The sequence below is a fragment of the Pan troglodytes genome, chromosome X (assembly GCF_028858775.2).
Source record: "Pan troglodytes isolate AG18354 chromosome X, NHGRI_mPanTro3-v2.0_pri, whole genome shotgun sequence".
NCBI lineage: Eukaryota > Metazoa > Chordata > Mammalia > Primates > Hominidae > Pan > Pan troglodytes.
In genome coordinates this window covers 3,325,158-3,388,746 of record NC_072421.2, presented here as the reverse complement: position 1 = coordinate 3,388,746, position 63,589 = coordinate 3,325,158, and the positions used below count along the sequence as shown (strand labels likewise).

The following is a 63,589-nucleotide window of genomic DNA, read 5'->3' as shown; positions in this document are numbered from 1 at the left end:
GTGTGTACTTATACACCATGGAATACTATGCAGCCGTAAAAAGGAAAGAGATCATGTCCTTTGCAGGGACATGGATAGAGGTGGAAGCCATTATCTTCAGCAAACTAACACAAGAACAGAAAACCAAACACCCCATGTTCTCACTTATAAGTGGGAGCTGAACAATGAGAACACATGGACACAGGGAGGGGAAGACCACACACTGGGGCCTGTTGGGGGGTAAGAGTAGGGGGAGGGAGAGCATTAGGATAAATAGCTAATGTATGCTGGGCTTAATACCTAGGTGGTGGGTTGACAGGTGCAGCAAACCATCATGGCACACGTTTACCTATGTGACAAACCTGCACATCCTGCACATGTACCCCAGAACTTAAAATAAAAATTAAAAGTTAAAAGAAAATGAGAGATTATACACACACACGCACACATATTTATATATGTAAGAAATCTGAGATACATACATCTATATCTGGCCATTCTGTGTGTTTTTAAATAAATGTGAGATATATATATATATCTGTGTATATCCAATTTATATAATACACTCACACATGCACTCAGCCAGAAAAAATGAATAAAATCAAGTCTTTAGCGGCAACATGGATGGAGCTGAAGGGCATTATCTTAAGTGAAATAACTCAGACACAGAAAGTCAAATGCTGCATGTTCACTTATAAGTGGGAGCTAAACACAGTGTCCTCATGGACATAGAGAGTGGAATAATAGACACTGGAGACTCAGAAGGGTGGGAAGGTGATGAGGAATGAGAAATTACTCAGTGAGTACAATGTACACTATTCGTGATGTATTCACTGAAAACCTGGTCTTCCCCACTGTGCAATCTATCCATGCAACATAGCCGCACTTGTAGCCCTTTACTTTACACTAAAAAATAAAATAAATGGTCACTGAGGACTGTCTACACATCATCAACTTGATTGAGACTCTTAAGTGGAAAAAAAAAAACAGAAGGAAACACTACAGTGGGAAAAGGGAGAAGAAGAAAGATCAAACACCACAAAACCAAATTCTGGGTTCCATTTCAGAATGGTGGACTTTGAACACGGCTGGGCCAAAGTCACAGAATTAGACAAAGATTGCAAGAGCGCAGTCATGCTTTAAAAACAAGAAAGATATGGTTTTTTCGTTTTTGTTTATGTTTTCTTTTGTTTTTTTAAAGTCATGCTCTAGAAAAGAAGGAAGACAGATGGGAACCCACAGTAGCTAGCAATGTCAATGCTGGAAGCATCTGAGGGTGCCAGAGAAACACCTATAAGACTGGAGTGAGATGTCACCAGCCAGGACACAGGGAATTTGATGATGGTTAATGATGGACTATTATGGAGTCACCACACAGTTGGGGTCAGCCAACAGCAATGAATGAGGGAAATTATTTGTGCAGAAGTCCAGTGAATTAGCAGATGACTCAGCGGCTGGGCGCGGTGGCTTACACCTGTAATCACAGCACTTTGGGAGACCAAGGCAGGAGGACTGCTTGAGCTCACAAGTTCAAGACCAGCCTGGCCAACATGGTGAAACCCCATCTCTACTCAAAAAAAAAAAAAAAAAAAAGAGCTGGATGTGGTGGCACACGCCTGTAATCCCAGCTACTCAGGGGGCTGAGGCAGGAGAATTGCTTGAGCCCACAAGATGGAGTTTGCAGTAAGCCAAGATCCTACCACTGCACTCCAGCCTGGGTGACAGAGTGAAATCCTGTGACAAAAAAGAAAGGAAGGAAGGAAGAAAGAAAGGAAGGAAGGAAGGAAGAAAGGAAAGAAGGAAGGAAGGAGGGAAGGAAGGAAGGGAGGGAGGGAGGAAGGAAGGGAGGGAGGGAGGGAGGAAGGAAGGAAGGGAGGGAGAGAGGGAGGAAGGAAGGAAGAAAGGAAGGAAGGAAGGGAGGAGAGAAAGAAAGAAAGAAAGAAAGAAAGAAAGAAAGAAAGAGAAAGAATCTTATCCTGAGTCATCTGTTTTTTGTTGTTGTTGTGTTTCGTGCTTTTTTTTTTTTTTCTTGAGACAGTCTGGCTCTGTCTCCCAAGCTGGAGTGCAGTGGATTCTTTTCTTTCTTTCTTTCCTTCCTTCCTTCCTTCCTTTCTTTCTTTCTTTTCTTCTTTTTCTCTCTCCTCTCCCTCCCTTCCTCCCTGTCTTCCTGCCTTTCTTTTTTTTCTTTTTCTGTCACAGGATCTCACTCTGTCGCCCAGGCTGGAGTGTGAAGTGATGGGATCTTGGCTTACTGCAACCTCTGCCTCCTGGGCTCAAGCCATCCTCCTGCCTCAGCTTCCCGAGTCGCTGGAACCACTGGCACAAGCCATCACACTAGGCTAATTTTTGTATTTTTTGTAGAGATGGGGTCTTACCATGTAGCCCAGGCTGATCTAGAACTCCTGAACCCAAGCCATCTGCCTGCCTCGGCCTCCCAAAGTGATGGGATTACAGGTGTGAGCTACTGTGCCCGACCAGGATAGGACTTTAAAGTAGCTATCTTTAAATTCCTCTGATTAAACAAGGAGTGGAATCTCTTATAGGCTGAATTGTGTCTGCCAAAAAGTTATATGTTGAAATCCTAGCTCCTAGTCCCCCAGGATGTGACTGTATTTAAAGACAGGGCCTTTAAACAGATAATTAAGGTAAAATGAGATCACCAGGGCTGGCCCTAATCCAATCTGACTGGTGTCCTTATAAAGGGAGAAGATGAGGACACACACACACACAGGGACGGCCATGTGAGGACACAGGGAGAAGACAGCATCTCCAAGCCAAGGAGAGAGGCCTTAGGAGGAACCAGCCCTGCCCACACCTGGATCTCAGACTTCTGGTCCCCAGTACCAGGAGAGAATAACTGTCATTTTAAGTCACCCAGTTTGCGGTATTTTGTTACAGCAGCCACAAGAAACTAATATAAATAACTGAAAACAGTTTTATAGACCATCGACAAAGCAAAAAGGAGTTACAGGGAAGGAAAAAATCTCTGTAACATTTCCCTTTTTTTTTTTTTTTTTTTTTTTGAGACAGAGTCTTGCTCTGTCACCTAGGCTGGAGCACAGCGAACTATAGGCTAAAGCAATTTTTCTGCCTCAGCCTCCTGAGTAGCCGGGACTAGAAGTGTGCACCATGCCTGGCAAATTTTTTACTATTTGTAGAGATAGGGTCTCGCTATGTTTTGCAGGCTGGTTTTAAACTCCTTAAGGCCTTAAGTGATCCTCCCACCTCGACCTCTCAAAGTGTGGCAGGCCAGGTCTCACTAACGCAGGCCTCCATGACATCTGTTTCAGCACTGACCGAGTGGTGAAGTTCAATATTAAAAGCTGAGACAGCCAGCGCCCTCATACAAAGGCTGGAATGTCACAAAAGCCCACCAAGAGTTCTGCCCAGGCCTCTCCTGGGCCTTGAAGCATGACAAGACAACGAAGGCATTCTTAACAGGACCCGTTTAGGATTAAACAGGTTTTATTGGGGGTCTGAAGAAACTCCCCAGACCCCCACAAACAAGTTTATGGAGGGTCTAAAAGAACTCCCCAAACCTCCATGGTTTAGCGAGAGACAAGATAAGGGTAATCACCCCAGCACCTGGACCCATTTAGATTAAATGAACTTACTGAGGCTCCAGAGGAGGGTCTTCAGGACTCAGACCTTTGTTCTAGATTAGAAGAAGTTCATCACTAATGTCTTTAGATGAGTGCACACTTACTGATAGACACATTGCTTAGCAGGTAGATAAGCTCTAGAAAACTTTGTAACTTTGAGTTGGTCTGGCAATAATTTCTAGGCCTTCTCCCTGTACCTGGTTACAGAAATAAAAACTCCCTTCTCTCCCAGTTCATCTGCATCTCATTATTGAGCCGCAAGAAATAGCAGCCAAACCCTCGGTTTGGTCCAGGAACAGAAGAACTAGGATTACAGGCATGAGCCACTCCACCTGGCCACATTTTCGATAAATAAATTAGAAAAGAGACCCCAAAAATTACAAATTATCAATAGGCACATAAAATATTTTTAACTTTCCCGTCAACTAGAAAAAGTAAATGTTAAGGATAATGAGATAGAATGGCTCACTATCAAAACACCAAAAACTTTTAAAGTGTGAAAATATATGTTATAAGAAGAATTCACAGCAAGTTACCTTCAGTTGCCACTAAATATCAAGACTTAAAAGTGAGCCTAAAGTTTAGCAAAGCACTCGTGCTTCTAGCCCCACACTCAGTGCAGGGAGCCAGGATGGAGGAAGGATGTTTCATCCAACATTGTCTTTAAGTAGAGTCACATTGAAACCAACTGAAATCTCCCCTCTTTGAAGTAGATTGGCTAAATACATTGGTGTATATTCCTACTATGAGATTCTATGCATCAGATCAAGAGTAAGATAGTTCTATGTCTAGTAATAGCAGTAGATTTCCAAGATACATAGTACAGTATTTTTTTAATTTAAATAAGTTTTCTGAAAATATATACAGTATGATACCTTTTATTGAACGCATTCACACATCAACATTTCCCTTTTCATGAATGTTTATGAAAGTGGGGCAGATATCTGGAAGGAAAAGGCTCATAGGAATTGCAACCCCCGGGTAAAGTCAGGAGCCACAGTGGTGAAGACAGGTTTTGGCCAAGTTGAGCTTTATCTATAATAGTTGTTTAAAATTTAACTTAAAAAAAAAACCAGAGATGATGCCTGTTTCACATTAATTCAATATGTGGCTTTTGCAAGTCTTCGTACTGAATCTGGAATGCTGTTTCCTTTAAAATAGGGAGACTGGGGCCAGGTGTGGTGGTTCACGCTTGTAATCCTAGCACTTAGGGAGGCCGAGGTGGGAGGATCTCTTGAGCTCAGGAGTTCAGGACCAGCCTGGACAACTTAGTGAGGCCTTCTCTCTATTTATTTTATTAAACTAAAAATAGGCCAGGCATGGTGGCTAACACCTATAATCCCAGCACTTTGGGAGGCCAAGGTGGGAGGATCACTTGAGCTCAGGAGTTCAGGACCAGCCTAGGCAACATAGTGAAACCTTGGCTGTATTTTATTGAAACAAAAATATGCCGGGCATGGTGGCTAACGTCTATAATCCCAGTCTTTTGGGAGGCCGAGGTGGGAGGATAGCTTGAGCTTAGCAGTTTGAGACCAGCCCAGGCAACATGGTGAAACCCCATTTCTATTATGAAAAAACAATAATAATAAATTACAAAATAAAATAAAAATAAAAAATAAAATAGGGAGATTAGATAATTTACTGCATATTTCAAAATAGCTAGAAGAAAGAATTGTAATGTTTCCAATACAAAGAAAAGATAAATGAGGTGATAAATATCCTGATTTCTCTGATTGGATTATTACACATTGTATACAGCTATAAAAATATCACATTACCCTAAAAATATGTATAAATATGATTTATCAATTAAAATGTAATTTTTTGGTGGTGGGGGATGGCGTCTCACTCTTTCACTCAGGCTGGAGTGCAGTGGCGCGATCTCGGCTCACTGCAGCCTCCGCCTCCCAGGTTCAAGCGATTCTCCTGCCTCAGCCTCCCAAGTAGCTGGGACTACAGGCGTGCACCACCATGCCCAGATAATTTTTGTATTTTTAGTAGAGATGGGTTTGCACCATGTTGGCCAGGCTGGTCTAGAACTCCTGACCTCAGGTGATCCACCTGCCTCTGCCTTCCAAAGTGCTGGGATTACAGGCATGAGCCACCACATCTGGCCTAAGATGTAAAATTTTTAAAATTAAAATAACAAGAGAGATGCCCTCAGTCACTTCGGTTTCCTGGGTCACTTTGATGGTAGAACTGTATAATTCTACAAGGCATTTCCCCACCGCAGGTGAAACCAAAACAATAATTACTTTTATGACACCTTTCATCTCAGGAAACAGCAACACTACCCGGACATCACCTTCTTAACCTTTCTGTTCTCAATGACGAAGGATGGTAATAACATCAGTACCCCCAGGTCTATGTAGGTAAATTGGGCTGCATGAGCGAAGTGCTGTTTAAGGTCAACTAATAAAATCCAAAGCAGTCTCTGCATTCATTAAAATACTCCATTAATATTCATTAACAAAAATATTATAGGCACTGAAGCTACTCTTGAAAGTGCCTGTGTTCTCCAGATAAAAAAAAATAAGCTCTTTTCTTCCATTCTCTATACACCTGCAAACTGTGCTGTCCTGAATGAAACCTGCAGTGAATTTTCACCAAGTCATCTTGATGATAGTAGAGTTTAGACAAGAAAGTCTAAGACATAATCACAACCCAGGCAAAATTCATCAGGATTCAACAGTTGGTTGAATCCTTTAACGTGGAGAAATGTAATTTGTCACACTTTTCACTGGAATTTCTTCTTCCTTTCTTGGCTCAGAACACAAACCTAGAGAGGGAGTCTGTAAAGGCAGCAAGAGCAGAGGCGATTCCTGAGGATCTATACAGAAGTAAAGCTCCACACGGACGGGGGAGACACAAGGGTGAGAGGGGCTTTGAAGAGCTGGGTAAAATGCACTGGACCAGGCTTTTTCCACCTTGGTCCAGCTGACATTTGGAGCTGGATGACTTCGTGGCCACGTGCTTGGTGAAAATTCGCTGTGGGTTCCGTGTAGGACTGCGCGTTTTTCAGGGGTATAGGGAATGGAAGAAAAGAGCTTATTTTTTTTTCTGGAGGACACAGGCAGCCCTGGGCACTGTAGGGTGTTGAGCAGCGTCCCTGAGCTTCATTCACCAGGTTCCAGGACCACCCACGCCCCACCAATGTGACAACAAAAATGTCCCCAGACATGGCCAAGGGTTTCCAAGGGAACAGAATGACCGCCTCCTCACAGTGAAACAAAGCTAAAATAATGGGAATTTATAGACTAGAACTAGTTATGGTAAAACTAGAATAAGAGGGCCAGCATGGTGGCTCACACCTGTATTCTCAGCACTTTGGAAGGCCTAGGCAGGAGGATTGCTTGAGCCCAGGAGCTTGAGACCAGCCTAAGCAACATAGGGAGACCTTGTCTCTACTAAGAAATAAAACAAAATAAAATAAAAATAGCCAGGCATGGTGGTGTGCACCTGTAGTCTCAGCTACTTGGGAGGCTGAGGCAGGAGGATCATTTGAGCCCCAGAGGTCGAGGCTACAGAAAGCTACAGTCACACTGGTGCACTCCAGGCTGGACGACAGAGTGAGACCCTCTCTCAAAGAAAAGAATAAAGACACCAAACGGTACTTGCAACTAGAATAGGGGGAACTTATGAAAAGTATCTTCTTGGATGACACCAAATGCTGCATTGTATATTAATGAATCAAAATTCTGGCTTTCTCATTCAAAGAGTTATTGATTTGGAATATAAGCTATGCTATCCTTAGCTGATAGTATCTTATTTTTTTAATTAAAATAGTTAAATAATTAAAACTTAGCAGTGCCTCATGTGTTTTATTTTACTCATTCACCGCTGGAAGAAACTTGTTACTAGATTTCTGCTTTCTTCTGCGGTTTCTCACCTACACATAGAAGTAATTTTTAAAGATTTCTAAAGAAATTTACACACATTCCCAAACTTCCCACAAATGGTCTGATATTCAATAATTCTTGGAATGTTATTATTATAAAGTAGAAAGAAAAATACTCAGCAGTATAGAAAAACTATAAGTAAGTAACTAAAAACCTTTCTTTTTCTTTTCTAACCATTAGGTTCTTACACTGAATGAGACACATCTTACCAACTCATTATTTGTTTTTTACTCAGAAAGACGCTACCAATCAAAAATAAAGTAAAATAAAATATACCCGGTATGAAAGTAAATGTAACATAAGGAACTCTGCTCTATAAAGTGGCAAAAATTTTTATATTATACAATGTAAGTCAACATTGGATTTTTTAAAAAGTGAAGAAAATACAATATTCATTTATTCATTGCAACGCTATGAGATGCATAATCCCCTTCAGATATTATAACAAATACCCTCTTAGAGAATTAAAAATAAAATACAAGCCTTTGGGTATTCACACTTACTTGTGTAGACTTCCTAATTCAACCACAAAACAATCTACCTCTGTGGTCTTGGATATGTCTATTTGGTTCTCTTCTCTTCCTGAAATTAGCATCACTAGTCTTAAATAGGAATGCCACCGATGGCTATAAAATCCACTACGGAAAATATGATTTGACACCCAAAGTGTTCATCCACTCACAGGTGAGTGGAAAATCCACTCCAGGACAGCCAGAATCCAATAGAAGTCAACTCGAAAATAACTAGGAATCAACTATTGATATAGGCAAAATATTCATGGATGTCATGAGAAGCCACACAGAACAGTATGTATTGTATTAGCCAATTTAGATAAAAATCTGGAAACATGTTAAAAACAAAAAACAAAAAAAACTAGATAAAACAACTACTCAACTCTTCACTCTCAACGCCATGGTTTACCTAAAATTTTAAGTATGCCCAACTGCAATTACAGGAAACTTAACGTATTTTCCTTACTTACAATAAGTTGATTCCCCAGCTCCTGCATTTGCAGACACTGATTCTACAATTCCAAGATCCTGCCGTAGTCCTTAGTTGCTCTTGTCATTAATATAATTAAATATCTCTTAAGTGCCGAGGCTGGACGCTGCTCTAGTCTACCAATTATTTTTATATTAAACATAACCTACCATGACAGCTATTACATAGTTATTTAAGAAAGGAATAATTTATCTCAGCCTTTCAACTGACACTCATACATATGGAATGAAGGGAATTCTATAAAATTGAATATGCTTTCCATGAAGATAATTTTTTTTAGAAAAGTTAACCAAGAGCTACAGTTGGGCTTAAAAGGAAGTGAAGAGGGAAGAGAATTCTAACGGGGTGAATTTCAGCATTTGAAATATGACTGCAGACTTTACAGTACAGCTTCCACCTTTGGGTCTAAATGCATCTTACAAGCAGTGCATCATAAAGCCTCAACCTCAACACTCTCCTCTGAGGTGGGTGAACGTTATTACCTGCATTTATATGTGGAAGTATCGAGACGTGCTTCATGCGAGATTAGCTTAGACATTCCTCATGAAGCACTTTTCTCACAAGAAATTCTCATTTGTTTTCACCATTGATTAAAGTCTTTTTTTTTTTTTTTTTTTTTTTGAGACGGAGTCTCGCTCTGTCACCCAGGCTGGAGTGCAGTGGCATGATCTCAGCGCACTGCAACCTCCGCCTCTCGGGTTCAAGCAATTCTCCTGCCTCAGCCTCCCAAGTAGCTGGAACTACAGGTGTGTGCCACCAAGCCCGGCTAATTTTTTGTATTTTTAGTAGAGAGAGGGTTTCACCATGTTAGCCAAGCTGGTCTCAATCTTCTGACCTCGTGATCCACCCGCCTCGGCCTCCAAAAGTGCTGGGATTACAGGCGTGAGCCACTGCACCCAGCCTGGTTAAAGTCTTATTATGTGTGTGGTAACTGTGGTTGGGGGAGAGTGGGGTTGTTTTGGGTAAGAGTAGCACGACAAGATGCATATATGAGAAATTTAGTGAAAAAGAACTCCAGTTAAAAGTTACAAAAAAATGAGCATCTTTTTAGGACACTGTTAGACTTATATATACTTGCATTTGCCTTTTCAATAAATAACATGCAAACTATGCAGACTGCAGACATAAGAATAATTCTTTTTTTTTTTTTTTTTTTTTGAGATGGAGTTTTGCTCTTGTTGCCCAGGCTGGAGTGCAATGGAGCAATCTCGGCTCACTGCAACCTCCGCCTCTCAGGTTCAAGCGATTCTCCTGCCTTAGCCTCCCAAGTAGCTGGGACTACAGGCATGTGCCACCACGCCTGGCTAATTTTTTTTTTTTTTTTTGAGATGGGGTTTCTCCATGTTGGCCAGGCTGGTCTCGAACTCCCAACCTCAGGTGATCCGCCCACCTTGGCCTCCCAAAGTGCTGGGATTACAGGTGTGAGCCACTGCACCCAGCCAAGAATAATCCTTAATGATTATATTCCCAACAACATAACAATATTCTCAATGACATTTTAGACCGTAAATAGGAGCTTAGAGGAATTCAACTAGTTTTCTTATTTCTTACAATAAATTATTTTAGTGAAAAGTGCTTATATGAGTATTCTAGTTCAGTTAAAGAGCTGATTCCAGCTTTAGAGGAAGCCAGAAATATTTACTCTTTCTTCAAGACAAAAGAGCCAGAGTGGAGGCCAGGCATGGTGGCTCTTGCCTGTAATTCCAACACCTTGAGAAACAGGCAGGAGGATCACTTGTGCCCAAGAGTTCAAGACCAGTCTGTCTCTGTGAAAGATAGGGCAACATACTGAGACCCTGTATCTGCAGAAACAAAAGCAACAAACAAACAAAACAAAGGGCCATCTCATGTCAATCAGAATGACTCATATTAAAAAGACAGAAATCAACAGGTGTCGATGAGGTTGTGAAGAAAAAGTAACACTTCTACACTGTTGATAGGTGTGTAAATTAGTTCAACCATTGTGGAAGGCAGTGTGGCAATTCCTCAAAAACCTCAAGGCAGAAATAACATTTGACCAAGCAATCTCATTACTGGGTATATACCTAAAGGAATATAAATCATTTTATTATAAACATACACACCCACATATGTTCATTGCAGCACTATTCACAATAGCAAAGACATGGAATCAACCTACATGTCATCAATGATAGATTGGATAAAGAAAATGTGGTACATATACACCATGGAATACTATGCAGCCATAAAAAGGAACGAAATCATGTCTTTGCAGGGACATGAATGAAGTTGGAAGCCATTATCCTTAGGAAAGTAATGCAGGAACAGAAAACCAAAGACCACGTGTTCTCACTTGTAAGTGGGAGCTGACGGATGAGAACAATGAACAAGTCAGGGGGAACAACACACACTAGGGCCTGTTGGAAGTGGGGATGGGAGGATGGAGAGCATCAGGAAGAATACTTAATGGATACTAGGCTTAATACCTGGCTGATGGAATGATCCGTGCAGTAAATCACCATGGCACACGTTGACCTATGTAACAAACCTGCACATCCTGCACAGGTACCCCAGAACTGAAAATAAACGTTGAAGGAGGCCGAGTGCCGTGCCTCATGCCTGTAATCCCAGCAATTTGGGAGGCAGAGGTGGGTGGATTACTTGAGGTCAGGAGTTCGAGAGTAGGTTGGTCAACATGGCAATATCCCATCTCTGCTAAAAATACAAAAAAATTAGCCAGGTGTGGTGGTGCCTGTAATCCCAGCAACTCAGGAGGCTGAGGCAGGAGAATTGCTTGAACCTGGGAGGCGAAGGTTGCAGTGAGCCAAGATCACACCACCGCGCTCCAGCCTGGGCGACAGAGTGAGACTCCGTCTCAAAAATAAATAAATAAATAAATAGTTGAAGGAAATAAAAACAAACAAACAAAAAAATCCATGAAGGACCAAGATAGATGACTACTTCCAGGCCTTCAGTGGACATGTAGGTTACTGTGACATTGTCCTTAGGGACATGGATGAAACTGGAAACCATCATTCTCAGCAAACTATCGCAAGGACAAAAAACCAAACACCACATGTTCTCACTCATAGGTGGGAATTGAACAATGAGAACACATGGACACAGGAAGGGGAACATCACACACCGGGGCCTGTGGTGGGGTAGGGCGACGGGGGAGGGATAGCATTAGGAGATATACCTAATGCTACCGAGTTAATGGGTGCAGCACACCAACATGGCACATGTATACATATGTAACAAACCTGCACGTTCTGCACATGTACCCTAGAACTTAAAGTATAATAATAATAAAATTTTTAAAAAAAAACATAAAATATAAAATAGTAAAATAAAATACTAAAGCCCATCAATGTATTGGGAAGGTCAGATACATTCCTGGACTGGAAGATCCAGTGGAAGCCCTGAGGGGGAAAATAGAGTCCAAAGCAGAGCTTATTCTAGGAAGAATTTCTGGAAAGTTACATAGACACACACTTACATGTTACCTTGGAGTCCAAAATGACTCAAAGGCAAAACACACCATGATCTGATTTCAGTGCAGCAGAAAATGTCTTTGTTGTGAGACACTCAATCCAGGGAGTACGCACGGAGTGACAGGGAGGGGCTGGATCATGAGCTACCAAGAATAACCATCAGTCCTCAGTGTTTCTGTGTGTCCCGCTCACCTTATTCAAAGGGTGTTAGGTGTAGTCCCCACGGTGATCTCACCAGTGGGCACTCCAATACCATCCTGCCCAGGAGGAAATCGAGAAACAGAGAGGTTGACGGCACACCTGTAATCCTAGCACTTTGGGAGGTCAAGGTGGGTGGATCACATGAGATCAGGAGTTTGAGACCAGTCTGGCCAACATGGTGAAACCCTGTCTCTACTAAAAATACAAAATTTATCTGGGTGTGATGGCAGACGACTGTAATCCCAGCTACTCAGGAGGCTGAGGCAGGAGAATTGCTTGAACCTGGGAGGGGGTGGTTATAGTGAGCTGAGATAGCACCACTGCACTGCAGCCTGGGTAACAAACCAAGACCCTATCTCAAAACGTTAAAAAAAAAAAAAAGAAGAAGAAGAAGAAGAAGAAGAACAGAGAGACAGAGAAGTTCTTAAATTTGAAAAGAAGGAGAAGGAGGAGAAGAAAAGAAGAAGAAGAACAACAACAACAACAACAACAGAGAGATTGAGTAACCTATCCGAGGTCACACAGCTGGGAAGCGCCCTAGTTGGGCACTGATTCTCTAAGTTCCGCCATCGTCACTCTAACTCCATAGCCTCTGCAGTTTGGGATCCCATACTGGAGGAAGTGAGGCAAAGAATGATACCAGAATGAGGTCTGGTCGTAGTGGCTCACATCTGTCATCCCAGCACTTTGGGAGGCTGAAGTGGGAGGATCACTTTGGGCCAGGAGCTCAAGACCAGCCGTGGCCACATACTGAGACCCCCATCTCTACAAAAAAACAAACACAGGCTGGGTGTGGTGGCTCACGCCTGTAATCCCAGCACTTTGGGAAGCCGAGGCAGGTGGATCACCTGAGGTCACGAGTTCAAGAGCAGCCTGGCCAACATGGCGAAACCTCGTCTCTCCTAAAATTACAAAAATTAGCCAGGTGTGGTGGCATGTGCGGGTAATTTCAGCTACTTGGGAGGCTGAGGCAGAAGAATCGCTTGAACCTGGGAGGCGGAGGTGGCAGTGAGCCTCACACCATTGCACTCCAGCCTGGGCGACAGAGCCAGACCCTGTCTCAAAAAAAAAAAATTTGTTGGGCATGGTGGTCCCAGCTACTCAGGAGACTGAGGCAGGAGAATCCCTTGAGACCAGGAGGTGAAGCCTGCAGTGACCTATAACCACTCCACTGCACCCCAGCTGGGATAACAGAGCAAGGCTGGTCTCTAAAAAATACCACAAAAAAATACCCCAAAAGTCATGACTTAGATTAATGTACTGGTCCTTCCAGTACAAAAAAAAAAAAAAAATAGAGTAATTAGACTTTACCAAAATCTATCACTCTATCTATCTCTCTTATATCCATCTATCTATGTATCTATCAATCTATCCATCCATCTATCCACCCTCCATCTAGCTATCACTCTATCTATCCCTCCATATATCTATCCATCTGTTATCTATCTATCTATCTATCTATCCTTCCTATTGGTTCTGTTTCTCTGGAAAGGGCTTTCCAGATAGATATCCAGATAGATAGGTCTTAGATTTGGTAATAGTTTCTCAATGTGACACCAAAAGTATAAGCAATAAAAGAAAAAATACAGAGTCATTGGACTTCACCAATATTGAAAATCCTTTGCATCAAAGGACACTATCAAAAGAGTGAAGATAATCCACAGCATGGAAGAAAATAACCACAGAGCTCCCGGTGTCAACGCTTCTGAATTTGAGATGCGTCTTGCACTCCCTCCCAGCCAACGGGCAGCGCAACCTCACTCTGCTGGCATCTCCTGGCAAGATCAGGACAGTGCTGGCCAAGAAGCATCAGTATTACACAGCAGCACCTCACTGTGTCCACCATCATTATTTCCATTTGGGTTTTATTCTGCTAAGTTGAGTCAAATGTTTACCACTGCATCATAGTATAAGTAATTTCCATCTGTAGCTTTCTCTCCTTGCTTCACCAGTTTGTGGGTGCAGTGGAATCCTATTGATAAGACACGCCTAAGTTCTCTCCTCTCCTGCTTCCAAATGCCTCCTCGTTAAACTGGAGGAGTCTTTTGGGGACAACTAAACTGCTTGCATATAGGTCTGGTTGATAGCCAAAAGGCCTCCGCGTCTACCAGGTGTCACCATGGCTGCTGTTGGTTCTACATTTGCCCTTCTGAGCAGGCAGGATTTACAGGAACCCATCCCCTAAAATGGGAATTGCATCATTTCTGCTTCTACCTACACAAAGCCTCTGCTTTATCCATCTGGTGTGGGTTGAAGTGTGTCCCCCGACAAAAGACACATTAAAGTCCTAACCCTCGTGTATACGTGAGTGTGATTTCATTTGGGAATAGGCTCTTGAGCTGAAGGGGTACTGCAGTAGGGTGGGCCCTAAAGGCAATGACTGGTGTCCTTCTAGGAAGGAGAGAAACATTCATGCATAGCTTCAATATAAATAAACAATAAGGAAAAAGAAAAGGAGGAACACAGGCATGCACAGAGAGAAACCACTTATGAGAAAATGGAAAGGGTGATTGCAGTGATGCGTCTACACACCAAGGAATGCCAAGTATTGCCGGCAAGCACCAGAAGCTGAAATAGGCAAGGAAGCCTAGTCCCCTAGAGTCTCCAGAGGGAATGTGGCCCTGCCGAACTGGGAGAGAATGCACTCCAAGCTGGGCGCAGTGGCTCACGCCTGTGATCCCAACACTTTTGGAGGCCAAGGCAGGCAGATCGCTTGACAGCAGTTTGAGACCAGCCTGGACAACATAATGAAACTGCCTCTCTGGAAAAAATACACACACACAAAATTAGCCAGGCATGGTGATGCATGCCTGTAGTTCCAGCTGCTCAGGAGGCTGAGGTGGGAGGATCACTGGAGCCCAGGAGGTTGAGGCTGCAGTGAGCCATGATTGTACCACTGCACTCCAGCCTGGGCAATAGAGCAAGATCCTGTCTCAAAAAAATTAAAAAGCGAAGATAAGGTCTGAAAATCTGTGTTTCTAATTAATCAGAGCACTACACTTCAAAATGTTAAGCTCACTGTAAAAATCAGCTCTCAAATACAACATTGAGGCTGAGATGGGAGGATCACCTGCACCCAGAGAGGTCGAGACTGCAGTGAGCTATGATCGTGCCACTGCATTCCAGCCTGGGTGACAGAATGAGACCCTGTCTCTAATAATAATAATAATAAAGGAAACAAAAGAAAATACAGCATTGATGATGTGAATTAAAGATTGTATTCTTGTGTGACAAGACCACTTCTTAGTTTTCATCTCCACATACCTTACTCATGGGATCCACACTTTATGCCTGGCCAGGGGTTCTCAAAATTTAATTTTCATCAGAATTAACTGAGAGGCTTCTCAGGACTGAAGGTTTCTGGAACGTTTCCTGCAGAATGTCAAATTCAGTCGGTCTGGAATAAAGCCCAGATAGGAAACTATCAAATTACAAAAGGAGTTTTCTCCTCCCCTTTAAAATATTTTTTCCTTTTCATAGAGTTGGGGGTCTTACTATGTTGCCCAGGCTGGTCCTGAACTCCCAGGCTCAAGTGATCCTCTTGCCTCAACCTCCCAAAGTGCTGAGATTACAGGCATGAGCCACTGTGTCTAGCCTGAAAGGGGTTTTCAAAATATCTGGGGAAGCGTGATGAAAGCTGTTCACTATAGACTACAACTGATCATACTGGGCACTTTGAACCAGAATCCATTTATTTTAAAAAATTGTCATACTATAAGTTCAAATTTGAATAAAAGTGGGAAAAGAACAGTACCCAGGCCTCCCATATGCACTTTACATAGATTTTCCCCGATTGCTAACATTTCTAAGCCCTTTGAGAATAACTTGAAAAGAAGATGTCCTATGATAGTGTAATTGTTCAGGGTGTATTGACTACTGTATTAGTCTGTTCTCATGCTGCTAATAAAGACACACCTGAGAATTTCTAAAGGAAAGAGGTTGAGTGGACTCACAGTTCCACATGGCTGGGGAGGCCTCACAGACATGGTGGAAGGTGAATGAGGAGGAAAGTCACATCTTACATGGTGTCATGAAAGAGGGCTTGTGCAGCAGAACTCCCCTGAATAAAACCATCAGATCTCATGAGACTTATTCACTACCATGAGAACAGTATAGGACATACTGCCCCCATGATTCAGTTATCTCCACATGGCCTCGTCCTTGACACATGGGAATTATTAAAATTCAGAATGAGATTTGGGTGGGGACACAGCCAAACCATATCATTCCTCCTCTGACACCTCCCAAATCTCACGCCCTCACATTTCAAAACCCATCGTGCCTTCCCAACAGTCCCCCAAAGTCTTCACTCATTTCAGCATTAACTCAAAAGTTCACAGTCCAAAGTCTCATCTGAGACAAGGCAAGTCCCTTCCACCTATGAGCCTGTAAAATCAAAAGCAAGTTAGTTACTTCCCAGATACATTGAGGATACAGGCATTGGGTAAATACACCCATTCCAAATGGGAGAAATTGGCCGAAATGAAGGGGCTACAGCCCCCATGCATATTTGTAATCCAGAGGGGTGGTCAAATGTGAAAGCTCCAAAATGATCTCCTTTGACTCCATGTCTCACATCCAGGGTGCGCTGATGCGAGAGGGGGCTTCCCATGGTCTTAGGCAGCTCCACTCCTGTGGCTTTGCAGGGTACAGCCTCCCTCCCAGTGGCTTTCATAGGCTGGAATTGAACGTCTGTGGCTTTTCCAGGCACATAGTGCAAGCAGTCGGTGAATCTACCATTCTTGGGCCTGGAGGATGGCGGACCCCTTCTCACAGCTACACTAGACAGTGCTCCAGTGTGGACTCTGTGTGGGGGCTCCAAACACACATTTCCCTTCCACACTGCCCTAGCAAAGGTTCTCTATGAGGGCCCTGCCCTTGCAGCAAACTTCTGCCCAGACATCCAGGCATTTCCATACATCTTCTAAAATCTAGGCAGAGGTTCCCAAACCTCAATTCTTGACTTCTGTGCAGCTGCAGGTTCAATACCACATGGAACCTGCCAAGGCTTGGGGCTTCCACCCTCTGAAGCAATGGCCTGAGCTGTACCTTGGTCCCTTTTAGCCATGGCTGGAGGGGCTGGGACGAAGGGCACCAAGTTCCAAGGCTGCACACAGCAGGGGTGCCCTGGACCTGGCCCAGGAAACCACTTTTTCCTCCTAGGCCTCAGGGCCTGTGATGGGAGGGGCTGCTGTGAAAGTCTCTGAAATGTCCTGGAGACATTTTCCTTATTGTCTTGGTGATTAACATCTGGCTGCTCATTACTTATGCAAATTTCTGCAGCCAGCTTGAATTTCTCCCCAGAAAATGGAGCTTTCTTTTCTTGTTGGGTTGCAAATTTTACAAATTTTTATGCTGTGCTTCCCCTTCAATGCTTTGCCGCGTAGAAATTTCTTCTACCAGATACTCTAAATCACGTCTCTCAAGTTCAAAGTTCCACAGATTTCTGGACAAAATGCTACCAGTTTCTTTACTAAAACATAGCAAGAGTCACCTTTATTCCAGTTCCCAAACCATTTCCCATCTCTTTCTGAGACCATGTCAGCCTGGACTTCATTGTTCTTATCACTATCAGAATTTTGGTCAAAGCCATTCAACACGTCTCTAGGAAGTTCCAAACTTTCCCACATTCTGCTGTCTTCTTCTGGGCCCTCCAAACTGTTCCAACTTCTGCCTGTTATCCAGTTCCAAAGTTGCTTCCACATTTTTGGGTATCTTTACAGAAGTGCCCCACTATCTGGTACCAATTTACTGTATTAATCAGTTGTCATGCCTCTGATAAAGACATACCCAAGACTGGGTAATTAATAAAGGAAAGAGATTTAATGGACTCACAGTTCCACATGGCTGGGGAGGCTTCACAATCATGGTGGATGGTGAATGAGGAAGAAAGTCACATCTTACATGGTGGCAGGCAGCAGAGCTTGTGCAGGGGAATTCCCATTTATAAAACCATCAGATCTCACGAGATTTATTCACTACCACAAGAACAGTATGGGGGAAACCACCCCCATGATTCAATTATCTCCACCTGGCCCCACCCTTCACATGTGGGGATTATTACAATTCAAGGTGAGATTTGGGTGGGGACACAGCCAAACCCTATAAACTACAGATTAGGATATTCAATGTACATAAACACAGAACACTCACCAAAACCAACAAATTAACAGTCTCCCAGGCCAGGCACAGTGGCTGACATCTGTAATCCCAGCACTTTGGGAGGCTGAGGCAGGTAGATCACTTAAGCCCAGGAGTTTGAGACCAGCCTGGGTAACAGAGTGAGACACCATCTCTACAAAAACTAAAAAGAAAACAAAAAAATGATCACCCAAAATTACTGTCTAATCCACAGACTTCATTCAAATTTCATTGATGTCCTCAAAAATGTCCTTGAAAGGTCCAGAATCTAATCAAAGATCCTATGTTACATTTAGTTATGTCTCTTTAGCATCCTTCAGTCTTTTCTGGACCGTTTTTTGTTTTGGTTGGATTTTCTTTATTGTGGTAAAATATACATAGCTTAATATTTATCATGTTGACCATGATCAATGTCAATTTATTCTGAAGGAATAAATTCATGATCAATTTATTCTGAAGGAACACTGAGGTTTACAAATCAGTGGCATTAAACACATTCACAGGGTTATGTAGCCACCACCACTTTCTGTACTCAAAGCCGGACGTGGTGGTGTGCACCTGTAGTCCCAGCTACTCGGGAGGTTGAGGCAGGAGAATTGCTTGAACCTGGGAGGTGGAGGTTGCAGTGAGCCAAGATTGTGGCACTGCACTCCAGCCTGGGTGACAGAGCAAAACTCCGTCTCAAAAGAAAAAAGAAAAATATAAGAAAGAAAATGTAAGATTCCATAAACACATGTGAAAAGAAGGGGGGAAAAGATTCCAAACAAGTATGGTCTCGGATTAGCATAGTTACGGGTCAATGGAGCAGAAAGGAGAATTCAAGAATGACACGCTCATTTATGAATTTTTCCACATTGTCGCCAAGGTAAGCAAAAAGGCAGAAAATGGTTTTCCAAACAAATAAAGTGCCAGAACAACTGATGTGAAATTTGACCTTTCTCTCATGCTATTAAAAAAAAAAAAAAAAAACACTCAAAATGTATTACAGACCTAAATGTAAACGTAAATCTTTACAATTTTTAGAAGAAAACTTAGGAGTTTCAGCCTTAGGGGCAGGCAAAGATTACCTAAAAGGACATCAAAAGCACACACTATTTTTTTAAAATGGTATATTGAACTTCATTGAAATTAAAAACTCCTGCTCGTTGAACAATAGTGTTAAGGAAATGAAAAGGAAAGCAACAAATTGTTACAATATATTATCCATTCATATTTGTGCCAAACACACATCTGATTTCTGGACTATATAAAGAATTCTTACAATTCAATAATAAGAAAATGAACAACTCAGTTATTTATTTATTTATTTATTTATTTTGAAACAGAGTCTTCCTCTGTTGCCCAGGCTGGAGTTCAGTGGCATGATCGCAGCTCAACTGCAGCCTCCACCTCCTGGGTTCCAGTGTTTCTCATGCCTCAGCCTCCCAAGTAGCTGGAATTACAGGCGTGCACCACCATGCCCAGCTAATTTTTGTACTTTTAGTAGAGACGTGGTCTCGCTACGTTGCCCAGGCTGCTCTTGAACTCCTGACCTCAAGTGATCTGCCTGCCTCAGCCTCCCAAATTCCTGGGATTACAGGCATGAGCCACCATGCCCAGCTGTTGAATAGGCCAGACGTGGTGGCTCACACCTGTGGTCTCAGCACTTTGGGAGGCTGAGGCAGAAGGATCACTTGAAGCCAGGAGTTTGAGACCAGCCTGGCCAACATGATGAAACCCTATCTCTACTAAAAACACAAAAAATTAGCCGGGTGTGGTGGTGCACGCCTGTAATCTCAGCTACTCGGGAGGCTGAGTCATGAGAATCACTTGCACCCAAGAGGCGGAAGTTGCAGTGAGCTGAGATCACACCACTGCACTTTAGCCTGGGTGACAGAGTGAGACAACCTGTCTCCAAAAAACAAAAACAAAAAAGTTAAACATACAACTCTCCATGTGACTCAAAAACTTCACTCTTAGGTACTTATCCAAGAGAATTGGAAAATGTGTCCATACACACAAAAAATGTTTATAGCAGTGTTATTTATAATTGCCCCCAAACTGGAAACAATACAAGTTTCTATCAGTTGGGGAAGAACTGACGGATTGATATCTATAGAATCTGCTAGTACTTAGCTATAAAAAGGAACACACTGATAAGGCATGCAACAGGATGAATGAATCCTAAAAATAGTTTGGTGACTGAAAGAAGCCAGACGTAAAATAAATATTTTATATACTTAGTGTGACTCCATGTATGTGAACTTCTAGGACAGGTATACCTACAGTTGACCCTTAAAAACTCAGGGGTTAGGGGTGTAGTCAGCACATAGCTTTTGACTCCCCCATAACTTAACGTCTAATAGCCTGCAGTTGACCAGAAGCCTCACTAACAGCATAAACAGTCAATTACCGCATATTTTGTATGCTCTGTGTATTATATACTGTATTCTTACAGTAGAGTAAGCTAGAGGGAAAAAATGCTACGAAGAAAATCATGGCCGGGGTCAGTGGCTCGCGCCTGTCATCCCAACACTTTGGGAGGCCAGGGTGGGAGGATTGTTTGAGGCCAGGAAGTTGAGACCAGCCTGGGCAACACAGTGAGACCCTGTCTCTACAAAAAATAGAAAAATTAGCCAGGCATAGTGGCATGTGCCTGTAGTCCCACCTACTCTGGAGGTTGAGGTGAGAGGATTGCTTGAGTCCAGGAGGTTGAGGATGCAGTGAGCCATGATTGCACCACTGCACTCCAGCCTGGATGACAGAGCAAGACCTTGAAAAAAAAAAAAAAAAGAAAGAAAGAGAAAAGAAAGAAGGAGAAAAGAAAGAAAGAACGAACGAAAGAAAAGAAAGAGGAAGGAAGAAGGAAGGAAATCATAAGGAAGAGAAAATATATTTACTGTTCACTAAGTGGAAGTAGATCATCATAAAGGTTTTCATCCTTGTCTTCAAGTTGAGGAGGCTGTAGAAATTCTGACTCACAGGTTTTTTGGATGTTTTTCTTTTTTTCTTTCTTTCTTCCTTTTTTTTTTTTTTTTTTTTTTTTTTTTTTTTTTTGACAGTATCTCATTCTCTCACCCAGGCTGGAGTGCAGTGGCACAATCTTGTCTCACTGCAGCATCAGACTCCCAGGCTCTGAGCTTCTCCTGTCTCAGCCTCCTGCATAGCTGGGATTACAGGTGTGAGCCACCACACCTGGCTAATTTTTGTATTTTTAGTAGAGACCAGGTTTTGCCATGTTGTCCAGGCTGGTCTCCAACTCCTGGACTTAAGCAACCCTCCCACCTCAGCCTCCCAAAGTGCTGGGATTATACTAACTCTCTCCACGAGAGTTTTTTCTTTCTTGTTTCTCACAAACATGCCTTAGGAGATGCCCCACTTTGATAAAGATAAAATAAAGACGGGATAGGCTAGAGATGAGATAAAAAGCACAGACCAAGGAAGAAGATTTCACCTTTTATCTTACCATTTATGTCTCCTCTTCTATTCTTTGTGGACCCGAGCGGGTATAAATTCAGTGTTGGACCTTAGAAGCAGCATTTAGTCATGCTGATTTGTAGGTTCCTTCCTTATTGTCCTAATGGGACCCTTTACTTGATTTCTTGAAGTTGCCACTCGTAGAGTTTAGGCACTTTTCTCTCTCTCTCAGTTTGTTTAACCTTTTTCTACTTCATTTCATGTCTATTTGGTACAGAATGGCTGGGCCCCTGGCTAAACTCCACCCTCAAGCCTGGAACCTCGGACCTAAGTGAAAACAGCTGATCTCGTTTTTCCAACCAAATAGTTGCCATTTTGGCCTGCCCCACCTGCTATCCTGTGTCCATAAAAACCAGACTTCAGCTGGCAGAGCAACACAAGTGGTTGGGGATACAAGCTGCTGAAGGCTGGGATACAAGTGGCTGAGCATTGGAGACTACAGATAGACATGGCTAACTTCAGACAGTGCAGCTTCTGAGAACAGCCCGGCCAGAGACAGCTGGACTTCAGGGAAAGCTAACCATCTTCCCACACCATCCCCTTTCCAACCCCCTATTCCGCTGGCAGCCACATCCATTGCCAATAAAATCTTCCACATACACTACCTTTCAATCTGCTCGTGTGACCAGATTTTTCCTGGATGCTGATAGAGAACGCAGGTGTCAAGAAGGGCAGGTGCAGGAGGCTGTCACCCTGACCCTTCACTGGGCTATTAACACTTAGCTGTCCAGGAATGGCAGGCTGAGTGAAACAAGCCACTCCAGTTCCTGCCCACAAAGGGGGTCAAGGGAACAATCCTATCTCATCCGGAGGCTCGTCTGGGATACAACAAAGGGTGGGTTAAAATGCGGAATTGTTGGATCTGTCTCTTTTCTGAGACCCTGCTTCCTCTCTCTTTTCTTCAGGAAAAAGGAATGTTGGCTCTGTTTCCCTTCATGAAAGTCTAGCTGGTCTGAACCGGGGGAGGGATACAGTGATTAAAGGAACCCATTTCCACAGAGCAAGAGGCTCTTTCCCCAGGTTCCCCCGCCACCATGCACTTTAAGTTGTTTTTCTTCTTTTCCAAGTAAGAGAGTTCTCTTTCTACGTCAGCACTCTGCTTATGATAGGGAAACGACAGAGGGGCATTGTCTGCAGGCTGTTAGCTGTAAATTTGGCCTGTTTGGGACTTAATCTAAATAAATCTATGCAGCCCCTGAAATACTTTTTTTTTTTTTGGTCTCAAACTCGATTCCAAGCTTCAGGTGGAGGCACTAGAAAGGAAAACCAGATCTGAGCCAGGCAACAGGCACAGTGTAAATAGGCAGGACAAATTCCTGTCCATTAAACCCCTGCTTTACGGAAGGAGGCCATACTCCACGGCATAAATGAGGCCCAGGAAACTCAAAGGTTGTTGATGGTAGGGGAGGTAGAGGCATAGGTGAGTGCAGATAATTCCCATTCTCTAGGTCTTCCCTGCTTCACAGGTGGAAGCTGCATTGATAGCCATGGGTGGCACCTGCCAAGGAACTCAAAGGTTGTCAACAGCAGGGGAGGTAGAGGCATAGGTGAGTGTGAATCATTCCTATTCTCTAGGCTCCCCCGGCTTCATGGGTGCAAGCCACATTGGCACCCATGGGTGGCACCTGTCAAGGTTGCTGGGACTTGGGGATGAAAAGATAGAAGAGGAAAGGAGGATGCCCACTTCCTCTCTCCCTCATACCCCAGGTTGTCACTGAAAGAAGAAAGAGAATTGAGGGAAGCCTAATTCCCTGTCTTCAGAATGGGCAACCAACACAATTTTCCACCTCCAGTTTATACTCAGAAACAGACCCTGGGACCAGATAGTACTTTAGAGGACATCCTGAAAACGACCACCTTGGTCTTTTAGACACAAGAAAGAGGCAGAAACTTTACTGCCCGCCGGCAAGCCCATAAGCCTCAGAATTCCTAAGATTCACCTGTTAACTCCGACAGATGTGGCGAGAGCACTTCTCTGGCTCATAAAGTTTAACTGCTCCCATACGAGGTTGAATTTCTTTCACCAGGGTGAGGCAGCTTGGGGTACAGTGTTGTTTTATTTCTTGTTTCTGAGATGTTTTGCACTACATTCTTTCTTTGTATAATACACATGTTTGATCCATGCCTACTTAACCTTGTAAAGCTTGTTTATTCTTTCACCTAGAGGCCATCAAGGCTCCAAATGGGCAGGCAGCCGGAGCCTCGGATGATGGCTCGCCTTTGCCGGGGACTCTTGGGAGACCTCTGGGAGGAATCTAACTGCCATTTTCCCCAAACAACGCCCTCTTTCAGCAGGAAGTAGCTCAGACTGGTCGTCATCCATTTTCTAAGGGCAGTTAGATGTGCCTCTCCAGAGGGGGAAAATGGTACAGAACAACTGGGCTCCTGGCTAAACTTCACCCCCAAGCCTGGAACCTTAGTCCTAAGTGAAAACAGCTGAACCCATTTTTCAACCCAAATGATTGCCCTTTTGGCCTGCCCTGCCCCCTGTCCTGTGCCCATAAAAACCAGACTTCTGCTGGCAGAGCAACACAAGCAGCTGATGCAAGCAGTCAGGGATGCAAGCTGCTGAGCATCGGGTATACAAGTGGCTGAGCAAGGGAGACTACAAATAGAAGCTAACTTCAGATGGTGCAGCTTCAGATGGGAGCCCAGTCAGAGAAAGATCACCTTCTTCCCACGCCGTCCCCTTTCCAACTCCCCATTCTGCTGAGAGCACATCCATCTGAGAGCCACATCCATCGCCCAGTAAAATCCTCTGCATACACTACCCTTCAATCCATTTCTGTGACCACCTGGATGCCAAACAAGAACTCGGGTGTCAAAAAGGGCAGGTGCAGAAGGCTGTCACTCTGACCCTTTGCTGGGCTGTTAACACTTAGTCATCCATGGACTGCAGGCTGAGTGAAATGAGCCACTCCAGTTCCTGCCCATGAAGGGGGTCAAGGGAAAAATCGCATCTCATTTTTTAAAATTAATATATCATCATTGTACATTTTTTTCGTGAGAAAAGGCCTCACTCTTTTGTCCAGGCTAAAGTGCAGTGGCACAATCACAGCTCACTGTGGCCTCGACCTTTTAGTCTTAAGCGATCCTCCTGCCTCAGCCTCATGGGTAGCTGGGACTACAGGTGTGCACCACCGTGCCTGGCTGTGTACATATTTGGGGGGTATAGGTAATCTTTTGAAACATTCAAACAATGTGTCATGATCCAATCAGGGAATTTGGGGTATCCATCACATCAAACATTCATACTTTCTTGGTGTTTGGAGCATTACAATTCTTTTCTAGCTGTTTTGAAACATAAAACAAATCATTATTTTGTTTTGTTTTCATTTTAACTTTTGAGACAGGGTCATAGGCTGGACAAATCATTGTTCACTATAATTTCCCTACTGTACTATCAAATACTAGAACTTATCCCTTCTATCCAATGGTATTTTTGTAGCTCTCCACCGACTTCTCTTGATTTATGACATGCAATGTAAGTGCAACATAAGAAATGTTTTGCTATTTAAAATTAGATGCATGCTGACATGCACATCTTCAGAATGGGTGAGGGATTAGGAGTCCAAAGAGATTAGAAAAGATTTGATACTTATGAGACACAATAGTAACAGCAACATTTTTATTAAAAAAAAAATTATTAGAGACCAGGTCTCACTATGTTCCAAGGCTGGTTTCGAACTCCTAGGCTCAAGCAATCTTCTCACATCAGCCTACCAAAGTTCTGGGATTACAGGCACGAGCCACTGCACCCAGCTAACTTTTTGTTAAGTCAGGTTCTGTTCAAAGTAGATGATGATAGTTGAGATAAAAATAGCTTTTCATAGATTTTCTTAAAAATACATCACCGTATATAAGACATTTTCTCATGTGGACAAACCATCCATTTTACCCCCATGGGCGTTTCTTTTTCTTCATAATGTCAAAGCTGAAGCAACTAGTTTAGAAACATGGATTTCGAGATTGTCTTCTTGTAGGCAACCCATATGAAAATTTTAAGTTATGTCTGAATATTTTCAAGTATTACCTGTGCAAGGAATATGGAAAATGGTGGCCAGGTAGAGAAGGAATTTGAGGTAGAGAAGGAATTCTGCCCAAAAGGAGTGGCTCCTTATGTCACCCTTTACAGTGACACTTTAAACCATAGCCCAGGATAAATAAATTCCAGCTAGAGTGGAATATGAAGTGGTTGTTTGGGAAAGATGGATGAAACCACCTTTACAGAATTATAAATAATGAGAGAAATCGAACATGACTGATTCCATGTTGCTTCTAACCTCACAGGCTACATTGTTGTTGTTCTTGTTGTTGTTGTTGTCTTGTATTTGTCTTGCTTCTTCTAGCATATGGTGCCCAAGATGACAATGAGACCAATTTAGTTCGTAGTTCAACTTGAAGTCAAGGGAAAGCGAACGTCCGCCTTGTTCAGAGATGAAAGCTCCGTGCAGAAGACAACGTTAGGATGATGGTGGGGATCTGACCTTTGCTAAAGAATATGTATTGTTAGGATGGGCACAGTGGCTCATACCTGTAATCCCAGCATTCTGGGAGGCTGAAGCAGGAGGATTGCTTGAGGCCAGGAGTTAGCGATTAGAGGGGGCAACCTAGCAAGACCCCATTTTTACAAAAAAAAAAAAAGCTATCCACCTGTGGTGGCGTGTGCTTGTGGTCCCAGCTATTCAGGGGGCTGAGGTGGGAGGATCATTTGAGTCAGGAGGTCGAGGCTGCAGTGACAGTGATTGTGCCACTGCACTGCAGTCTGGGTAACAGAGCGAACCCATGTCTCAAAAATAAAAAAAAAAAAAACAAAAAAAAGAGTAAATGACTTTACTTGATGCTAAGAGAGTATTTCTTTTGGGATGCTAGTATTGGAAATGCAGCTGACAAGTACTGTTGTATAACGTTCGTGCTAAGAGTGTCAGGTGTGGAGCTTGATTCTGCTACCAGCTCTGAAGGACGTGGGAGTATGAGAAACAAATTGAAATGGCTCACCCAGCATGATCGTAATTAAGTGTTCTCCAGTCATCTGCAAAGTACGTCCTTAACACCAGTGCTTTCAACCGGAGTGATTCTGCCCCCCCGGGAGACATTGTGCCATGGCTGGAGATATTTCTGGTTGTCACAACTGGGGAGGAGGTGGTGATCACTCCCTGCTTCTAGGGAGTGGAGCCCAGGGATTCTTTTCAACATTGTACAATGTACAGGACGGCCCCTACAACAAAGAATCATCCTCCTCAGAGGTCAATAGTAGGGTAGTGGCGTAACCATGCCTCATCCCAGAACATAGAAAGTCAGGCTGAAGTTCAGCCAACCTGGGAGTTCCAATTTGGATCCTGGTTTTATCTCCTTGATGTTCAACTTGTGCAAAAAATAACTGCATGAGTGTTGACAGCCTTCCCTCAAGAGCAACATAACCTAGTAGACTTGGCCTAGAGCGGTAGGTGTTCCTCAGCCCGTCGAGCCTATGCTTTGTTCTTTCTGATGTGTTAAACTCATGAAGAATGTACGCAGCTGCAGATTTATAAGAGGGCTTATTTGGCAAGCGGGAGTCTCAAATCAAAACTCTGCAATGTTCAGGCTATAGAGACTATAAATGCATTAGGATGAATATTTTTGTGATTCAACACGTAGAAGTGTGCAGACAACTCTTATTTGAAAAAAAAAAAAAGTCCTTGAAGTGATTCGTTTTACATCTAACGTTGCCTACAATGTATGCTCTGCTTCAATGTGAAAAAAGAAATGCGCTCCCTGGCAAATAGATGAGAAAACACATTGGTGCACAGAGCTAAACGGAAGTGACAGTGACAGAGTCACATAGGTGAGCAGCTATATACATATGGTAATAGTTGCGGCTGTGTACACACCGTCATAGTTGCAACTGTAACCTGAATTGTTTCCTGTCTTCTTTTTATGTTTGAGGCAAATAGCAAAAGGAAAGAAAAAGGCATGAAATTGAAGGGCTACGGAGTGATGATTCAAGATGAGTTTTAAGAAAACCACTTTTCCATTTTGGAAAATGCACTCTGCCTACATCAAAAGCCCGAAGGGATTCCACCTTCCTGCCTTTGAAAAACTCCGCCTTCAGCACCAGATGTCTGGGCTCCTTCCGTGAGAGTGAGGTTCTGCAAATAGAACAGAAGGTCTTTTGTGGACGCCTGAAAGACCCAGCAGTACATTCCTTGGGGACTTGCCTGATCTGTTTCTGGGACAACCTAACTTGGTTTCTGCGGAATTCCTGTTTTTCTTTTCAGAGTGAATCAGCTACGCACATGCGTGAGCCAGCCGTTCAGTGCCGCCGAGACAGCCAGTGCGTGTCTGTTTTGGCAGGAAGAAGACGTTTCTTCCAAGGAGCAGCCTCCCCGCCACATCCAGCCAGTGTCGCCCTTACACAGCTGCATGTCAGGTAACTGGCCTTCCTGGGGCTTCTTCTTACAGGCCGGCTTTTGCACGTGCAGAGACGCTCCAGGGGATATTCTTTTATGCTAAACTGCGTCTTTTCAAACAAGTCCCTGTCAATGTTTTAAAAGTAATTTGCTTTCAAAAAATAATAATAATAATCAGTGAAAATCTCAAGTACAGATTTTACATGGGAGATTTCCAAACGTAATGCATAAAAAAAAAGCAACCAGGGAAGATGCACCAAATGGGAGACATTGCATCCACACTAGATTCTTATCTTAGAGATGCTGAAGGCACGTGCACTGAACATCGAGGAGACACCGGAGGTGAAAAGCGAAACTGGGTTTGGGAACAGGGCCCAGGCGAAGCGTTGAACACAGGCTCGCAGCCCGGGGCTGAAGCTCAGGGCGGGAAAGGAGGGCTGGGATTCCTTCTCCCCGGAAGAGAATCAAAGGCTATATTGTCAGTCTCGCATGGGTGTTTCCTCGTCTGCTTCTTTTATCTTTATTTCTATTGCATTGTATTATATTTTATTGTATTCTATATTTTATTATTTTGTTTTATTTTAAATTCAGACAGGATCTTGCCGTGTTGTCCAGGCTGGTCTCAAACTCCTGGCCTCAAGTGATCTTCCCATCTCGGCCTCCCAAAGGCCAGAGTGTGCTAGCTGGGATTACAAGTGTGAGCCACCGCGCCCAGCCTCTTGTCTCTTTCTAAAGATACCTTGTGTCTTTAGAATAAAAAAGTAGAAAGTTTTATTCAGTAGTAAAAATTAAATCTGGACCAAAATGTTTAACATTCCAAGGGTTAAAGTGCAGAGTTCTTTGGAAAAGAAGAATCTGCTTTTATTGTGTCACTAAATACATAAATACATCAGTTCAGAGGTAGGCCACAGACTTGATATCTAACCGTATGTCATATGACTGTTCAACCATGATTGAGGGTCCTATATTTAGACACCAATATAACCAGCCAGATAAAACAAACACAAGCAGTCATGTTCCCCAGGCAAGTCAGAAGCAGCCCATAATATGCTTTTTCCTTGAAAAATCATGTACATATATATGTTATATGCATATATGTACTTGTTTTATATGTATATATGTACTATACATACACACATAAACATTTTTACTTTAAAAAGTACATATATTAACGTTACATGTATATACGTACATGTTTTATAGGTATATATGTTATGTATACATATATGTATGTATATGTTATGTACACATATATGTATGTATACATGCATGTACATGTATACATTATATACATATAAGCATACATATATGAACACATAAACATGTATGTAGATGTCTATATGTACATGTTTATATATGTTATATGTTTATATTTATACGTGCATATTATAACATGTGTTTATATGTAGATGTGTACGTATATGTACATGTTTTATGTATCTATACATATATGTACATATATATTTTAAAGTATATATTATTTTTGTAAAGAAAAGCATGCATATTTTAATAAAGAAAAATTATGCTTTATTATATATTTATATATTATATTTATATATTTTATTGTTTTTTTTTTTTTTTTCTAGAGATAGGCTCTCACTTTGTTGCTCAGACTTAACTTGAACTCCTGGGCTCAAGCAATCCTCCCACCTCGGCCTCCCTAAGTGCTGGGATTATAGGCGTGAGCCACCACACCCAGCCTTATTTACACATTTTATGTGATACATTTATACTATGTATGATGTACAAAAGTTATACTATATTATATATAATAATTATGAATATATAAATTAAAATATACGTGAAAATATTCCTTTAGGCCCCCTACGAGGAAATGACTTAAGATTTGTTGCCAAAAATCACAAAGTAAAAGCAATTACCATTAGGGCACACACCTGTGGCAGGAAAAGAAAACATTTCTGACACCCCTCCTAATACTCGTTTTGAGACATGCCACCAAAACCGTCCACTTGTAAAAATGAGTCAGGCTGGAGTGTGCCAGCGTGTCAGCTCCTCATCCCAGAAGTAGGGTGGTTTCCACCCCCACATAAGGAGGAAGTGAGATCAGGTAGGCTATGTGACTTCCCACAGACCCAGCATGTGGCTGCATATGAAGTTGGGAAGAGACAGCAAGTGGAACTCTATGAAACCCCGTCCTTGTAGGTCAAGGATGGTTGAATAATAGGGACCATTGCGTAGGGTTCCATTCTACAGAGTAACTTCCCAGCAATGATCATGCAGTGCCTCAGAAACTGCTTCCTGCCCTCTTGGTCTTGTCTTGTCTTTTCTTTTTTGAGACGGAGTCTCACTCTGTCGCCCAGGCTGGAGTGCAGCGGCACAGTCTCGGCTCACTGCAAGCTCCGTCTCCCGGGTTCAAGCGATTCTCCTATCTCAGCCTCCCAAGTAGCTGGGATTACAGGTGCACACCACCACATCCAGCTAATTTTTGTATTTTTAGTACAGACGGGGTTTTGCCATGTTGGCCAGGCTAGTCTCAAACAACTGACCTCAGGTGATCAGCCCACCTCAGCCTCCCAAAGCGCTGGGATTACAGGCGTGAGCCACCGTGCCCAGCCCGTCTTTTCTATGTTTTTAAACCAAGCATTGCTTGAAAATAATCCTTTTTTTACTTTTTTTTTTTGCTTATTTAATTTTTTTCTTTTTATCTTATGTTTATTATTATTATTATTATAATTTTTGAGACAGAGTCTCTCTCCGTTGCTGAGGCTGGAGTACAATGCTGCGATCTTGCCTCACTGTAACCTCCGACTCCGGGGTTCAAGCAATTATCTTGCCTCAGCCTCCCGAGTAGCTGGGATTACAGGCATGTGACACCATGCCTGGCTAATTTTTCTATTTTCAGTAGAGACAGGGTTTCACCATGTTGGCCAGGCTAGTCTCGAGCTCTTGGGCTCAAGTGATCGGCCCACCTCGTCCTCCCAAAGTGCTGGAATTACAGGCATGAGCCACTGCGCCTGGCCTTTTTACTTCTTTTGTTTGTTTGTTTATTTACTTTAAAAAATGTTTTCTTTTTTATTTTTATCTTATCTTTATTATTTCTTATTTACTTCATTTACCACTCAACAAATAACTTCTTTAAAACATTTTTTTTTTTGAGGCAGGGTCTTGCTCTGTCACTCAGGCTGGAGTGGAACTGCAGCTTCAACCTCCCAGGCTCAAACAATCTTTCCACCTCAGCCTCCTGAGTAGCTGGCAGTAGAGACACATGCCACCATGCCTGGCTAATTGTTTTATTATTTATAGAGACAGGGTCTTGCTATGATGCCCGGGCTGGTCTCGAAGTCCTGGGCTCAAGCGATCTTCCTGCCTCAACCTCCCCAAGTGCTAGGATTATGGGCATAAGCCACACTGCCCAGCCTAATTTTTTTTATTTTTGAAGAGACAGCATCTCACTTTGCTGCCCAGGCTGCTCTGAAACTCCTGGCCTCAAGCAATCTTCCTGCCTCGTCCTCCCAAAGCGCTGGGATTACAGGCATGAGCCACCATGCCAGGTTGGATATGATCATATTATAGCCAGCACCCTGTGTAACAGCACAGGCAATCACTTAAAAACCTAAGGACACTGGCAGAATACGGTGACTCACATCTGTAATCCCAGCACTTCGGGAGGCCAAGGAGGGCAGATCACTGGAGCTCAGGACTTTGAGACCAGCCTAGGCCACATGGCAAAACCCCGTCTCTACAAAAAATAAAACAAAATAAAAACCTAAGGAAACTGACCACTGGTTTGGTAGACGTGGGCGTGGCTTTGAGATTCCCCCATGCTGCGATGTGGGGGGAGTCTGCTCTGTCTGTCCTAACTCTCTCTGATCTTCTGACTTGGGAAAAACAAACTCGAAGTCAATCATTCCCAGCTCAAAACCTTGTGCAAGTGCTCTCTGCCTTCACGCTTGCTTCCTTTGGGAGAGAACCTTCCTCTTCTTGATCGGGGATTCAGGAAGGAACCCAGGAGCAGAGGTGAGTCCTGTGAATGTTCATTTGTGCTGGATTTGGGCTCCGTGACCACGCATGAAGTAGTGTGGTGAACAAAGAGCTCCCCGTTCCCTTTTCTGTCTCTGAATAATTGCCCAGTTTGTTTTGATAAAGCAGAAACGTACCCGTGACTTACAGGCCTAGGAATGCAGCTCTTTCCTGGAGAAGGGGGATCTGTTTTCTAATCTGCAGGAGAGGCCTTGGGCAGGCCCCATGCTCTGGGTCACCTCAATGTCACAGTTTCCAAAATTAAACTCATTCAAGGCTGTTATCACCATCTCTTTATTTATTTAACGTTTTTCTCCAAGAAAAAATATTCATATTTTTACTTATAAATACATAACATTGCGGGAGAAAGAAAAATTAGGTCGGGCACGGTGGCTCACGTCTGTAATCCCAGCACTTTGGGAGGTCGAGGCGGGTGGATTGCTTGAGCCCAGGAGTTTGAGACCAGCCTGAGCAAAAGAGGAAACCCCACCTCTACTTAAAAAAAAAAAAAAATCAATAGCCAGGCATAGTGGCATGTGCCTGTAGTTTCAGCTACTTGGGAGGCTGAGGTAGGAGGATCGCTTGAGCCCAAGAATTTGAGGCTGCGGTGAACTATGTTCGCACCATTGCTCTCCAGCCGGGGTGAAACAGCCAGACCCTATCTCAAAAAAAAAAAAAAAAAAAAAAAGGAAAAGAAAAGAAAAATTAGAAAAAGCACTTTTCCTAAATCTCCACACCCAGAGATAAACCACTGCTGGGCAGGATTGCTGCAAAAACCATATTCCCCTATTTTGTGGTGGTTTGGGGTTTTCTCATTACATTTGTATAGTATTTTGCTTTTATTCCGTTTTCTGACCATTGGCAGCATGTCATTGTAGGTCAGAAAGCAATGCTGAGGGTATTAAAATGCTCATTTTGGTTTTCTCTCCATGTACAATTTTAAATCAATCTCTTTCCCGGTGAAGATGCTATTAGGTTGGTGAAACGTAATTGCGTCTTTTGCTATTACTTTTAGAATATGAGAATTGTGTGTGCTCTCTAGGGTAAAACAAACGAACAAATAAACAAAAAAACCTCACGAGCAGGGCGTACACCTTCTCCCTTCCTTCTGTGTTCTAAACAAAGCACAAATGATATCTAAGGTCTTTTTCTCTTCATCAGACAGAAAATTATTGGAGATGTAGCAATTCAGTGTTAGACATCCATCAATAATGTAAGAAGTGCATTGATTCGGTCTGGAAAGGCCAGAAAACTTGAAGCAAAGGCAGGAAGACTGTAAGCAGGGAGGGGGCTTCCAGGTCACAGAGAGGTGAGAGAGGAGCAGTTGCCTTCTTTTGAGTTTCTGATGAGCCTTTCCAAAGGAGGCAATCAGATACGCATCTATCTCAGTGAGCAAAGGCGGGACTTTGACTAGAATGGGAGGCAGAGGCCCTAAGCAGTTCCCCGCTTGACTTTTCCCTTTAGCTTAGTGACTTGCGGGCCTCAAGATTTATTTTCCTTTCACAAAGCTCATTGTCTTTCTCAGAAGACTGGTTTTGTGCCTGAACCCTGCTAGGAGCAAACACCCCTCCCAGCATCCCCGAAAAGGCGATGAGGGGAAATCCCTCAACCAATCGCTTCTCTCCCGCTCACACCCTGGGGTTTTGCCGCCCTGCGGACCTTGCCCACCCCTCCTCTCTGCCCTCCCCGCTCCCACACCAGCTGTGTCTATCCTTGGTCAGGTTTCACCTGGACAGACACCACGGCCACTTCTAGGCTCTCAGTGCCTGCTGGCTCCAGTGTGTCCTCACTCACTGGCCGCTCGGCCCTTCTAAAAGTGACCAGGTCACTCCCCTGGTTACTCAGAGGCAGAAACCCAACACATCTGCATGCTCCTGTCTCTTTATCTTCTATGCATGCCCATGTCCTGTCAACGAAAAGAAGCGAACTCTGTAGAATATTTGAAGAGATTTATTCTGAGCCAAATAAGAGTGACCATGGCCCATGACACAGCCCTCAGGAGGACCCAAGAACGTGTGCCCAAGGTGGTCAGGGTGCAGCTTGTTTTATACATTTTAGGGAGGCATGAGGTGTCAATCAAATACATTTAAGATACACATTGGTTTGGTCCAGAAAGGTGGAACAACTCAAAGTCAGGGGGCTTCCAGCTTATACATAGATTTAAACATTTCCTGGTTGACAATTGGTTGAGTTCATCTAAAGACCTGGGATCCTAGGAGGCTGAGGCAGGAGAATCACTTGAACCCGGGAGGCGGAGCTTGCAGTGAGCCAAGATCGCGCCATTGCACTCCAGCCTGGGCAACAGAGCAAGACTCCGTCTCAAAAAAATAAAAAAGAAAGATTAAAAAAAAAAAAAAAAAAAACCCTGGGATCCCTAGAAAAGAAATGTTCAGGTTAAGAGAAAAGATTGTGGAGACCAAGGTTATTTTGAAGTCTTGTAGCGGCTGCCCTTAGAGACAATAGATGACAATTGTTTCCTATTCAGACCTTTAAAAGGTGCTAGAGTCTTAGTCAATCTTTTCAGGATTGGAAGGGTCCGGAAGAAAAAGATGTGAATATCTATGTGAATAGAGATTCTTTACATCTTTACAGATGCAAATTTTTCCCCACAAAGGACAGCTTTGCAGGGCCATTTCAAGATATGGCAAAGAAACATGTTTTTGGGTAAAATATTTTGATTTTCTTATTTGTCTCATGTTATGCCAGAGTCAGATTGGAAAGTAAGTCACAATATATAGTTAAATGAAACCCTTCTGATGAGAATTTATGGTTTGTAGGGCATGACTCTCCAGACCCCTTAGATAGGAATTTGGGCAAGATAAAAAGAAAAATCAGAGCTTCGTCCTCAGTCCCATGCACAAGCCACATGGGGTCAGACCACTGCAGTACCCTGAAGGTGACCTCTTGCTGCCTGCAACTCTAATTGTTATCTTCCATCTCATTCCTTTCCTGCTCTACACCCTGGGCTCTCCCTCACTTCTTGGCGAGACTGAGGGGCCGCCCCTCTGTGCTTTGGGGGTCGCCCGTTTCCCTCTGTGGACAGAACATTTCCAAGTGTGGGCAATGGTCGCCCCCTCTCCCGGCAGCACCTACCCCTAGCGACGAAGGCGAATGCGTCTCTCCTTCATGCAGCACTCAGTGCCTGCAGAGTCCTCTAGGCCTTTTTCCTTCACACTGACACTCCCAGTTCTGTTTTCAAGTCTGGACCTCCTGGGCTCAAGCAATCCTCCCACTTCCGCCTCCCAAAGTGCTGGGATTCCAGGCATGAGCCACCACGCGCAGCCTCTCATTGTATTTCTGATCTCTACTCAGATTCTTTTGTGTATCATCCAAGCTTTGATCTTTCCCCGCTTCCCCCTTCCAAATCAGGACTCTCTCTCTGCATTTCTGGACATTAGGAATCACCCCTGCTCTGGGCTCGGGAAGCAGAAGACAAAATAATCTGCTTCCGGACACTGGGATTCTCTCATCACTTTGTGATCACTCATGGGCTATGAAAGCTGATAAAGGGGATGGAGACCCTATGACCACTTTCTTCCTCTTTCTCTGAAGACCATCTGGCTGTGTATTGAAACACGTTTTACATTCTTAACATAGTATTAAACATTTTTGAAGCCTTTTCACTCGGGAAGAGCATTCCTTTATAGATTTTGATCATAGTTTTAAGATATTTTTGCTATTGATATCATGAACGGGAATCAAAGTTCCCCTTTCTAATGACTTACTTACTGTTTTATTTATAATCAGGTCAATTTCTGCTGTCAATGTGATTGTGGACATCTTTATGTCTTACAGGAAGTAGAGAGAGAGACAACATGTTACATCTGCACCGTTCTTGGTAAGATACAATTATATGCACTCATTAGTAGTCTCCTTCCTTCTTTTCTTTCTTTCTTTCTCTTCCTTCCTTCCTTCCCTTCTTTCTTTTCTTTCTTTCTCTCTCTCTTTCTTCTTCCTTCCTTCCCTTCTTTATTTTTTTTCCTTTCTTATATAGAGACAGGGTCTCACCATGTTGCTCAAGCTGGTCTTGAACACCTGGGCTCAGGCGATGCTCCCACCTTGGCCTCCCAACGTGCTCAGATAACGGGCATGAGCCACCACGCCTGACCGCTTCTGGATCTCTTGATGGTGCTTTCTCAGAATGCACTGATAGTGATTTATCCTGCATCTGGAGAATGAAGCATGAGACCCGTGATTAATAGATGTGCTCCAGGCTCCCTTGATTTGATGTTGCCCCAGGCAGCCTCAGAAGGCATTGTATTTCATTCTCTGCAAATCAGGTGGGCATCAACCGCTACCATCGGCCAGGTGTCTGGTTTTCCAGGGAAAATCAGGGTTTCCCCTACTACAAACCTTGGAGACTCAGATTACATCTTTACTGCATCCCACTGGGGATTGGGACACTATGGCCCTGCTGTCCATGTGCATTCCCAGGGTGGCATCGATGAAAGAGGCAGCAATGATAGTGGCAGGCTGTATGTCACCAACCCCTGCGGAAATGTTCCCTCATGGTACGCAACTACCAGGGCTTTCTCCTCCAGGCTGGAACCTCCTTCACCTCCAAACCCACTTCTCATCAGATACCAGTGGGCTAAAGAAGTCAGTCCTGGGTATTTTCATCTGTGTGCTACAATGAACAGAGGGTTTTCATAGACTCAGAAGTAGCGGCTCACTGTGGTCTCACCTTGCCCCAAGCTTGTGTCTCTTCCTTGCTCTGCTGGGTGGTCCAAACCCTAACCCCAGCCTCCATTCCCTATGTTCAACACAGTTTGCTTAAGGAAGAACAATGAAGAAGAGGGAATGGAGAAGGGGCAATAGCTGTTCTGGGGACCCGATCCATCCAAGAAACCATGACTAAGGCAGGCTTTCTGTCTGTTTTTGCTTTTTCTTGTTGCTGTTGTTGTAGTTTTGAGACAGCCTTGCTCTGTTGCCCTGCAGTGGTGCAATCTCAGCTCGCTGCAGCCTCAACCTCCCAGGCTCAAGCGATCCTCCCACCTCAGCCTTCCCAGTAGTTGGGACTACAGGCACGTGCCACCACGCCCAGCTAAGCTGTGTATTTCTTATAGAGATGAGTTTTCACCATGTTGCACAGGCTGGTCTTGAACTCCTGCGGTAAAGCAATCCACCCGCTGCAGCCTCACAAAATAGTGAGATTACAGGAGAGAGCCACTGCACCCCACCAAGGCTTTCTGTTAATCATGACTTTAATCACTTAACAACAGACTTTACAGCATCAAAAAAAAACACAAAAAACTTCAAGGCCAAATAAAGCCATCAACGGTATCAGTTAATTGTAACCAGAGAAAAACAATCAAATGCCTAAGAGATGTCCTCAAAGCTATTCTGAAATGTGATGATAATATCAATACCTCTTAAAATAGTGATGCCAACTTCCCCCATACACAAGTTCTGCAAATGAGATGGACAGGAGCATGACGCAGTCTCTGACAGTTTGTGTTTCAGGAGCTGGCTGCCAGCGATGCTCGCTGTACTGCTAAGTTTGGCGCCATCAGCTTCCAGCGACATTTCCGCCTCCCGACCGAACATCCTTCTTCTGATGGCGGACGACCTTGGCATTGGGGACATTGGCTGCTATGGCAACAACACCATGAGGCAAGGGACAGAGAATTACTCACCTGGTGCCCCCAGTGCAGACACCAGAAGAAAGAGAAGCCACTGAAAATGCATATAACCCTTGATCTTGGCAGTTCACACTTCAAGAGTTCTGCACTTCTGCGTTTTCTAACTCTCCCTAATGTTACTTTCTTCCCATGCCAGCACTAACCTCACCTCAATCCATCCTACATATGACTGCTCATTTCATTTTTATTTTTATTTATTTATTTTTATTTTCTATTTTTCTCTGAGACAAAGTCTTGCTCTGTGGTCCAGGCTGGATTGCACTGGTACAATCACAGCTCACTGCAGCCTTGACCTCCCAGGTTCAAGTGATCCTCCTGCCTCAGCCTCCCGAGTAATTCTGGGACTGCAGGTGCCCACCATCATGCTTGGGTAATTTGTAAGTTTCTTGTAGAGGTGGGGTTTTGCCATGTTGCCCAGCCTCGTCTCGAACTTCTGGGCTCAAGTGATCCACACACCTCAGCCTCCCAAAGTGCTGGTATTGCAGATGTAAACCACCATACCTGGCCTCATTTCTTTTCTTTTTTTTTTTTTTTGAGACAGAATCTCACTGTGTTGCCCAGGCTGGAGTGCAGTGGTGCAATCTCGGCTCACTGCAACCTCCGCCTCTGCGATTCCAGTGATTCTCCTGCCTTACTCTCCAGAGTAGCTGGGATTACAGGCGCCCGCCACCATGCCTGGATAATTTTTCTATTTTTAGTAGAGACAGGGTTTTGCCATATTGGCCAGGCTGGTCTCGAACTCCTGGCCTCAAGTGATTCACCCGCTTCAGCCTCCCAAAGTGCTGGGACTACAGGTGTGAGCCACTGTGCCTGGCCTCATTTCATTTTTTAAATATGATTTTTATCCACCCAGTACATAATGGACAATGCTTTAGAAATGCTATCAGCCGGGCATGACTGTAATACCAGCCCTTTGGGAGGCTGAGGCAGGAGGATGACTTAAGGCCAGGAGTTCAAGACCAGCCTGGGAAACATAGTGAAATCCTGTCTCTAGAAAATATAAACATTAATTTTTTTTTTTTTTTTTTTTTTTTTTGAGACGGAGTCTCGCTCTGTCACCCAGGCTGGAGAGCAGTGGCATGATCTTGGCTCACTGCCAGCTCCGTCTCCCGGGTCCACGCCATTCTCCTGCCTCAGCCTCCCAAGTAGCTTGGACTACAGGCGCCCACCACCACACCCCGCTAATTTTTTGTAGTTTTAATAGAGACGGGGTTTCATCATGTTAGCCAGGATGGTCTCAATCTCCTGACCTCGTGATCCACCTGCCTCAGCCTCCCAAAGTGCTGAGATTACAGGCGTGAGCCACCACGCCCGGCACATTAATTTTTAAATTAAAAAAAAAATTAGCCAGGCATGATGGCATGCACCTGTAATCCTAGTTATTCAAGAGGGTGAGGCGTGGGAGGATCACTTGAGCCCAGGAGTTTAAGGTTGCAGTGAGCTGTGATCAGACCACTGCACTCTGGGCGACAGAGACCCTGTTTCAAAAAGTAGGCTGGCCATGGTGGTTCACGCCTGTAATCCCAGCACTTTGGGAGGCCAAGGCAGGCCGATCACTTGGAGGTCAGGAGTTCGAGACCAGCCTGGCCAACATGGTGAAACCCCCGTCTCTACTAAAAATACAAAAATTAGCTGGGCATGGTGGCAGGCACCTGTAATCCCAGCTACTTGGGAGGCTGAGGCAGGAGAATCACTTGAACCCGGGAGGGGGAGGTTGTAGTGAGACTCAGATAGTGCCACTGCACTCCAGCCTGGGTGACAGAGTGAGACTCAGTCTCAAAATACAAACAAATAAACAAACATACAGGAGAAATCAGTGTCAATATTGATCTCTGTCTCACTCCCAACCCTATCCATCTAGCCAAGCCCAGCACTTATGCGGGATTTCAATCCTCCCCTGCTGAAAAGCTCTGCTTCAGACAGACAAGTCCACACCCTCCTAATGCCAAAATATGGCGTGTCCATCTGTCAAGAGCTAGAGCTAGTCCGTCCTCCTGTCCGAATTCCAGCCTTCCACCCTCATGTAGTACTTACAGTGTGTTGGCGTCCATGAAGTCAAACCTTCCCATGAACACTGTGAGCTCCAGAGAAGGTGCCCTGGGCTCTCAGTTCTGCATTCCCTCTGAGGTTGGTCTCTCAGTACCAACAGTGCCTTGTGGAAACTTAGTCACTCTATCTACTCATTCATTTATTTATTTTAGAGACAGGTTGTCTCTCTGTCACCCAGGCTGAAGTGCAGTGTTGCAATCACAGCTCACTGCAGCTTCAAACTCCTGAGCTCAAGCAATCCTCCTTCCTCAGTCTCCCAAGTAGCTGGTTCTACAGACATGCACCACCATTCCTGGCTAATTTTTCTATTTTTGTAGTTTTTTTTGTAGAGACAGGGTCTCGCCATGTTGGCCCGGCTGGTCTTGAACTCCTGGCCCTAAACGATCCTCCCTCTGTGGCTTTCCAAAGTGCTGGGATTACAGGCATGAGCCACCGCGTCCAGCCACTCATTCCTATTTAAATGAGTTGATGTTTCCTTGAAAGTTCAGAAGACATTAGAAATCTTTGACATTACCTTTGGGTCATTCCTGAGAACATCTTGAAGCACTCAGCGATGACCAGCAGACCTTCTATGAAGTAGCATGTAGCTATGCTTATGAAAAGCCTGTCTAATTTTAACAAGTAAAGCTGTTAATTTGTCCCTCCACAGGACTCCGAATATTGACCGCCTTGCAGAGGACGGCGTGAAGCTGACCCAACACATCTCTGCCGCATCTTTGTGCACCCCAAGCAGAGCCGCCTTCCTCACGGGCAGATACCCTGTGCGATCAGGTCAGTCTCTCTTTACAACTGCACTAGGGTGCAGCCTGGTGTATTCGTCAGTTTCTAGTTCTTACATTTTGGTTTTTTTATTTTTTATTTAAATAGAGATTGGGGGGTGCTCTCTCTATCTTGCCCATGCTGGTCTTGAAATGCTGGGCTCAAAAGATCCCCGCTCCTTGACCTCCCAGAGTGCTGGGATTACAGGCATGAGCCACCGTGCCCAGGCAGCTTTTATATTCTGATGCTTTGACATCTTAGGGCTTTGCTGACCTCGGCAGGACTGGCCCTCCCAGGGCTAGCCAATTCTTAGAGATAGCAAACAAGTCACCTGGGAGTGCACCTTTCATGCATAAACCAATCAGTCCAGAGCCCACACCCCCAACCATCACTTTTATGAGATTTTCATATATGGGGCTACTCTCTCCTTGCCCTAATCCCCCCAGAATCAGGTACCAGCTTTCTAGGGACAGCCCCTGCAGATGAAAGCCCACGGAAATTGTACAACCTGGCCAGTCTTAAGCCGGCTTACCCTACCTTGCCCATTACTTTCCAAAAAAGAAAAACAATAAATAAGAAAGGCTTTTTCCATGCTTTCCCCTCACTCCCTCTGCCTCCTGACCAACCCTGGAGCTTCCCCATATAGTCACACAGCATGGCTCACCCCTGCGTCCTCTTGAACTGTGAGTAATAAACTATCAGAAACTGTGAGTAATAAACTATCTCTCCAATGACAGTCATCTCCTGATCTGTTGGCCTTGCCATAGCTGAATGATAAAACCTTAATAATAATAATACATAACACCTACATTTTAAAGCACTTGGGTAGAGGCTGGGCACGGTGGCTCATGCCTATAATCCCAGCACTTTGGGAGGCTGAGGCAGGCAGATCACCTGAGGTCAGGAGTTCAAGACCAGCCTGACCAACATGGGGAAACTCCGTCTCTACTGAAAATACAAAAATGAGCTGGGCGTGATGATGAGTGCCTGTAGTCCCAGCTACTTGGCAGGCTGAGGCAGTATAATTGCTTGAACCCGGGAGGCGGAGATTGCAGTGAGCCGAGATCGCGCCACTGCACTCCAGCCTGGGTGACAGAGCAAGACTCCGTCCCAAAACAAACAAACAAACAAAAAAACCATTGGGTAGAGATTTGGAATGTCTGGAGAGCAGAATAAAATTTTATCAGTGGCTACCAACCTTGTCAGTACATTAGAATCATCCAGAGGATATTCCCACCATCCCAAAGCCCAAGTTCCACCCAAGACCAATGAAAATTAGCACCCCTGGGGTGATAACCAGGCGTCAGAATATTTTGAAGCTCCCCACACGATTCCAATGGGCAGACAACTTTGAGAACCTTTGGATTATATCAAGAGTTTGATGAAATTATAAAATCATTTTTAGTTCAGGCACAATGGCTCATGTTTCTAATCCCAACACTTTAGGAGGCTGAGGTGGGAGGATTTACTTGAGTCTAGGAGTTCAAGACCAGCCTGGGCAACATAGTGAGACCCCGTCTCTGCCAAAAAATTAAAAATATTAGCTAGGCATGGTGATGAGCCCCTATAGTCCCAGCTACTTGAGAGACTGAAGTGGGAGGATCAGTTGAGCCCAGGAGTTCAAGGCTGCAGTGATCTATAGTCATGCCACTGCAGTCAAGCCTGGGTGACAGAGTGAGACCCTGTCTCTGCAAAAAATTTAAAAATTAGCCAGGTGTGGTGGTGCGCACCTGTAGTCCCAGCTACTCAGGCAGCTGAGGTGGGAGGATCGTTTGAGCCCAGGTGGTCGAGACTGCAGTGGACATTGATTACACCACTGCATTCCAGCCTGGACGACAGAACAAGACCCCATCTTTAAATAAATTAATTAACAAACAAAAAACCATTTAAATTTTTAGTCCTTTTTCACTGAATTATATTGCTTATAACCTGCACATAACAGGAAAGTCCATCTTCTCGCTAACGTTTTCAATAAATTAATCATTTACTTTGCTGCCAAAAATGCAATCCACTAGGCAAAGTCATATAGGAAGTCCATTTTCAATTTAATTTTAAGAGAGATTTTTACCAAGTGTTCTATTTTTGAATAAATAATAAATAACAAACAGAAAAAAAAATGCGGAACAGTAATTCTTTTTCTTAATAATTGCTCAAAGGGATGGTTTCCAGCATTGGTTACCGTGTTCTTCAGTGGACCGGAGCATCTGGAGGTCTTCCAACAAATGAGACAACTTTTGCAAAAATACTGAAAGAGAAAGGCTATGCCACTGGACTCATTGGTATGTACGTTTTTAAAAGTGGTAAGCACATGACTTCCATATGGAAGGGACATTCAGCTAAAGAGTTTGGGAAGGAAAGTGGGTGAGGTGCTGTGGGATTTCCCACTAGACAGAAAGCTGCATGTATCTAGGAACCATGTTCCTTTCCAGGTTGTTTTCTGCAAAGTAGATACTCAAGAAATACCAGCTCAGGCAAGGTGGCTCATGCCTATAATCCCAGTACTTTGAGAGGCCGAGGCGGAGGGATTGCTTGAGCCCAGAAGTTTGAAACCCGCCTGGGCAACATAGCAAGACCCCACGTCCACAAAAATATATATAAAAATAAATTAAAAAATAAATAAAATGTGCTCATGCCTATGGCATATGTTCCAAGCTCCATTGCACAACACATAATTGCTTCTTTGTTCTGTGGGATCCTCTCCCACCCTTCACATGGACTTTTTGTCTTAGACATGAATGTCTTAGACTGAACACCTTCAGCTCTTTTCTGGTTGGTTTATGGATCAACTTGGCTAGTTTAGTGCTGCCATCTAAATGTTTGTGTCCTCCTAAAATTCCTAGGTTGAAACCCTTACCCCCCAGGTGATGGTGGCAGGAGGTGAAGCCTTTGGGAAGTGATGAGGTCGTGAAGGTGGAGCCTCATGTGTGGGATTAGTGCCCTTACAAAAGTGACTCTGGTCAGGCGCGGTGGCTCATGCCTGTAATCCCAGCACTTTGGGAGGCCAAGGTGGGTGGATCGCTTGAGGCCAGGACTTTGAGACCAGCCTGGGCAGCATGGCGAAACCCTGTCTCTACGAAAAAGAAAAAGAAAGAAAGAAAAGGAACATCAACTTAATGAAATACTTGGCATCTCAAACAATGTTCTCGTAGACCATGATAAAAAAAAATAAGAAAAAATATATTCTTGCATCAAAAATTTCTGTAATGCTACCTATTTTTCCCTTTGGTGTGTATGAAAATGTCTTTACTAGATTTAGTACCTCCCTGTCAGCTTCCATAACTAACATGGTTATTTTTCTACAAGTTAACAAACATGTCATGTATTGGATGAAAAATAAAATTAATGACAATAGTTCCTTGAGAGGAGACCAAGTTGCCATTATCATTATTGGGTTATAGTAATGATTTTTATCAACAGTTCCATTTATTGATAACAAATAACATGACTAGTGGATACAATGAGTATAAAATTCAATAAATTATATATTTCTAAAAATTAAAAATTATAAAATGTTCTTTGTTTAATTTTTTACCAAAAAAAAAAAAAAAAACAAATTCTGGGGAGATTCAGTCATCGCTGTCAAACAAAGGTGTATTTTTTCCAATAGACTTTTTTTTTTTTTTTTAAACAGGGTACTCACTCTGTTACTCAGGCTAGAGGGCGATGGTGCAGTCACAGCTCACTGCAGTCTCGACCTCCCAGACTCAAGTGATCCTCCCACCTTAGTCTCCCAAGCAGCTGGTACTACAGGCTTGCACCACCATGCCCGGTTAATTTTTTCTTTTTTTCTTCTTTTTTTTTTTTTTTTTTTTGTAGAGATGGGGTCTTCCCATGCTACCCAGGCTGGTCTCCAGCAATCCTGGGCACAAGGAATCCTCTCACCTCGGCCTCCCAAAGTGCTGGGATTATAGTTGTGAACCACCATGCCTGGCCAACTATAATTTTTCTAAGACAGAAGAGTCTATCCTTAAGGGATATTCATTGGGAAATCATGAGGTTTTCCAGATGGCAGACAGCATTGGGGTGGTTGACATCTCTTTGTCAACACCATAGTAGTGGCTACATGGAAGCAAAGACTATATTCCTTTGACTGAATTTGAAAGGTGTGCCTTGCAAAACCCACCACCCACTTCAACCATGGCCACTATGATAGTGGTTTCTCAAAGAGAGAACAATTCCAAAGTCCAGAAGTCTTTTGCCCATGCTGCTTATATCACATGGTGCTTTCCGGCCTTCATCATTGCACTGCAAAACAAGGTGCAATAGACTAAATAATGGTCCCAGAGATGTCAGGCCCTAACCTCTGAATCTAGCAAATATTAGCTTATATGCAAAAAGAGTCTCTGTAAATGTGATTAAGTGAACAATCTTGAGGTGAGAAGATGATCCTGAATTATCCAGCTGGGCCCACTGTGCAAGGACAAGGCTTCGTTTAACATGGAGGTAGAGGAGGATTGGGCCACAGAGAGGAGAAAGCAGTGTGATTAAAGTGAGGCGACCACAAGCCAAGGGATAGCTGGAGCCACCAGGAGCTGGGAGAGGCAGGAAGGATCCTCCCCTAGAGCCTCTGGAGAGAGTATGTGTGTGTCTGTGTCCTACTATCCTCTTCTTATAGGACACAAGTTCTATCAGATTAAGGCCTGTATTAGTCTGTTCTCACGGTGCTAATAAAGACATACCCAAGACTGGGTAATTTATAAAGAAAAGAGGTTTAATGGACTTCCAGTTTCACATGGCTGGGGAGGCCTCACAATCATGGTGGAAGGCAAAGGAGAAGCAAAGGCATGTCTTTCATGGCGGCAGGCAAGAGGGCATGTGCAGGGGAACTCCCATTTATAAAACCATCAGATCTTGTGAGACTCATTCACTACCATGAGAACAGTGTAGGGGAAACCACCTCCATGATTCAATTATCTCCACCTGGCTCCACCCTTGACACATAGGGATTATTACAATTCAAGGTGAGATTTGCATGAGGACACAGCCAAACCATATCAGTGCCCAAACTAATGACCTCATTTTACATTAATTATCCTTTGAACACCCTGTCTCCAAACACAGTCACATTCTGAGGTCCTGGGTGTTAGGGCTTCAACTCACGAATTTGAGGCAGGCCAGGATCCAGCTCACAATAGAGTCATTGCAGATATAATCAAGTAAAGATGAGGTCTCTACAGTGGGCCCTACTGCGATGACTGCTGTCCTTATGAGACAAGAGATTAGGTCGCAGACACACACAGAGGACAACGCCATGGAAACATGGAGATGGAGACTGGAGTGATGCGACCACAAGCCCAGGGAGGCCTGGAGCCCTCAGGAGCTGGGAGAGGCAGAAAGGATCCTCCCCTAGAGCCTCCAATTTGAGTGTGGCCTGGAGACACTTTGATCTCAGACTCCTGGTCTCTAGGACTGGGAGAGGATAGATTTCTGTTGTATTAGGTGAACAGTTTTACAGGAATTTGTTCCACCTGTCACGGGTAACTAATATTTTGGTTAAAGCTGACACATGGGGTCCTCATTCCCCTGAAACGATGAGGCCAGATTGTGGTGCAAATAACAGCTAATGCTGCCCACACTTCTTTGCAATCTCCTGGCCCCCCAGTGTCTAACAGAGTATCAGGAATGTGACAAACAGTCAATATCGACATGTCCAGTTATGCTCAGATGCTTGTCACATCAACATCCTTTTTGCCTCTCAGGAAAATGGCATCTGGGTCTCAACTGTGAGTCAGCCAGCGATCATTGCCACCACCCTCTCCATCATGGCTTTGACCATTTCTACGGAATGCCTTTCTCCTTGATGGGTGATTGCGCCCGCTGGGAACTCTCAGAGAAGCGTGTCAACCTGGAACAAAAACTCAACTTCCTCTTCCAAGTCCTGGCCTTGGTTGCCCTCACACTGGTAGCAGGGAAGCTCACACACCTGATACCTGTCTCGTGGATGCCGGTCATCTGGTCAGCCCTTTCGGCCGTCCTCCTCCTCGCAAGCTCCTATTTTGTGGGTGCTCTGATTGTCCATGCCGATTGCTTTCTGATGAGAAACCACACCATCACGGAGCAGCCCATGTGCTTCCGAAGAACGACACCCCTTATTCTGCAGGAGGTTGCGTCCTTTCTCAAAAGGTCAGCAGAAAAGGGTCAGCTTCCTCCAAGCACTCAGCTTTGGAATGAAAACGCATCCTAAATAGTCTTCTTCAGTCAGGCATGGTGGCTCATTCCTGTAATCCCAGTGCTTTTGGAGGCTGAGGTGGGAGGATCACCTGAGGTCAGGAGTTCGAGACCAGCCTGGCCAACATGGTGAAACCCCGTCTCTACTAAAAATACAAAAATTAGCCCAATGTGGGGCTTTACAGGTGCATGCCTGTAATCCCAGCTACTCGGGAGGCTGAGGTGGGAGAACCCCTTGAACCTGGGAGGTGGAGGTTGCAGGGAGGTGAGGTCACATCACTGCACTCCAGCCTGGGTGACACACAAAAAAAAAAAGTCGTTTTCTTTAATTGACGTTTGAAGAATGGGATGGCCATGACCTAGAAGGACAATTTTTTGGTAAGAATGGGGCATAGATGAGGGTCAGTGGAGCCCTGTGACTTGCCTTGTGTCCATTAAAACATTGTTACAGCTGAGCTGGGCATAGTGGTACACACCTGTTATCCCAGCTACTCGGGAGACTGAGGCAAGAGGATAATTTGAGGCCAGGAGTTAGAGACCAGCCTGGACAACACAGCAAGACCCCATTTCCACAAAAATTTTAAAAATTAGCTGGCTGTGGTGGCATGGACTTGTAGGCCCAGCTACTTGGGAGGCTGAGGCAGGAGGATCACTTGAGCCCAGGAGGTTGAGGCTATGTAGAGGCTATGAAGGGAGCCTGGGCGACAGAGCAAGGCCTTGTCTCAAAAAGAAATTGTTACAGGTCAGCTGGAATTTGCTACTACTCTGAGGTCAGTCTTATTCCATCAGCATCCTCGGATCACCACAGACACTATTTAAGTAACCTGCATCACCTGAAGGGCTTTATAATAAATTATAAACTTAAAAAAAAGTCTATCTTCAGAAGTCAGATGTCTTTTGGCAGAATTCAGCCTGCGGTCAATTTTATGGCAAGGAAAATTCCTGTGTGGGACCAGGAGAAATGGGATGAAACTAGTTCTCAGTACTACACAGCTATTTTCATGCTCCCCAAGGGCATTCTAGTAAAGATGGTGACACCATGAAAAGTCACCTTACCTGGTGACAGTGAGGTTGTCATCATCTCCTACAACATCCTTAGATAATTTTTTTCTTTTTTTTTTTTGAGACAGAGTCTCGAGCTATGGCCCAGGCCGGACTGCAGTGGTGCAATCTTGGCTCACTGCGACCTCCGCTCCTGAGTTCAAGCAATTCCTGTACCTCAGCCTCCCAAGTAGCTGGGATTACAGGCATGCACCACCATGCCCAGATAACTTTTATATTTTTAATAGAGATGGGTTTTGCCATGTTGGCCAGGCTGGTCTTGAACTCCTGACCTCAAGTGATCTACCCGCCTCGGCTTCCCAAAGTGCTGGGATTACAGGCGTGAGCCACTGCATCCAGCCCCTTAGAGAGTTCTTCATGGCAATACCTAATGTATGACAGAAAGGACATTGACAATTAGCTTGCAAATTAAAGCAGGGTAAGACTGTTGTGTTCTTTTTGATTTTAAATGTGACAGGATCTGGCTATGTTGCCCAGGCTGGTCTCGAACTCCTGGGCTCAAGTGATCCTCCTGCCTCAGCCTCCCAAAGTGCTGAGATTACAGGCATGAGACACCATGCCCAGCCTGACGTGTTCTAATTAAGGCTAACACCTTCACCATTGCTCTTAGGCTTCAAGGATCTAGATTAGACCATGAAGGCCGGGTGAAGGGAGGGAGAAGCTAAAACACTGCTTTCAAGGAGGACAATGGAAATAATATGAATAACCCAATATGCCTCATTTGTGAAGTGTGTTTTTTATAACTATTTTATGTCCTAATCCTCACTACGTGGTAGCAATTATAAAGAAAATGGAATGTGTGGCACCACTTATTCTATAAGCTAAAGCTTGAGGTTAAAAATAGATATTGAAATAATTGAACAAAATAAAAGTCATGTCAGTAACCTACAGTTCTTTTAACTTTGCATTAAGCAGTAGAGTTAGAACATTATAATATTCGGGGGGGAAAAGATGCATTAGATCAGTATGGGTTTTTATTTCTTTATTTATTTATTTTGAGACAGGATTTCAATCCGGTTGTCCAGGCTGAAGTGCAGTGGCGCAATCTCAGCTCACCGCAACCTCCTCCTCCCAGGGTCAAGCAATCCTCCCACCCCACCCTCCTGAGCAGTTGGGAGTACAGGTGCATGTCACCACATCCCGCTAATTTTTGTATTTTTAGTAGAGATGGGGTCTTGCTATGTTTCCCATGCTGGTCTTGAACTCCTAGGCTGAAGCAATGCTCCTGCCTCAGCCTCCCAAAATGCTGGGATTGCAGGTGTGAGCCACCACGCCTGGCCCAGTGTGGATTTTTAAATAGATTTCAGAAGGGAAGGGAAAAGTCATGATGTTAAAGAGTCTTAAACAAGACGTGTGTTGTGGTGCATGCCTGTGATCCCAGCTACTTGGGAGGCTGAGGCAGGAGAATTGCTTGAACCTGGGAGGCAGAGGTTGCAGTGAGCTGAGATCATGCCACTGCACCCCCGCCTGGGTGACAGAGCCACAATCCGTCTCAAAATGAAAAAGAGAGAGAGGTAACAGACCAGAAAGGCATGGTGGCTCACGCCTGTAATCCCAGCACTTTGGAAGGCCGAGATGGGCAGGGGCAGGTCACTTGAGCCGAGGAGTTCAAGACCAGCCTAGTAAACATAGTGAGACCATGTCTCTACCAAAAAAAAAAAAAAGAAAGAAAGAAAGAAATTAGCTGGGCCTGTTAGCACATGCCTGTGGCCCCAGCTACTTGGGAGGCTGAGGTGGGAGGATCACTTGAGCCTGGGAGATTGAGGCTGCAGTGAGCTGAGATCATGTCACTGCACTCCAGCCTGGGTAACAGAGCAAGGCCCTGTCTTTAAAATAGCCAAAAAAAAAAAAAAAAAAAAGGAAGATTGTTAAATATAAGAATTATTTTTCTGTTGAAGAAGAGTTTTGAGTGTTTCTTTTCGGTGAGCAGAGTTGAGAAGACATTTAAGTAATGATGTGACAAGTGAGATCCGTATTTAGTATCTACAGGACTTCAATCTCTGTTTTACCAAAAAAGTCACCTTAATTGCTTTGTATTTATTTTTAGGAATAAGCATGGGCCTTTCCTCCTCTTTGTTTCCTTTCTGCACGTTCACATCCCTCTTATCACTATGGAGAACTTCCTCGGGAAGAGTCTCCACGGGCTGTATGGGGACAACGTAGAGGAGATGGACTGGATGGTAGGTAAGTGCACTTCCAGGGAAAATGGGCTGCTTCCCTTCCAGCAATAGAAGCAGGAAAGGAAACAAAGAACGAGAAGGTTAAAGACAGAAGATGCAGAATAGCGATTGCAGTGCGATTGGATTTTAAGAGTCCAAAATATTATAGCACAGATCTTCACTGCATTAGCAGAGGGTGAATTCCATAACACATGCACGGGAGGCAGTGCGATTCGGCCAAAGATGTCCACATCTTAATCCCATGTGGCAGAAAGCTGTCCACTCCCTAGACAGAATAATGGCTGCAGAGACATCCACGTCCTAATCTTGATGTGGTAGACATAAAAATGGCCCCAAAGATAGCCACTTTCTAATCCCCATGTGGGAGACAGAATAATGGCCCCAAAGGTGTCCACATCCTAATCCCCATGTGCTAGACAGAATAATGACTCCAAAGATGTCCACGTCTTAATCCCCATGTGTTAGAGAGAATAATGACCTCAGAGATTTCCACGTCTTAATTCCCAAGTGGCATACAGAATTTTGGCCCCAAAGATGTCTACATCCCATTGCCGTGTGGTAGACAAACGAAAGAAAGAGCAGATAAAATTCCTCTCCGCCGTAGAGTGGCTAGTGGCTCCACCGCACTGAAAATAGACCTAAATTTCCTCCTATCACCTACAAAAGCCCCATGACCTGCTGCTGCCCAGATCCTAGTCTGACCTCTATCAGAAGGGGTGCGTCAGTGAAGCCTAAAGCTCTCCCCATTCTCCTGTGCTCCTTTTTTGTTTTGCCTTTGTTTTCCTCCTCCTCTTCCTCCTTTCTCCTCCTCCCCCTCTTCTTCTTCTTCTTCTTGTTCTTATTCTTCTTCATATTCCTCCTCCTCCTCCTCCTTCTTCCTCTTCCACTTCTTCCTCTTCTTCTTTTCCTAACACGGCATCACCATTGCTTCTCTTCGTGACCATGTGTTAGGTAGGTTGATTTTCCATTTCCCCCAGGGGAATATAAACTCCTGTGGGGCCGGATTGTCTTGCCTCATTCCCTCATTATATTTCCTGGGTTTAGAACAGGATGGAAAGGGAATCTTGCTTGAGTGAGTCAGGGCTGGGCGAGCACCTGTATATGGGCACAGCACATCCTGCCTCCCAAAAAAGAACTTAGGAACCGCAGGGTTTAGGTGGTGGTGGGCTGCGAATCCCAGGATCCTCAGAATAATTGCCATCAGAGATTTGGGTGAACGACGTATTTAAAAAAAAAAAAAATTGTTTCCTCAACAAGCTAGGCATGGAAGGAGAAAAAGTTAATTGTGTGTGTGTGTGTGTGACAGGGTCTCACTTTTTTTGTTGTTTTGTTTTTTTTGGTTTTTTTTTTGAGACCGAGTCTCACTCTGTTGCCCAGGCTGGAGTGCAATGGCACGGTCTCAGCTCACTGCAACCTCCGCCTCCCGGGTTCAAGCAATTCTCCTGCCTCAGCCTCCGGAGTAGCTGGGTTTACAGGCACCCGCCACCATGCCCGGCTAATTTTTGTACTTTTAGTAGAGATGGGGTTTCACCATGTTGGCCAGGCTTGTCTCGAACTGCTGACCTTGTGATCCGCCCACCTCAGCCTCCCAAAGTGCTGGGATTACAGGGGTGAGCCACTGCGCCTGGCCGACAGGGTCTCACTCTTACCCAGGCTGGAGTGCAGTGGTGCAACCGTGGCTCACTGCACCCTGCCTTCCCAGGCTCAAGCAATCCTCCCACCTCAGCCTCCCAAGTACCTGGGACCACAGGTGTGCACTACCACACCCGGCTAATTTTTTTATTATTTGTAGAGACAAGTTCTTGCTGTGTTGTTCAGGCCGGTCTCGAACTCATAGGCTCAAAGAGCCTCCCACCTCAGCCTCTCAAATTGCTGAGATTTCAGGCATGAGCCACTGTGCCCGGCCAACTGTGAGTGACATTAATGACATGAGTTCCCTTGTGTGTGGCTGCAAGAAGCTCAGGGTCACTTTTGAGGACTGGTCTGCATTTTCAGTCTATGCTTTCTTCTCAGGAATATTCACATGCCTCACTTTTTTTTTTTTTTTTTTTTTTTTTTTTTTTTGAGACCGAGTCTCACTCTGTCACCCAGGCTGGAGCGCAGTGGCGTGATCTCAGCTCACAGCAATCTCCACTTCCCGGGTTCAAGCTATTCTCCTGCCTCAGCCTCCCGAGTAGCTGGTACTACAAGCATGTGCCACCACGCCTGGCTAATTTTTGTATTTTTAGTAGAGACGTAGTTTCATCATGTTGGCCAGGCTGGTCTACAACTCCTGACCCCAAATGATCCTCCTGCCTCGGCCTCCTAAAGTGCTGGGATTACAAGTGTGAGCCACTGTGCCCAGCCTGCATGCTGCACTTTTAAGTTTTTGATATTTTGTCCTTGTAGGTTGCCTAAAATTCTGACCAAAGGATGGGGTGCATATAAAGTCATACATCAATCTCCAACAAAGGATATCAAAATTATCCAACAGCTGACTTCCATTATGCGTTTAAACTAAGGCTTCATTCTTGTGGCTAGCCCCCGAATGCTAAAGCATACACTTCAGAGCTGCATTTCTGATATTTTTCCATTTCGACGGCCCCAAAAACATCTGTTCTTTGCAGGACGGATCCTTGACACTTTGGACGTGGAGGGTTTGAGCAACAGCACCCTCATTTATTTTACATCGGATCACGGCGGTTCCCTAGAGAATCAACTTGGAAACACCCAGTATGGTGGCTGGAATGGAATTTATAAAGGTAAGACTGAGATGCTCCCAGATCTTCATCTTGCAAGTTTATCTTTTCCCTGCAATTCCCAGCAGGGCAATCTATTCCAGGAGGGTCAATATTATTGCTCAGGGACAGTGATTTTTCCTATCCAGGGCAAAAGTGGTAATTTGACATACTCCAGTTTGAATTTTTGTTCCTGGACCAAACTGAGGGTCAGGCTGCTTATTCTGGTGGTTCAAAAATGAGATGCAGATGAACTGGGAGAGGAGGGAGTTTATTTCTGTAACCGGTTACAGGGAGGTCTGGAAATTGTTGCCAGACCAACTCAAAATTACAAAGTTCTCAAGAGCTTCTATTTCTAAGCTGTATGTCTGCGTGTAAGCGTGCACTCATCTAAAGACATTAGTGATGAACTTCTTCTAATCTAGAACTAAGGTCTGAGTCCCGGAGACCCTCCCCTGGAGACTAAGTAAATTGACTTAATCTAAATGGGTCCAGGTGGCCGGGCACGGTGGTTCATGCCTGTAATCCCAGCACTTTGGGAAGCCGAGGTGCGTAGATCACCTGAAGTCAGGAATTTGAGGCCAACCTGGCCAACATGGTGAAACCTCGTCTCTACTAAAAATACAAAAATTAGCCGGGCATGGTGGCACACGCCTGTAGTCCCAGCTACTCGGGAGGCTGAGGCAGGAGAATCGCTTGAACCTGGGAGGCGGAGGTTGCAGTGAGCTGAGATTGCGCCACTGCACTCCAGCCTAAGCAATAGAGAGAGTCTCCATCTCAACAACAAAAATAATAAAATAAATAAACAAATAAATAAATGGGTCCAGGTGCCAGGGCTGATTACCCTTACCTTGTCTCCTGCTAAATCACGGAGGTCTGGGGAGTTTTTTCAGACCTCTAATAAAACTTGTTTAATCCTAAAAGGGTCCTGCTAAGAATTCCTTGGTTATCTTGTCACGCTTCAAGGCCCAGGAGAGGCCTGGGCAGAACTCCTGGGGGGCTTTTGTGACATCCCGGCCTTTGTATACAGGCGCTGGTTGTTTCAGCTTTTGCTATTTAACTTCACCACTTGTCAGTGCTGAAACAGTTGTTACGGAGGCCTGTGTTAGTGAGACGTGGCCTGCCACGTTTTTGTGCACAATTAAGGAATTTTTAGTAGATTATCAGAGTTGTGTAACCATCATCATGTCGAGGAAAAGAGCTAAACTCTGTAAAACATTTGAAGAGGTTTATTCTGAGCCAAATAGGAGTGACCATGGCCTGTGACACAGCCCTCAGGAGGTCCCGAGAACGTGTGCCCAAGATGGTCAAGGCGCAGCTTGGTTTTATACATTTTAGGGAGGCATGACACAGCAATCAAATACATTTAAGAGACACATTGGTTTGGTCCAGAAAGGTGGGACAACTCAAAGCCAGGGGGCTTCCAACCTACAGGTAGATTTAAACATTTCCTGGTTGACAATTCGTTGAGTTTCTCTAAAGACCTGGGATCAACAGAAAGGAATGTCTGGGTTAAGATAAAGGATTGTGGAGGCCAGGCACAGTGGCTCACACTTGTAATCCCAATGCTTTGGGAGGCCAAGGCGGGTGGATCACTTGAGGTTAGGAGTTCGAGACCAGCCTGGCCAACACGGTGAAACTCTGTCTCTACTAAAAATACAAAAATGAGCCAGGTGTGGTGGTGCGTGCCTGTAATCCCAGCTATTTGGGAGGCTGAGGCAGGAGAATCCGTTGAACCCGGGAGGCGGAGGTTGCAGTGAGCCAAGATTGTGCCACTGTACTCCAGCCTGGGCGACAAAGCGAGACTCCATCTCAAAAAAACAAAACAAAACAAAAAAAAGATTGTCGACACCCAAGTTCTTATTTGCAGAGGAAGCCTTCAGGTACTAGGCTTCAGAGACAAGAGGTTGTAACATGCTTCTTATCAGACCTAAAGGCTGTGTGGATGTTAATGCCAGAGAGGAATCATGAGGCATGTTCGACTCCCGCTTCCTGTCACGGCCTGGAACAGTCTCTCAGGTTAAGTTTTTAAAGAGCTCTGGGTCAGGAGGAAGTCCATTCAGATGGTTGGGGGTCCTTAGAATTTTATTTTTGTTTTACAATCACTATTTTCATTCGTAAAATTTATTGTTATTATATTTATTTATTTTTATTGAGACAGTCTGGTCTATCTCCCAGGCTGGAGTACAGTGGTACGACCTTGGCTCACCGCAACCTTTGCCTCCTGGGCTCAAGTGATCCTCCTGTCTCAGCGATCATAAGTAGCTGGGACTACAGGTGCATGCAACCACTCCTGGCTAATTTTTGTATTTTTGTAGAGATGGGGTTTTGCCATGTTACCCAGGCTGGTCTCAAACTCCTCACCTCAAGTGATCCTCCCACGTTGGCCTCCCAAGGTGCTGGGATGACAGGCATGAGCCACCACATGTGGTCCACCACTGTTTATTTCAGAACATTTCATCACCTCACAAAAAAATCCTCTACTCATAGCAGTCACTCCCTTTTCCCCCGTGCTAAGATCCGTCACCCAAAAACTTATTTTTGATTTGTGTATTATTTAATTTTTAAAATTATCTTTTGTAAAGATAGGGTCTTGTTGTGTTGCCCAGGCTGGTCTGAAACTCCTGAACTCAAACAGTCCTCCCAGCTGGGCCTCCCAAAGTGCTGGGATTCCAGGCGTGAGCCACCATGCCTGGCCACAAAATTATTTTGTATCATTGTATATTTTCCTACTCTAGACATTTATGTAAATGAAATCATGCAATATGTGGAGTTTTTTTGTTTTTACTTAGCATGATGCCTCTGAGGTTCATCTGTGTTGTGGAAATGTTTCATTCCTTTCCATGGCTGAATATATTCCATTGTGTGGACTCAGGTTTGAATTTTACCTTCAGACAATGCATCCAAGAAGGATAAGGCCAGGCGCAGTGGCTCTCACCTGTAATCCCAGCACTTTGGGAGACCGAGGCAGGCAGATCACTTGAGGTCAGGAGTTTGAGACCAGCCTGGCCAACATGGTGAAACCTCATCTCTACTAAAAATACAAAAATTAGCCAGGCGTGGTGGTGCACGCCTGTAATCCCAGCTGAGGAGGCTGAGGCAGGAGAATTGCTTGAACCTGGGAGGTGAAGGTTGCAGTCAGCTGAGATTGTGCCACTGCACTCTCGCCTGGGTGACAGAGTAAGACTCTGTCTCAAAAAAAAAAAAAAAAAAGGTAGAAGGGTAGACACCTAGCTGGCCACATTATATTCAAACCTGTATTCCATTGTTTCCAAACACGCCATTCTTTCGTGTACCACAAAGATTCTAAAATGTGCTGCCCCGTGTACATGACTTCACACTGTTGTGCTTACACATTTTGTCTTCTCCCTGCTTAGAGAGCTTTATTTTTCAGTCCTTGAAAGAGCCTTTTTAGGCTAATATTGGCAAATATACCTATGATGTATATTTGCTTTGAAGTAGATGGATACATCAGTCTAGTACATATGTAAAACGGGATATATAAATGCCAACTACATCCACTAATGCCTTCCCAAAACAACTTCACATTGAAGGCCTGACTCCTCAGAAACCTTCTTTATCTCATTGCCATTGACGTTAATGTATCCTCTACCCAATCTGGTTCTCTGTGCCATCAAGAATGTCAGTATTATAAACTGGCGGAGCTTTAAACAACAGGAATTTATCCTGTCCCAGCCCTGGAGACCAGGAGTTTGAGATCAACGTGTCTCAGGGAAATGTTCCCGCCAGAAGCTCTAGGGGAGTCTCCTCCCTGCCTCTGCCAACACCTGGGGGCCCCAGGTGTCCCTGAGCTTGTGGCCACATCACTCCAGTCTCTGCCTCCATCTCTATGTGGCCTTCTCCTCTGTGTCTGTGTCTCCTCTTCTGTCTCTTAGAATGCTGTCATTGGACATAGAGTCCATCCTTCTCCGCGACGATCCTGAGAGACTTAATTGCATCTACAAGGACCCCTTTTTAAAATAAGGTCCCATTCACATAATCTGGAAATCAGGATGTGGATATATCTTTTAGGAGGACTACACTGCAATCTACTGCAATTGAATCCACTTCTTTCTGGATGCTCTAGGGGAGGCTCCTTCCTGCCTCTCCCAGTTACCGGGGGCTCCAGGCATCCCTGGGCTTGTGGCCGCATCACTCCAGCCTCTGCCTGTCTCCACGTGACCTTCTTCTCTGTGTCCGTGTCTCCTCTTCTGTCTCTTAGAAGGACATCTGTCATTGCCTTTAGGGCCACCCTAATCCAGGATTACCTCAAGGTCCTTAACTTGATTATATCTGCAAACCCCCTATTTCCAAATAAAGTCTCATTTATAGGCTCTGGGAGATATGACATGAACATGTTTTGGGGTCACCGTTCAATACGTTATAGTTGTATCCACTTTCTTCTTGAGGCTCTAGGGGAGGATCCTTCCTGCTGCTCCCAGCGCCTGGGGGTTCCAGGAGTCCCTGGGCTTGTGGCCACATCACTCCAGTCTTTGCCTCCATCTCCACATGGCCTTCTCCTCTGTGTCTGTGTCTTCTAAGAACAAGAGTCATTTGCAGTGAAGGACCTAACTTAATCCAATGCACACTAACCAATAACAAGGTTAATAAAAAATATAAAATCAAACCTCTACAGGGGAACTACATGAGATTGAATGTTTTAATGTCACTAAAACAGAGAGAGAAAGAAAGAGAGGGGGAAAGAGAGAGAGAGAAATTGAGACTCAGGGAAAGAGAAACTTCAAACAAGTGAAACAAGCAGAAAAGTTAAATCAGCCAGGCTGAGCATCTATTTCTGGTTTTTAACCACTTTCTTTTGTTTCTGTTCAAACCCAGGTGGGAAGGGCATGGGAGGATGGGAAGGTGGGATCCGCGTGCCCGGGATCTTCCGCTGGCCCGGGGTGCTCCCGGCCGGCCGAGTGATTGGCGAGCCCACGAGTCTGATGGACGTGTTCCCCACCGTGGTCCGGCTGGCGGGCGGCGAGGTGCCCCAGGACAGGTACAGAACAACCCAAAGAAACAATTCAGCTTTGCACAGACACAGCAACACTTATGGCAAACGAACATGTCACTTTGGCTTTGCAGTAAGGCGTCCCTGAAATTGTTCCCCGACCAAACCGAGGGTCGGGCTGCTTAGTCTCATGGCCCAATAACGAGATGCAAATGAACGAGGAAAGAAAGGAGTTTTATTTCTGTAACCAGATACGGGGAGAAGGCTGGAAATGATCACTAGACCAACTCCAAATTACAAAGTTGTCCAGAGCTTCTATACCTTCTAAGCTGTATGTCCACATGTAAGCGTGCATCCATCTAAAGACATAAGTGATTCAACTTCCTTTCATCTAGAACTAAGCTCTGGGTCCTGAGGACCTTCCTCTGGAGCCTCAGTAAATTGACTTAATCTAGATGGTTCCAGGTGCTGGGGTGATTACCCTTATCTTGTCTCCTGCTAAATCATGGAGGTTTGGGGAGTTCCTTTAGACTCTCAGTAAAACTTCATTGTGGAGGTCTGGGGAGTATCTTCAGACCCCAATAAAATGTGTTAATCCTAAATGGGTCCTGTTAAGAATTCCTTCATTATTTTATCGCGCTTCAAGGTCCAGGAAAGGCCTGGGTAGAACTCTTAGTGGGCTTTTGTTACATTCCAGCCTTTGGGTGCTGGCTCTTTCAGCTTTTTTTTCTTCTTTTTTTTTTTTTTGAGACTGAGTCTCACTCAGTTGCCCAGGCTGGAGTGCAGTGGTGCGATCTAGGCTCACTGCAACCTCCGCCTCCTGGGTTCAAGCGATCCTCCTGCCTCAGCCTCCCGAGTAGCTGGGATTACAGGCACACACCAGCACACCTGGCTAATTTTTGTGTTTTTAGTTGAGACGGGGTTTCACCATGTTGGCCAGGCTGATCCCGAATTCCTGACCTCAGGTGATCCACCCGCCTCGACCTCCCAAAGTGCTGGGATTACAGGCGTGAGCCACTGTGCCTGGCCAATTAATTACTTTTTAGCCAAAGGTGACGTTTGGTGGTGACTAACGTGGGCAGCTGCTGCATTCTTCTTCTAAGCGTGCTAATGCACACACATGCCTTCCATCCATCTGCGTTCACACCCAGACTTTCCCTCCACTGATACAACATAAGGAGAGTGCACCACCTGGGGCTGGGACTGGTGGATGCTGGAGGGACAAATGTCCAAAGTCCCTGTTCCAACCCTGAGCCATGCCATGTTCCTTCCTGCAGAGTGATTGACGGCCAAGACCTTCTGCCCTTGCTCCTGGGGACAGCCCAACACTCAGACCACGAGTTCCTGATGCATTATTGTGAGAGGTTTCTGCACGCAGCCAGGTGGCATCAACGGGACAGTGAGTAGGGGAGCCCCTTCCTAACACCCTTAGGGAAAGAGTCCCTCTGTGCAGGAAAGCACCATGCCCTAGAACAGGCTGGGGATGGAGCTGCATTCCAGAGTCCATCTCCATGTCTCCGTGCTTCCGTTTTTCTCCACGAGCTTTTTAAATTTAGTTTTTGTCAATATGTGTCCCTCTCATTCCAGCGACATGCCTTCTGAGATCACCTGCCAATCGTCTTAAAACGATGGGGAGTCGTTACCTATAGTTTAAGCACCATGTATGGGCTATATTTCATTCTTTCTTCCCTGCACTATATGAAGTGCAACTTTTATCATCATCACACACACGTATGTGCATGCATGCACACATGCACGCACACATGCTTGCACACACGTGTTCAAGACTTTTCTAGTCTTCCTTTTTTTATTTTTTTGTAATTATTTTTTTGAGACTAGTCTTTGTCGCTCAGGCTGGAGTGCAACTGCAGTCTCCCGGGTTCAAGTGATTCTCCTGCCTCAGCCTCCTGAGTAGCTGGGATTACAGGTGCCCACCACCACACCTGGCTAATTTCTTGTATTTTTAGTAGAGATGGGGTTTCACCATGTTGGGCAAGCTGGTCTTGAACTCCTGGCCTCAAGTGATCCACCCTCCTCGGCCTCCCAAAGTGCTGGGATGACAGGCATGAGCCACCACGCCTGGTCTCCAATTTTTCTTTATTAAGTTGAAACAAGGTCTCAGTATGTTGCCCAGGCAACTCCTGGGCTCAAGCAATCCACCCATCTTGGCCTCCCAAAATGCTGAAATTGCAGGTGTGAGCCACCACGCCCAGCCTTTTGTAGTCTATTTTATGCATCTAGATGTGCTTCCAAATGTTTTAATCACCTGACCTTAACACGACTTCATTTTCTTTGTGAACAGTTACAGGCGCACTCCTGTAATCCCAGCTACTTGTGAGGCTGAGGCAGGAGAATCACTTGAACCCAGGAGGCGGAGGTTGCACCACTGCACTCTAGCCTGGGCGACAGAGCAAGACTCTGTCTCAAATAAAAAAAAAAAAAGAAAGAAAAGAAAAGAAAAGAAAAAACTGACTGAGTGCAATTCACAGGCACTTCGTGCTTTCACAGTGTTGTGCAACCTCCACGTCTATGTAGCTCCAGAACATTTTCATCACGCCAAAAGCAGACACTGTTCCTATCAGCAGTCACTCCCCATTTCACACCCTGCAGACCCTGGAAACCACTACTCTACTTCCTGTCTTTATGTGTTTCCCTATCCTTGACGTTCAATATGAATGGAATCACGCAATGCGTGCTCTTTTGTAACTTCTTTCTCTGAGCGTAGTATTTTGAAAGTTCGTTGATGTTGCAGCCTGTGTCAGTGTGTCATTCCTTCTCATAGCTGCACAGTATGCCATGTAAGATGTACCATGTTTTGTTTATCTGTCCATCCATCGATGGACACTTGGGTTAGGCCTACCTTTTAGCCCTATGAAGATGCCATTCTCCAGCAAGGCCCTATTTGTCTATGCCAACTCTGTAATTATTATCTTTCCACCAGGAGGAACAATGTGGAAAGTCCACTTTGTGACCCCAGTGTTCCAGCCAGAGGGAGCCGGTGCCTGCTATGGAAGAAAGGTCTGCCCGTGCTTTGGGGAAAAAGTAGTCCACCACGATCCACCTTTGCTCTTTGACCTCTCAAGAGACCCTTCTGAGACCCACATCCTCACACCAGCCTCAGAGCCCGTGTTCTATCAGGTGATGGAACGAGTCCAGCAGGCGGTGCGGGAACACCAGCGGACACTCAGCCCAGTTCCTCTGCAGCTGGACAGGCTGGGCAACATCTGGAGACCGTGGCTGCAGCCCTGCTGTGGCCCGTTCCCCCTCTGCTGGTGCCTTAGGGAAGATGACCCACAATAAATCTCTGCAGTGAAAAGCTGGAGCCCCGATTCCTAAATTTTGTCACTCAAATTGAAACAAACCAGCTGGCCATGGTGGTTGTCATCCCAGCACTTTAGGAGGCCACCACAGGAGGATCACTCCCGTGATCAAAACCAACCTGGTCAACATGATGAAACTCTAGCTCTACAAAACAAAAATAAAAAAAAAATTAGCCTGCATGGTGGCACACGCCTGTAGTTCTAGCTTCTCAGGAGGCTAAGGCAGGAGGATCATTTGAGCACCGGAGTTGGAGGCTGCACTGAGCTATGATTGTACCACTGTACCCCAGCCTGGGCAACAGAGCAAGACCCTGTCTCAAAAAAGAAAGAAAACAAAAAAATGAAACAAACTTCAGTGTCATGTTAAGATATCTATTTGCATAAGGATGACTAGTTTCCCCCTGTGAAAAACAAAGGAAAAGGCAAGAAAAAGTAGAAATGAACAATAAACACTGGCCAGGCGCAGTGGCTCACGCCTGTAATCCCAGCACTTTGGGAGACAGAGGCAGGCAGATCACTTGAGGTCAGGAGTTCGAGACCAGCCTGACCAACATGGTGAAACCCTGTCTCTATCAAAAAAAAAAAAAAAAAAAAAAAGCAGCAGCAGCAGCCAGGCGTGGTGGCATACGCCTGTAATGCCAGCTACTCAGGAGGCTGAGGCAGAAGAATTGCTTGAAGCTGGGAGGCAGAGGTTGCAGTGAGCTGAGATCGTACCACTGCACCCCAGCCTGGGTGACAGAGCAAGACTGTCTCATCAAAAATAAATAAATAAACAAACAAACATTAATAAAGCACCGTTGAATGATCACTCAGACACCAAACTGGAGAGGCAAAGTATCTCCTGGAGTCGGGGAGGAGTCTGTCAATGGACCCCAGCTCAGTCTGGAAGAGGCCTGCCCTGTAGCCCACAACAGCACAAGTCCCAGCAAAGGTGTCTCTGTGACCTACAGGTTTGCACATGAACAGGGGATAGGCCCCAAAGATAAAAACTGGCACTGATGTGGCTTTGTCTGTGGTGCCCATTTATAGTGTTTGTTTATCGTTTACAGCCACAAGGATGAACTGTGCTTCCCGTTGGAACTGTTTTCAAGTGGTTTTCTTTTGTCCCCAGTGCCCCAGGTGATTTGGGCAAACTCTGGCTATGGAAGCCGCGCTGTGCAGGCAGTGTTCGCCCCAGCTCTGAGCTGCAAGGTCATTGCATAATCAGGCTGTGCCTTAATTGTCTGGGCTGCTAGAATGAAAATACCATAAACTGGGTATCATCAAGAATATTTCTTTCTTGCAGTTCTAGAGGCTGGATGTCCAAGACCACGGCGTGACGGAAGCTGTGTCTGGGGAGAGCCTGTTTCTCGGTTCACAGCTGCTGCCTTCTTCCCATGTCTTCACACGGTCATCCCTCTGTGCCTGTCTGTGTCCTATCTCTGATTCTTGTTTTTTGTTTTTTGTTTTTTTTTTGAGACGGGGTCTTGCTCTGTTGCCCAGGCTGGAGTGCAATGGCGTGATCTCAGCTCACTGCAACCTCTGCCACAGGTTCAAGTGATTCCCCTGTCTCAGCCTCCCGAGTAGGTGGGACTACAGGCGTGCACCACCATGCCCGGCTAATTTTTGTATTATTTAGTAGAGGTGGGTTTTCACCATGTTGCCCAGGCTGGTCTAGAACTCCCGACCTCAAGTGATCCGCCCACCTTGGCCTCCCAAAGTGCTGAGATTACAGGCGTGAGTCACTGCACCTGGCCCTAATCTCCTCTTCTTATAAGGACCCCACTCCTATTGGAATAGGGCCCACTCTTGTGACCTCATTTTAAAGGATGAATAAAAACCTTATTCCTGAGAGTTTGAAGGCAACACAATTCAGTCCCCACCACATTCTCCCCTGGGAGTAAGGAGGTCTTTCCAATAGCTCTTTCTGTCTCCAGATTCAAGCAACAGGTCCCTCCTCCCACTCCTCCAAGCCTAGGTATGTGACGAGCAATGCCCCACCCTGTCACCGCCTCAAGAACATGTCCTCAAATTATCCAATCCACATCAGCCTCCAAGAATTCAGGCTGTGCATAGAGACCAAAAAGTCAAATCCATCTCCAGCCAATTCTCTTGGGTCAAGAAAGAAATAGTAGGCCAGGTGCAGTGACTCACATCTGTAGTCCCAGCACTTTAGGGCACTAAGATGGCTTGAGGCCACGAGTTTCAGACCAGCTGGGGTGACATAGCGAGACCCTGCCTCCACATAACATTTAAATAATTAGGTGTGGTGACACGTGCCTATAGTCCCACCTACTTGGGAGGCTGAGGTGGGAGGATCACTTGAGCCTTTGGCCTCCCAAAGTGTTCAAGGCTACACTGAGCTGTGATCGTGCCACTGGGCGACAGGGCGAGACCTCATCTCTAAAAAGAAAGGAAGGAAAAAATGGCAGGAAGGATGGAAAAAGAAGGAAGGAAGGAAAGCAAAGAAGCAAAAAGAAAAAGGAAGAAAGGGAGGGAGGGATGGCAGGAAGAACCAGTTAACCCCTATGGCTTTCCCCATAGCCATGGCTTATGGAACAAGACCAGCACTTTGGGTCAGCTGTGCCGGATGTTCCCGGCCCACAGAGTCACCTTTAAGTTCTTCAGCATCCACTGGGGAGAGTCACTTCTGTCTC

General features: G+C 44.7%; 1 protein-coding gene across 7 annotated transcripts; it reads left to right on the top strand.

Moving 5' to 3' along the window:
• The first annotated feature begins 27,899 nt into the window (after positions 1-27,899).
• ARSL (arylsulfatase L) lies at positions 27,900-62,786 on the top strand. Of its 7 annotated transcripts, none has more exons than XM_054677072.2 (12): positions 27,900-28,144; positions 35,901-35,943; positions 36,100-36,385; positions 37,557-37,718; positions 40,446-40,567; positions 42,712-42,834; positions 46,255-46,678; positions 49,833-49,969; positions 52,572-52,706; positions 57,519-57,681; positions 58,911-59,032; positions 60,575-62,786. In XM_054677072.2, exons 3-12 carry the CDS (start codon positions 36,288-36,290, stop codon positions 60,931-60,933), a joined length of 1,845 nt encoding a protein of 614 aa, XP_054533047.1. In that variant the 5' UTR covers positions 27,900-28,144; positions 35,901-35,943; positions 36,100-36,287; the 3' UTR covers positions 60,934-62,786. The 7 variants fall into 7 exon arrangements, with proteins under 7 accessions (XP_054533047.1, XP_016799380.1, XP_016799378.1 ...); XM_016943888.4 differs by lacking the exon at positions 27,900-28,144 and adding an exon at positions 31,803-32,102; XM_016943889.4 differs by lacking the exon at positions 36,100-36,385 and having other exon boundaries at positions 27,901-28,144.
• Positions 62,787-63,589: the final 803 nt, after the last annotated feature.

Bases quoted from the DNA above. Each gene is read 5' to 3' on its own strand.
- ARSL (XM_054677072.2), top strand. From the start codon at position 36,288: ATGAGACCCGTGATTAATAGATGTGCTCCAGGCTCCCTTGATTTGATG. The intron at 36,386-37,556 runs GTGGGCATCAAC...AGTCTCTGACAG, and splicing joins TTTCATTCTCTGCAAATCAG to TTTGTGTTTCAGGAGCTGGC. The intron at 57,682-58,910 runs GTACAGAACAAC...TCCTTCCTGCAG, and splicing joins GGCGAGGTGCCCCAGGACAG to AGTGATTGACGGCCAAGACC.